This window comes from Chrysemys picta, chromosome 18 (genome assembly GCF_011386835.1).
Source record: "Chrysemys picta bellii isolate R12L10 chromosome 18, ASM1138683v2, whole genome shotgun sequence".
Lineage (NCBI taxonomy): Eukaryota > Metazoa > Chordata > Testudines > Emydidae > Chrysemys > Chrysemys picta.
The window spans coordinates 11388511-11460599 of NC_088808.1; the positions used below are offsets into that span (position 1 = coordinate 11388511).

General features: G+C 46.3%; 1 protein-coding gene and 1 long non-coding RNA gene across 3 annotated transcripts in view; both read right to left on the reverse strand.

Annotated features, from left to right (window-relative positions):
* Positions 1-14372: 14372 nt before the first annotated feature.
* LOC122174089 (uncharacterized) lies at positions 14373-48225 on the reverse strand. The gene is made up of 3 exons (XR_006175436.2): positions 48091-48225; positions 16225-16433; positions 14373-14895 (listed from the first exon to the last, which is right to left on the reverse strand). It is a non-coding gene; the product is annotated as an uncharacterized LOC122174089 (long non-coding RNA).
* Positions 48226-61252: 13027 nt separating this feature from the next.
* Positions 61253-72089, reverse strand: part of BRINP1 (BMP/retinoic acid inducible neural specific 1) — a 97828-nt gene continuing 86991 nt past the window's right edge. For both annotated transcript variants that reach the window (XM_065572640.1, XM_008170835.4), the window contains 2 exons: positions 69586-69808; positions 61253-62898 (listed from right to left, as the gene is read on the reverse strand). In XM_065572640.1, the coding sequence (XP_065428712.1) occupies positions 61758-62898; positions 69586-69808 (1364 nt within the window). In that variant the 3' untranslated portion in view covers positions 61253-61757. The remainder of the gene's footprint in view (positions 62899-69585; positions 69809-72089) is intronic.

The window sequence follows — 72089 nt, forward strand, 5'->3', positions numbered from 1 at the left end:
CCTGAAGATTTAAATTTACACCTCCTAGATGCAGCTGTAATTGGGATTCCCAGGAGAGGAAAGCCCTGACAAGTGACACAAATAAACCCTGCCAGGCCCCCTCCAAGACCTGCAGCATCAGAAACCCCTGGAGGAAACCCGTGACCAAATTACTCTTAAACAAATGCTTCTGCCATAACTAAGGATGTAGCTGCCAAACGGCTGCAGCACATTTATCGGGTTTATTTCCAACCGTTCCCTGCCAAGGAGCTGCAGCGCTGGAGAAGCTGGGGATCTAATCACATCCTGTTACTGGAATATTTAATTAATTAATTTATTTAGGCCTCATCTGCACACCCAAGTTGTACCGCTTTAGAGATACTGGTATAGTTAAAGGATTACAACTCGGCTACTGTGGATGCAGTTATACCAGTCGATGATGACGATGATTTTTTTTATTATTATATTTAATGTATTTGCCTTACTGTAGCACATACGAGCCCTAGTCATGGCCCTGGACCTCATGATACTAAGTGCTGAATGAATACAGAATAAAAAGACAGCCCCCCTCCAACGTGCTTGCAATAGCTGGGCGTGTACCCCGATAGATTATTTCCAGACAAGAATAACCAATATTGCTATTAGGCACATTTATACTAGTATAACTGAGTCCACATTAGGCGTTGTACTGGCTAAATTGACACCCATAACTGACGTACCAGTCCAGCAGCTGTGTGGAGACCACAGCTTATACAAACATTGAATGTTTCTTTCTCACTGAGCTGCGTTAGTGCACTTATAAGTTACTGAGCTCCATGCAGGAATCACTGGGTGAAATTGCCTGACTTGGGTTTTGTAGGCGGGCAGACTCGATGATCACAGTGGTTCCTTCTGGCTTTCAAATCCAGGAATGCGTACATAGACTATAGTTTCAATAGTACCTAGAACGCTGCTGTTTCAGATAGCATCATTACATAGACCTGAACAGAGCTGGTAGACTAAATTCAGCTCTGGTGTAAGCCCTGTAGTAGCCTTCTCCTGATAGTATTCCCTAGTATCCTGATAGCTTGGTGATATCTTGATATTTTAAAGAAGATTCTTAGAGGAAATCAGCTATAGAGTTGACGGATCAAAATTCAGCTCTGAACTGATGGATCAGTTTCAGTCCTTTAGGCCTCTGTCCTTTAGGCGTGGTGGTAGAGGTCTGTGCTTTAGGGCTAAAGGTCCTGGATCTAGTCCCCAGTGATGATCCATCTATGGGGTCATTATATTGATCCACTGTACTTCCACTGGGTTACCCACACATAGAACCATTCCTTTGAGCTGCCGAGCACCCTCAGATCCTATTAAACTGCAATTACTCAGCACCATTAGTCATCTCTGCAGGTGGCAAGAATTCCAGGCTCAGAACCGGCCCTGTGTATGTTTCCCCCTTGCTTACGAAGACAAGAAGTTGATTTGTTTGTGTGAGAAAATGTTCCTTCTAATCTCAATGAATTAGTCATCTCTCCCTCACTCATCTCTCTCTGTATTTTTGGTTAGAGAGACTGAAAAATCTTAATATATCAATGACATTTATAACACACGTTAATATTATAAAACGTCAGCCCTCTATGTGCAAAAATGAATACTGATGTGATGGGAGCGTTTTATTATGCCAATGACTTTTATTATAAAAATGATCATACTGTGTCATCTTTTTTTCCCCAAATAAAAAAAATAAAGCCACCCCACCATTTATCTCAAGGTTACTGAACTGCTACCTGGTTAATTTATTCCACAGGGCTATCTTTTACAAAGTTTTGTGATGGATTTTCGTGCTTTTATGGTAAATGTCTCTAGTCTCAGGTACTGATTACTGTTATTATTTACTTATTTGTTTATTTAGGGCTCCTTTCTGTGCAGTGCTCAGGGGAGTAGAGATGCATTATGTGTCCTGGAGTGGCATTAAGTTGAAATCATAGAGCTCTCAGTCTTTCAGTTCCCAGAGAGGTATAAAAAGTGCTAATGGATCTGATTTTTATCTTGAATAATTGTTTATTGGATTATGCAACAGAGGGTCCTGTGGCACCTTTGAGACTAACAGAAGTACTGGGAGCATAAGCTTTCGTGGGTAAGAACCTCACTTCTTCAGATGCAAGTAATGGAAATCTCCAGAGGCAGGTATATATCAGTGTGGAGATAACGAGGTTAGTTCAATCAGGGAGGGTGAGGTGCTCTGCTAGCAGTTGAGGTGTGAACACCAAGGGAGGAGAAAATGTTTCTGTAGTTGGATAGCCATTCACAGTCTTTGTTTAATTCTGATCTGATGGTGTCAAATTTGCAAATGAACTGGAGCTCAGCAGTTTCTCTTTGGAGTCTGGTCCTGAAGTTTTTTTGCTGTAAGATGGCTACCTTTACATCTGCTATTGTGTGGCCAGGGAGATTGAAGTGTTCTCCTACAGGTTTTTGTATATTGCCATTCCTGATATCTGACTTGTGTCCATTTATCCTCTTGCGTAGTGACTGTCCAGTTTGGCCAATGTACATAGCAGAGGGGCATTGCTGGCATATGATGGCATATATAACATTGGTGGACGTGCAGGTGAATGAGCCGGTGATGTTGTAGCTGATCTGGTTAGGTCCAGTGATGGTGTTGCTGGTGTAGATATGTGGGCAAAGTTGGCATCGAGGTTTGTTGCATGGGTTGGTTCCTGAGTTAGAGTTGTTATGGTGCGGTGCGTGATTGCTGGTGAGAATATGCTTAAGGTTGGCAGGTTGTCTGTGGGCGAGGACTGGCCTGCCTCCCAAGGTCTGTGAAAGTGAGGGATCATTGTCCAGGATGGATTGTAGATCAATGATGATGCGTTGGAGAGGTTTAAGCTGAGGACTGTAGGTGATGGCCAGTGGAGTTCTGTTGGTTTCTCTTCTGGGCCTGTCTTGTAGCAGGAGGCTTCTGGGTACACGTCTGGCTCTGTTGATTTGTTTCTTTATTTCCTTGTGTGGGTATCGTAGTTTTGAGAATGCTTGGTGAAGATCTTGTAGGTGTTGGTCTCTGTCTGAGGGGTTGGAGCAGATGCGATTGTACCTCAGTGCTTGGCTGTAGACGATGGATCGTGTGGTGTAACCGGGGTGGAAGCTGGAGGCATGACGGTAGGCGTAGCGGTCGGTGGGTTTTCGGTATAGTGTGGTGTTAATGTGGCCATCGCTTATTTGTACGGTGGTGTCCAGGAAGTGGACCTCCCGTGTAGATTGGTCCAGGCTGAGGTTGATGGTGGGGTGGAAGCTGTTGAAAGCATGGTGGGGTGCCACAGGACCCTCTGTTGCTTTTTACAGATTCAGACTAACACGGCTACCCCTCTGATACTTATTGGATTATATCCTTAATGGGGGAAAGATTTATAATTCCAAAGACAGTGAGATGTGGAGTCATGTTAAAATCATAGAGTTCTTGATCCTCCAGTTCCTGGAGAGGACCAGGCTGCATTCTGTATGGCACGTCTGAGTTATCGTCATTAAAGCTTCTCCACCAGTTGTGGATGCCTGTGCCTCTGTGTGCATCAAAACTCGACACCTTGCATGACTGTGCAGGACCTATCTGGGCCCAGAGCCTGGGTGAGAGGCACAAGGAAGGTTCTGCACAGCTGCTTCCCCTCACCGCTCTTGCAAATAGGTGGAGAATACAAGACCCCTGGCTCCAGCCCAGTCTTTTCCCATCAATTCTCTTATCCTTACTACACTATGTCGTTTTTACTACTGAGAGTAAATGGGACTGCTCATGGTAGTGAGCAATATTGCCGACTCCAAAATCATGAGGCAGGCCCCCAACCTCATGAGATTAGCTTAAAAATCATTGATTAAAAATAATACATTTGGGGTGATTTTTTTCCCTTCTGGTTTTTGAATTTTTAGGATACACTGGGCTCAGGTTTTCCAGTTTTTCTCCACAGCCAGTAGGGCTAAAAAACTAACTTTAAAAACACAAACAAAACAAAAAGAGAGAGAGAGAGAGACAGAGAGATAAGAGTCTCATGAAATAACATGACTCCCGGAGCTGAGGCTTGAAGAAAAACTACAAATATTGTGAGACTTTCAATAAAATCATGAGAGTTGGCAACACTGAGTAATTGCTATGCTTGGTAGTGACTGCATGACTGTTAACACAGAACACAATGAGGGATATAACCCACTAGGAAGTATGTAGAAGGGAGGATAAGGATTACAGTACTAAGATCATGCAGTTGCTATGGCTAGTAATATGCACATCTGGAAGTTTTCTTAGTTTTTCCTCTCTCGTAAGATACTGTTCCTGTGAGGGGAAGCCTAGGAGCACAGGCCTCAGAAGAAGTCTGTTTTAGCAAGAGGCTCAGAGGAGGAGAAGGATGGGTCATAGCAGATGCCTGTCATGAATCATCAGACTGTAGGCAACAAACAGAGGACAAATCTAAAATGTAGGCGCTTAAAAGTGGGCCTCTAAAATCCACACCACCACATCGAGGCCCACATCCTCAAAGGTACTTAGGTGCCTCCTCTCACTGATTTCAATGGGAGTGAGGCATCATCAAATGCCTTTGATGATCTAGGCCCTAGTCTGAGTCTGAGACATGTCGAGTACTCAGAGCTGTTGAGGACCCTGAGAACTGTAAGTGCTCAGAACCATGGAAAATCAGATCACACTGACTGGGAGAGAACTGGGGTGGGGGTAGGACTGTGTGCAGCCACAGAGACTGAGGTTGGGAGGGACTGTGTGCATTCACACAAGGATGGATTTGGCGGGGGGTGAAGTCAGAGAGACTGATGATTGTGGGGCTGTGTGGAATCACAGGAAGGGTGGATGTGGGGGCCTCAGTGAAGTCACAGGAGGATTGAGGGCAGTACGGAGGGAGGCTTATGGAGCTCTTTGATCTCACAGAGAAAGTTGGAGGCCGGGAGGCAGTGGGAAGTCAGAGAGCCAAGGTGCCAGAGAACTGAGGTGCAGCAAGGGACAGGCACATTCCATTAGTTGCCACTGGATGGAACAACACGGGCAGTAGGCAGCCGGGGGTGAGAGCCCTGACATGCTCCGCACGTCTGATGCTTTTGGGGAACGCCTGTCATTTTGTCCCTCCTCCTCCTCACAACCTGCAAACTGCCCCCGCGGCAAGACAAAAACGAACAAGTCCATAAAGGGCACTGCCACTTGGGGAGGGCGGCAACCGAGGGCTATGCCAGGCCCATCCCCTCCCTGTGCCATAGTGGGAAAGCTGCTGTAACGTTGCCGAGGTATTATTATGCTGGAGGATACTTCCCTAAGGACTTCCAGTTGAAGTAGTGCAGTCACCTAGCCAGCGACGCCTTCTCTTCCCCGAAGTGAACTACAGCAGCACTTTAGCTAGAGACAGCTCTTATAAAAGGAGAAGTCGCAGCAATTTTTTTTTAAATGTCCCACCGGGTTCTGGAGCGGCTTGGCAGCCACCTGCTTGGCTGTGGCTTCTAAAGGACGGAGGCGCATGGGAGTCGGCCTTAGTGGATCCGAGTGGTGCTCCGCCCCATTCAGTGCCAGAAGCGCGAAGGTGCAAGAAATCCTGCAGTTGCAACGTCGGACACGTTCCCTCAAATGTTCGACTGCATTTATGTGTTTACCTTCTCCAGGCCCTCCGCCACGCAACCTCAAACCTGAGGCTAGTTTCCCTCCAGCTCCTGCAGCCACGGGAACACTTGTAGCAGGCATGTCTAGTGGGGAGGAAATCTCATTGAGTTTCCCCTATGAAGGAATCGCCCATCAGAGGATTTAAAACGGATGCCTGTGTGTGGGGAGATGGCCGTGGGGGAGGGGTGTCCAATACATGTTATGGACAAGTCCTGCCGGATTTGATAGGCATCCCTGGACTTAAATAGGGTTCTATCAAAATTCCTGTAGAGACCAATAGGCGAGCCTGATTCTCCACCCATTTATAGTAGCTTTACCCCCACTGATTCCAATGGAGTTGCTCCTAATTTACACCCGTATATGTGCAAGGAGAATCAGTCCCATGGAGTTTAGCAGGGAATTCTATCCTTGCTATTGAAATCTATGCGCTGATTGAAAAGGCCTTCAGAAAAGTTATCTTTGTCTTTTACAAGTTAAGCAACGTTTCCATAAATATCTCCCCGTCTCTTGCCCCATCTCCATTCACATCCTTGAAGGGAAAATCCCTTCCTGTAGTGGAACGCCTGACTGGAGTGTTTCTTTGAGAGCTTTTCCATCTTCGGTGGTGCTCAAGTGCTGATTCTCTTTGGTGTCTGCCTGGGTAATGGCTCACTTTTACATGATGGCCATGGGAGGACCAGCCATGTCCTGACCTAATTTTTCATACAAGTCTTTAGTGTGTCCACTGGCCACTGAGAGAGCAAGGTCAGAGTGTGGAGGGACGTGGCTTGCTCACCTGTGTGCTGGGGTTTCAGAACACAGCAGGTTGGAGGGTTGGAGAGCAAAGCTGGCCGAAGGTCATCCAGGGGATGCCTTTAATTCAAGTCAGTACAGTGCAGAACCACCGGTGGTGGTGTGCACAATGCACCGCAAGCCTGATGGATCCCTGAAATGAAATAGTCTCTCGCAGCTATGCTGGAAGGTAGAGGACGGAAGGAGAGCTCACAAGAATTACAGCAGAGTAAGAAAGTTAGGCCAAGAGGTAGCTGCTGGTGAAAGCAGCGTGTGCTTAGGTTGAAGGGGTGACTATGACAGTGCGACTGGAGTGAAAGAAAGCAAGAGAGGTGGAGGGAAGCATACAAAATCCTGAGCGATGGGCTAGTCAGGGGATTACATAAGGCAAAAGGGAAAATGGGTGAGCTGTCGGACAAAGTCTGAGACTGTGCTGCTGACAAACGAGGCTCAAGAGAAGGAAGCCTAAAGGATGAGAAGCATGGGAAGGGAGCAGAGCATGGTGAGGGTCATTGGCAATGACAGAAGAGGTGGGACTGGGGATTTGGAAGATCAAAAAGGCTATCTGGAGACACCGAAGAGCCTCACAGAGCTTGTACTGAGGCAGAGAGGAAAGAGAGAAAGGCTGGGATTGAAACACTGGGGATTGGAATTGATTTATTGGGGAGAAACGGAAACATGGGACTGAGGCATGAGGCTAGACAGAGTGACCGGCACTAAGGTGCCGGCAGGAAGAATTTCCATTACGGATGGGTAAACGTCATGGAGACGGAGGGTTTGCAAATGGCGTGTATTCTTTTCAGTTCAAGTTTGTGACCCTTATTTCCTGTCATTCCCCTTTTATCTTTTAAGAGTGACACAGTTTTGAAAACAAGAGCAACTTATTTTGTTCTAAAATAATGGGCAACCTAGGTTCTCTGTGGGGGCTAGCAGAATCCCCCCCCCCCCCCCACGCTCAACTGGCTTTAGAGTGTTTATTCTTTTACTGGCATATTTCTCCCTCCCCTTCTCTGTTCCCGACTCACTGTTCTCCTTCTAAGAGTCAGGCAAAGCCAATAATGGCAGCGTTTGAGTTGAACTGCCAACCCCGTGACTTTGGAGTGGGTTCAGAATGCAGCCAAACGAGTTCCCTCGGCCCTGATTTAGAAACTGGCTGGAGGAAGACGGACATCTGGGTGGACGAAGAACAAGAAAATTGTGTATTTCGGGGGGCAGGAAGGAGTATTTCTGGTCCATGTAACTAGGCGAGCACAGCACCTGGCGTTCTAAGGATGCTGCACGCGGGGAAATGAGAATTAAGGCTACCCTGGCAATGGGCCAGACCCCCAAATGAAATCCACATCCCTCTTCCCTGAAGCGTGACCCCGATACTACGGTGGCTGTGGGTGACGATTAATGGTGACAGCTTTATGAGAAAATCGGTGTGCGGTGATGATGAGAGAGAGAGCTCCTGAGCAGCTCCGAATGGAACTTTTAAAGGCCATTAAACCAGCTGTGCAATATTTTATGTTTCATGCGAACAGCACCAGCTTGGCCCGTGTGTGTGTGTGTGTGTGTGTGTGTGTATGTGTATTGGGGGAGGGGTTCCTGGAACTTTAAATATCACTTAGCACTTGTAGTCCAGTCTCTAAAGCTCAACATTCTTTACAAAGGAAGATAAGTACCACTAGCCTCATTGTATGGATGGGAAAACCTGAGGCACAAAGTGGCCACCTTATCCATTGTACCACACTGCCTTTGGGACACTTCCAGGAAAGACAAAGCAATGAGAAACCACTACTGGGCAGAATATGCCCATTTCCCTCTCCCCTTCTTCCTTTCCTTTGACCTTTCCGGGTCCCCTTCTTCCATCTGACTGTCCAATAGGTCTGTATGCCTTCCCTCTGAATCCCTGACCTGCCCAGAACCTTCCCGTGCCCCGAGTGATCCTTGCTGCTGAATTCCAATTTTCAGCATTCTTGCCGAGTACCTGCCCCAGAGTGAGTAAGTTTTTAATTCAACGGCCGAGGGGATTCAGACAGGAGGCCAACCAAGCTGCTGTGCTTTATAACAGGGTCTAAGGAGGGGGAGTACAGGGTTAGCTGGAGGGATATGAGAAAGTGTCTGCCAAGGAATATGGACACAGAGGGACCTGTGGTCTTATTGGAGGGATGTGGGTAGGAAACTGAGGGTCTAGTGGAGGTTAAGAACCACAGAGCCTGATTCTCCTCTTACATTGGTACCACCCCATTGGATTCATCAGAATTACCTCTGGTTTACAATGTGAGGAATGAGGCTCTGTGGAGTTTATTGGGAAGACAGAGCCAAATTCATTGCTAGGATCTGGAAAATGAGGGGCAAGGTGGGAGTTCGTTATCTTGTCCTGAAAGGCAGTTGGGAGCTTCGAGGGGTGGTGAGAAAGTCTGGGTTGCTGCCCCCACCTTCTGAAGAGTCTCTCACATCTCTGTCAGCTTAAAGCCCGATGATTTTCATACTGCTGGTGTGATATCTGGAGCAATTCGTATGCCACCTGTCTGCATTCCCCCCAGGGACAGTGACTCTGAAATACAGCTCTGTCTGCTCTCCTAAGTAATATTTTGATCTTTTTTTTTAAAAAAAAAGTGGGGGTGAATCCAAAGCTCCTGAGACTGAAGAGCTGATGGCTCTGAAGTGGTTCTCAAACTTATCTGATCATGCCCCCCCTTCTTTGTGTCTATAGCAGTTGACACACCCCTCCCTCCCATCACACAAGTACATATGCCGATAAAAAGACCATGCAACTCTCGCTAACTATTACGGCACTGATTGAAACAGAGCCATTCTATAGTAATGTACATTTTAAGTGAGATACTGGTTACTGGCATGACACTGTTGTGACTAGTGTGATGGGTGCGCCTGTTTTTTGGAGCAAATCCGTGAATGAGCCAACGATCCACTGTAATAAGAGCAAAAGCAAAACTGTGATTGTGCTCGATGCTTACAATGAAATGTGCACACCGCGTCGGAGCAAATGGATTAGCATACAGATGGTGATGAGTTTGTAGAATGCTATGCAAGGTGAACAGAAATCCGTCAAAATGCCCAGCGCCATCTAGAGTCAAATGCACGGCACCGTCTGAGGACCCGGTATGTCTGGAGGAATCAGCGTTGCTAGTTATTCATTGCTGTGGGTAAAATGTGTGCAGTAAGTTTTTTTTTCCCCTAAAGCTTCTCACGCCCCGCGCCCCAGAATACATTCTATTTCCCCCAAGTTTGGGAACCTCTGGGCTAGAAGCTAGCATAGTGTGGGGACATGATACTTAAGTCCTCCTCCACCTCCTTCTCCCTGCTTTGAAAATAAGCCTCATTCCTGACAAGCAGCCCCTGTTATTCCAACCCTAGAACCTCCCTACTCAGCTCTGTGGCTGCTGATCCGGCTCAATCCTCTTCTGCCGCACCCCCCGCTGATCTAGTCCTTGGACCCCTCGCAGTTCTGCCATCACATCTTGCAGCTGTTCTCCAGCAGCCTCTTCTGTTCCAGAACTGGTGTATTTCACCCCTGTCCGGCAACGTCTCTGCTATCCCAGCCTTCTCCCCACCCAGCACACACAGTGCTCTGCTCATGTGACCTGCCACTCTGTTCTTCCAGTCTGGGACCCATGCACACCCATTCGGCATAACTCAGTCCTGACCCGCAACACTTTTTGCTTTCCCATCCTGGCCTAGCACACAATTCTGCTGATACATCTCAACCCTAACCTTCATTACTCCCTGCTCTTCCAGTCTGGGATCCATGCACAACTCTTGGACAGCATCTCATCCCTGACTTGCAGCATCCCTCTGTTATATCAGTCCCAGTCCTCTACGCTTTTGAGATGCCTAGCTACACTGGATTTTGCCTACTTCCAAATAATATTGTACGTCTTGGATCAGGACAAGTATAAAACCAGCAAATATATTTCTGGTGTAACTCAGCTCTGTTCAGCTTTCCTGAACAGGCCAGTGTTCTGAAAGATGTGTGCGTCATGCACTTTTTCGGACCAGCCTGCGTTAATGTCCGTGAAACGCCCATGGTGATCCACAAGTGCTTGGAGAACCATAGAGAAATACGTCTTCTGATTAATGCACTCGGTGGCTAGGTGGTCTGGTGCTAGAATTGGAATGTGCGTGCCATCTATCTTCCTTCCGCAGTTAGGGAAGCCCATTTGTGCAAAACCGTCCACAACATCACGCACATTGCTCAGAGTCACGGTCTTTCAGAGCAGGATGCGATTAATGGCCCTGCACACTTCCGTCAACATGAGTCCAACGGTCGAGTTTCCCACTTTGAACTGGATAGCGACTGATCGGTAGCAGTCTGGAGTAGCCAGCTTCCACAGTGCAATCGCCACACGCTTCTCCAACGACGGGACAGCTCTCATTCTCATGTCCTTGCTCTGCAGGGCTGGGGCAAGCTCATCACACAATCCCATGAATGTGGCTTTCCTCATCCAAAAGTTCTGCAGCCACTGCTCGTCATCCCAGCCGTGCATCACAATGTGACCCCACCACTCAGCGCTTGCTTCCCAAGCCCAAAAGCAGCGTTCCGCTGTGGTCAGCACCTCTGTGAATACCACAAGCAATCTCGTGTCGTAGCTACTACGTGTGGCGAGATCCATACCGAACTCCTCTTGCCTTTGGAGTTTAAGGAGTAACTCCACTGAAACTCGTGATGTGTTAATGAGAGTGAGCAGCTTATTGGTCAACAGTGCGGGATCCATTCCTGCAGACCGAAGAGGCAGACTGCGCAGTACACAAACCATTGAAAGATGGCGCCACATGCGAATGGAAGCACAGGGATTGGTAGGATGCAAAGCAATATATCACGGCGCATTGGGACAGGATCCAGGATACCCCACGATCCCCTCTGCCTTCCCACAACTCTTAGCGGCAGAAGAGGAAGAGATGCTCTGTGGGATAGCTGCCCAGAGCGCACCACTCCAATACCGCTGCAAGTGCTGCAAGTGTGAACATGCTATTGCAGCGGCAGCTGACAGTGCGAACACACAACAGCGGTTTCCCTTCAGTGCTCTTTGAGCGGCGCTGTAACGGCCGGGGCTGTAACTCTGCCAGTGTAGACATAATCTAAGATAATATACTTTGGGAAGGTGAAGGGAGGAGATGGGCACCCGAGTGAAGAGATGGAAAAAAGATGGCGAGAGAGAAGAGCATAACACACAGAGAAAAGGAGAAAGGGATATAAGGAGTTTGGGAGGACAAACAGAGATCTCTAGTATCCTTTCTATCCTGCATGACTTTTCTAAGGCACTATCATTGAGCTCTCTGGGCCACTGTAGACCTGCAAAATTCAGGGGGCACAGCAGGGTCCACGGTTCAGTACTGTCCTTGTCTTTTCTACGCTTTCCTCCTTGTTGTCATTCTGTACGGTGCAGTCAGGAGGCCGGTATCTCTTTCACGTTGGGTTTGCTCTGCCTTTTCCTTGGGATCCAGGGGACTTGTTTGCATTAACGTAATTGGCAAACACATTGTTCAAATATTAGCTGTGGCAGTCATACCATTGTGTGGGAGAAGTCAGGGCAAGCAGCTCCTTCGCTTGCAACAGTTAACACCCAAAAGCCGCTGCCAGGCAGCTTAGGTGCTGAATCCGATCCAGAAACACCAGCCAGCACTGAGGCAGGCTGAGCAGTTCCATTATTAATCGTCGTCGTTACTCCTTGGGAGAAAGCGAGACACTCCAATTCTGGGACAGGAGAAATGTCTGCATTACTCTATACTATAGGGTTAGGGTCTAATCTCAGTGGGTTCCCAAAGGGAAACAAAACCCTGAAGCCCCCCAAAAGAAAGAAGGCACCAGTGGGGAAAAAAATAATACCTGCCGTCTGATGCATTCGAAGGGCAATAGGCCAGATCCTCATCAGGTGTAACTGGCATAGTCCCAGTGAAGGCAAAGGCAGGAGCTATGCTGATCTGTGCCCTTTGAGGAGCTGGCCCCAAACATTTTGCTCCCTAGAGGTCTGTTTCCCCGCTAGGTATGATTCAGCGGCATTCAGAGAAGTAGAAGCGTCAAGGAAATTCCCCTCCCTTATCCCTTCAATTCAAGCACTAGGCGGAGAAGGCCAGTGTTGATCTTTCAGGCACTTTGTAGAATCAGAATTAATGGGAAAAGTTTACATCAATGGGTCAAATTCCCAGTTTCTCTGAAATCAGTGGAGTTTTATGGTAGGGATGAATTTGGCTCAATATTTTTATGAGGATTCCTTCATTGATATACTGGTTTTGCTTAAAAAAAAAAGAATAAAAATTTATCGTAAAACATGGTTTATGTTTAACCATAGAAACATCTGAATAATGCAGTTTATTGCTAGAACAATAAAAGGGAGGTGCAGATTTTTTTTTTCTTTCTTATTGGTGAATTTAGTGTTGCTGAACAGTGCCAGCTAGACAGCCCGACTGAAGTCCAGCTAACAGGTTCAGAACAGACTGGAGTGAGAGAGCAAATGAGTCTCCATTTGCCATTTGGTCATTCACCTCCTTGCTGAGTCTGCCAGAAGATTGTGGTGATGTGGATAACTGTGCACTAGAAAGAGAACTGCTATCCCCAAATTGCCTGATACAATTCACCTAATATCTGAAGAATAATAAAAATCACATCAACCGTTATAGGGTGTTAGGAAAAAAAAGTCTGTGGTATTCACTCATCTATAGACAAAAATCACAAATATTTCCACCAGTGTTGCCAACATATTTTAGTCTTTTTTTGCTTAAAGTACGAGCACCTGGAGTCATGTGATTGGATGAGACTCTCAGCTTTCATTTAAAAACATCAAAAAAATAAAATTCTAGCCCTCCTGAGTGCAAAGAAAACCTTGAAAACATAACCCCAGTGTATCCGAAAGGTTCAAAAGTCAGAAGATAAACACAAAGAACTGCAAATAATGTTTAAAAAAACCTTATGATTTTAAGACAATCTCATGATTTTTGAAGGGACTGATTCAGGATTTTGAACACTTGGGATTGGCCATACTCTGTACAGTGTCAAATCCTTTACTGATGTAACTCCGTTGGAGTTACACAGGCTGAGCAGTCGGCCCATGGTTTCCATTAGCGGTCAGCAATTTAAAATATAATCTCTGAAGACCGTGGGAGCCTGACGCCGGCAATCTCTGCTCAGACCAGCACTTTCTCTCCTAGCTCCCACCCAAACCGCAGCGCCTGTTGTTTGAAGTCTCAGCAATAGCACAGCCTGGGAAAGGAGCTACCCTCAGCTCTGAGAAATAACCTTGTCCAAATTACTCCTCCACTCAGCTGGGACTAGAATAGCAATGTCCACTCCTCCTTTGTATACAAAGAACTGTCTGTTCTGAGCTCAAAGCAAATACAACCACAGCTGCTGCTACTGTTGAGGCTCCAAGCCCCAGTTAGTCTGGTTATTATTATCTATATCCAAGTAGCACCTGAAGGCCCTGGTCGAGATCAGGTGTGCCAGGTACTGTATATACACATAGTGAGAGACAGTATCTGCCTGGAGAGTTTCCAATCCGAATAAACAACTCAAACAAAGGGTGGAAGAACAGAAGTACTATTATTAGGAGTATACCTCTAGGGAACAGAGGCCCAGAGAGATTAAGGAGTTTGCCCAAGGTCACACACACAGTCTGTAGCAGAGAGTAGAAATTGACCCAAGTCACCTGACTCTATCTATCGAAGGTACTTATATGGCCCTCCTAGGCAAGTGCCCTCACCCCTGGATAACCCTTCCTTTCAATCCCAGTCTTGAGCTTTAACCAAACAGTCAATTTTCCTTTTAATTTGCTTGACTGGGAATTAAGCTGAAATTGTGGTTTCAGAAGACTAGAGATTTTAGGATTTGGAAAACCCTGGGGCTCCAGTCACTTATTTGTGTTCATTTACAATCGATTACAATTAATGGGGGGGAAAACAAATAAAGAACCAAAAATCATTCAAATGAATCTATTCTTTTAAGCTGCATAAACTCCAGGAGATTGAGGGACTAATATTTTTGTTTTAGAAAAATAACTATTTTGTAATTGTTTATTTTGTCTTACGTTTATCTTAAAAATTCAGATTCACAGCAGTGCTTGTATTATTTTCCTGGAAACAGGGAGTCTGTGGTTTCAGGGAAATGCTTTTATTGAACAATTATAACAACTGGATGGATAGAGCTGATGAAAATGGAGCTGTCCAGTGGGAAATTCCAAGATGCCAATGTTTGTTTTCATCCTGCATCCGGATAAAACTCAAAATACCAAAACTTCTGGTGGAATGATAAATTCTGGAAACTTTCAAACTGGAAACGCTTGAATGTTTTATGTTGCGTTCATATTAATTTGTGTCCTCCTGGGCCACCGTGGTGCTTCCTGCGAATTGTAGTTTGGGTGCCATAGGGTTGCATTTTCTCACATGGCTGAGCTCCTCATCAGGCTTCACCTCACACGTCTATCAGGAACAATGGGCCAGAGTTCCCTCAAATGACTCTGAGCTGGCTCAGCCCTCAGGCTGGGTAATGAGCCCAGCTAGGTTGCAGCAGAATCACCTGATTGGCCGGTCCATCTGATTGACTGCAAGGAGACAACAGGTCTGCATTTAAGCAAAGCAGCAGCGGCAGGTTGCCAGCCGCTCAGCGTTTACACTTGCTGCTGCAGTCTCTCCTGAGCCTACCTTGTTCCAAGCGCTGCTCCTGTCTTGTTCCCAGACTTGCTCCAGGTCAGCACTTGCCTTGTTCCTGTCCCACTTCAGTCTGCTCCAGCCCTACCCCCTTGCCCAGTTCCTGACTCCAGCTCTGATTCTTGGCTCCAACTCCCAGCTCCTGTTCCTGGCTCTACCCACTAGGTCAGACTGCCCATGTCCCAACATCTCCGGATGGGCATTTTGTTTCCATATTGACATTTTTCTGTTTGCAAAAAACACGTTTCCCCTCAAAAATGTTTTGAGGGGAAACACTCAGAGAGCTCTAATAATGGATGAAACCAGATTCAGACCTTTAAGTCCTGTGTCTCTCTCTCTAGCCCAGTGGTTCTCAACCTATTTACCAGTGTGGCCGCACATGCAGCTCTCTATGTGTTATGTGGGCCACATCCACGCCATACATATACTACCTATATGGCCCTGAGGATATCATATGGGCCACAGCTGTGTGCTGATTGGGCCACGAGTGGCCCACGGGCTGTGGGTTGAGAACTACGGCTCTAGCCCAATAGGTCCACCAGATGGCACTATTCCACAGGGTCTTTGCTACCTTCTGACAGCACAGGGCCCACAGCACCAGAAGGTCAGCTGCGGGGTGGCGGTTGTGGCGCAAGGCAGCAGATCATCTGCCAGTGGGTTTGCAGGCACACCACAGAGCATGAAAAGTGGGTGGGCTTCACTTGGGAAGTGGCATGGTGACGGGGTGAGTCAAGTAGATGCTGATTCAGCACATCTGCTTCTGCATGTTCGGTGGAACCTCCGGTGAAAATTATATTTGCTCTCTGGTTCTTACTTACATGCATGGTGGTACCTAGCGCCATGTCCCAGCCCTGGCCCAGCTCCCCCAGCTGGACACTCACCAGACTGCTGTGTTTGGACCCACACAATGGGCCCATGTGCTTTTAGCTCCCCTCAGTCCCTGGATAGGTTCTATTCACCATCTCCGGCCTTTCTGGCACACTTCCTGTCTGATACCCCTCCTTGGAAGTGGGACCCCATAACCCAACTGCCCTAATCCCCCCCCAGGACCAATGCACCCCAATGGCTTAAACACACCCTTTCCCAGAGCTCTGCAGTTGTGAGCACTCAGGATTTACCCTTTGGGGGTATTTGGTAGTTGAAGAAAATAGACTGTGCAAAACAATCACTCTATACTTTAGGCTGTACAAGAGACATACAGATCTAAGCAAAATAATAAATACCTGTATGCCATTCCCTGCCTCTGTTTCCTCACCACTCTGGAGCGTTCTTTGAGATTTGGTCAGCGTACTTCCAGGGTTCCAGGTCCCTTCTCCGGGGCAGCTCTTCTCCGGTTCAGGTGTCTCTTCCAAATCATGGAGACTCCTTTCTGACCCCTGCAGCCAGAGTCCTTTAGCTTGGTGGGTCAGGCAGGCCGAAGTGTTCCCTCTCCCTAGGGTTGCCAATTTTGTAATGACACAAAACCGAACACCCCTTCCCCGCCCCTTCCCCGAGGCCCCACCCCCACTTGCTCTCTCCTCCCTCCCTCTATTGCTCGCTCTCCCCCACCCTCACCTACTTTCACCAGGCCGGGGTTGGTGTGTGTGTGGGGGGGGTTGAAGGCTTCGGCTGGGGGTGCAGGCTCCGGGTGGGGCAAGAAAAGAGGGGTTCAGGGTGCAGGAGAGGGCTCCAGACTGGGGTTGGAGTCTTGGAGGGTGAGGACTGTGGCTGGGGGTGCAGGCTCTGGGATGGGGCCAGGGATGAGGGGTTTGGGGTGCAGGAGGAGGCTCCGAGCTGGGACCAAGGGGTTCGGAGTGTGGGAGGGGGTGTGGGCTCCAGATGGGGGTGCAGGCTCTGGACGAGGGTGTGGACTCTGAGGTGAGGCTGGGGATGAGAGGTTTGGGGTGCAGTAGGGGGCTCCAGGCTAGGGCAGGGGGTTCGGCTGCGGGGGGTGAGGGCTCTGGCTGAGGGGGTGTGGACTTTGGGATGGGCCCAGGGATGAGGGGTTTGGGGTTCAGGAGTGGGGTGGGGGTGCAGTTTTGGGGGGGGCGTGGGGTTCAGGCTCCAGGAGGGAGTTTAGGTGCAGGAGGGAACTCGGGGCTGGGGCAGGGGGTTGGGGAGTGGGAGAGGGTTTGGGTGCGGGATCCCGGCAGCGCATATCGCGGCTCCCGGGAAATGGCCGCCAGGTCCCTGCAGCCTCTAGATGCTTGGGTGGCCAGGAAAGCTCCGCATGCTGACCCCGCGCCCGGGCACCACCCCCGCAGCTCCCATTGGTCACAGAGCCTGCCTGGGCTGGCCGCTCACACATCTAGGTGCTGCAGGGACCTGCCGGCTGCTTCTGGGAGCCGCGCAGAGCTAGAGTGGGCAGGGAGCCTGCCTTAGCCCCGGGCCCCTGCTGTGCCACTGACCAGACTTTAAATGGCTCAGTCAGTGGTGCCAACCAGAGCTGTCAGGGTTCCTTTTCGACCTGGTGTTCTGGTCAAAAACTGGACGCCAGCAACCCTATCTCTCCCTCAGGAAATATGCCCCTTTGAGCCTCTCCCCAAAACATCTCAGCCTCTGTGGGTTTAAAGGGCTGTGCCAACACCTCTGTCTCTTTATTCTGCTCTTGGGGAATTTCTTCTCCTTCCCCTAGCTCACTGCAGGCAAGCTGGAGAAAACTGGTTTCCCCCTGGCAGCCGCCTCCCCATTGTTCAGCCTGGGCCCATCCTATTCACTTATTGATAGTCCTTAACAAGTGTCTTATTCAAAGGTACACACTCAGGCACCAGTCCTTGTCATTTTAGCACAAGGAGAGTCTCTGGAAATAACTAAATTCTTTGAGACCGAGTAGGGAGCAGTATAGCAGGACTGGGTAGGCTGAGTCACAAAGAACAGTCATACAGATAATACAGATATACCCACGTTCTCCACCCACCCAATTCCTGCATGTTACAGGCTGACCTGGAGTAGTATGATTCATTTATATTCTGGGAGCACCTAGCAACCTCAGCCGGGAGAAGGCCCCTCTGCGCTAGGTGCTGCCCAAACCCATAGCAAACGACAGTACCTGCCTCAGATGTGCTCATGGGGTACTTACAAGCAACACTGGCAATCACTTGTATCTGAAGCCAGGGGAAATTTATTTCCCTTTCCACATGATGCCTAATTATATTTTGATCTGCTGCTGCTCTGTTCCTCCGTTCCCTCTGTTCTATGATTCATGCAGATGACGCTCTCAATGAGCACAACTATAATTTTGGCTGCTTCCCACTGTGTGTCTTCATGGCTTAGGCTATAGCCTGTAGACAGTGTCCAGGAGGGTTTCTATGAACGCTGATTTCTGTGAGTGTCACCTGAGACCCATGCCAGCCTCTGTGTCCATCTGGCCATAACATCACATGATCTTTACCCAGCCTCAGACATGAGGGACAATAGTCTATACCCCTCTTGGAACAGGTTCCATTTCCTTACCTCCATATACATGCTGATCTTAGAGACCAATCCATAGGCCCAGAGGTCCCAGGGTTCGAGGTGCAGCCATGGACTTTGGACCATTTGAGATACTGCCCTCATACTCCCCTACTCATCTCTGAAAAGCTTTTCTCCTTATCACTCCTCCTTTGGAAATGAGAGAGGGGGAGAATGACCTGGGTGTATTGGTCAATCACAGGATGACTCTGAGCCACCAATGGGAGGGGGCTGTGAAAAAGATAAATGCAATCCCAGGATGGATCAGGCAAAGTATTTCCAGTAGAGATAGAGAAATGTTAATGCCATTGTACAAAGCAGTGCAACTGTGTACAGTTCTGGTCACTCTGACTCCAGGAAGATAAATTCAAACTTGAACAGGTTCAGAGAAGGGCTACTGAGATGATCTGGGGAATGGAGAGCTTCGCTTACACAGGAAGACAAAAAGGACTTGCCTTGTTTGGCCTAGCAAACAGCAAGGCGGAGAGGGGATTGAATTGCCGTCTATAATTACATCGGGGGGAGAAGAGCTATGTAAACTAAAAGACAATGTTGGTCCAAGAACAAATGGGGATAAACTGGCCATGAATAAATTGAGGGTGGAGCTTAGAAGAAGGTTTCTAACCATCAGAGGAGGGAGGGTCTGGAGCAGCCTCCCAATAGGAATAGGCGGGCATGGAACCTAGCTAGTCTTAAGATGGAGCCTGATCAGTTTATGAATGGGATGATATGACGGGGCTGCCTGCAACAGCACGGGACTGGACTCAGTAACTCAGGAGGTCTCTCCCAGTCCTATCTCCCTATGTTTGCTGGCTGCCTGTCAAAACTGAAATGGCCAATTTATCAGCATGATATTGTGCGCATTGCGCTTGTATTTCTCTGCACTGTTTTCTATACTGGAATGGGTTTTTGAAGTGCTTTAGGAGTATGACCCATAGGTTTAGACCAAGGTCTAAAAAGATTGGTTTGGTCCATATATGGTATAAAGAGGGGAAGCCAGTAGATGACAAGATAAGGAAAGGAAAGAAGGATGGAAAGAGATGAAGGAAGAAAGAAGAAAAGGAAAGAAAAAAGAGGGATGGAAGCAGATATGGGAAGAAATGGATAAAAGTAAACAAAAAAGGGATGGATGTAGACAAAGGGGGAAGGGATGAAAGAAAAGAGGGATGGCTGGAGACAAGGAAGGTGAAAAACAGCGTAAAGGCGTAATACAGAGATCTCCTGAGTGGCAGGTTTTGCAGGTGCATCTCAGCAGGTTGCCTACGAGCGGCTCTCTCAGGGACACAGCATGTTACCTGGACTAATTTATAAAGGAAATGAAAAGGAAATGGACTATTTATAATGAACGCCATTAATTCACCACTTCAGACTTCACTGTTTGAATTGAGTATCAAACGACTCAATTGTCATTTGTCTATTCCATCTTCTCTTTTGCCTGTTGAAAATGACCAGCAAGCAGATACTCACCCGAATGGCTGCACAGCCACTAATTAGCATATATATTGTTTGTCCTGGTATAAATTTATAGCAAACAGCAATATTTTACACTCCAGTAAAGTTAATAAATGAAGCTTTGGGCTATAAAAATTTCATGTTCTTTTGCGCAAAGGTCAATTATAAATAGTTAAGCACATATTCATCCAAAAGCTTGGGGATCCGACACTGGGTGAATGAAATATATTCTGGTCAATTTACACTCTAGCTGGACAGCCTCTTATTTCATAGCTCTCAAGAAGACAACCCTCTCCACCCAACCACTATGGACTGCAGAGTAAGTCTGAACATGAGACAGTCGAGGGTAGCGGAGGCTTCATCGTATCATTGGGCAGGGGGCAGGATAGGGCAGATAAGTCTTTAAAGATGAGAAATAGAGGGACTGGCCATGCTGTGTCGGCAGGAGGGCTGCAGTTAGAGAAACAGAGACACACATACCACTGACCCCCTGCCCATCAAGAGACAAACGGACAGAAGGGCACTGAAGATTAGTGGAACAGAGAATCCTCTTCCAGTGCAGGACAGAAAGGACTTTGGATGTTAGAGTTTTATTTTAGTCTTTGTAATGTAGTAACACCTAGGAGCCTCCATCATGGACCAGGACCCCATTGTGCTAGGTGCTGTACAAACACAGGCTGTAAGCTTTCGGGGGCAAGGTCATCTTTTTTTTCTAAGTATGAGTTATATGGGAATGAAGCCTTGGAGCTGATAACTCCCTGACAGAAGCTGTGAGACATGTACATTACTATCGGGTTTGTCAGAATTCCATTTTCTTTTCTTTTCATTTTATGGATTATATGGACGTTTATTTTTAAGCATTTTCTTCACGTTTTACTGATTTCAATTTTCGCAGTTGCAAGAAATTATGGGGAGGGGCGAGACACTAAAAAGAAGTCAGACAATAATTATTGTTGTTATCGATGTTGAGATCAAACAGTGAAAGCTTGATAACCATTAAAACACAAACTGTCAACATGGCCTGTCACAATATAAAAGGTACAGATCCTTAAATCAAACCCCAGTAAGTTCTCAAGCAATCCTCTCCTTATTTCGCCTATCTATACATGTTGATTATCGTTACTGGAGACATTTTTTCATCAGTTTGGGTGTGTACAGCGAAATCAGTGTTTACTGACATTCACTGATAAAAATCGAAGCCTTCCTATTATTATTATTCATTTACATTACAGTAGTGACGAGGGACCCAATGAGGACGGGAGCCCACCTGTTATGGGTGCTGTACGAACACAGATAAAAGACAGGCCTTGGTCAGGAGTAGGAGCCCATTCTGTTGGGCCTCAGAGATACCACGAGACAGCAGCAGGGGAGAAAAAGAAATCAGGTGCTCCAGAAGAACCCTCCTGCCATGAGACAACTGGGACCTGAAGTATTTGGGAGTGATCTAGTCCATGATACTGTGACCAGCCGTTCAAGCCGAGGAAGGTGGAGACCACAGAAACTACTTGACTCAACACATGAAGCAAGAGGCCAGTTGCAGGGAACAGGGAACGTACTGGGAACAGAAGAGTCTGAAGACAATGCTGGGGAGACGAAAGGCAACAGGCTGGCCATGAGGAAAGCTAGAGACTGGATGTTGGGCGCAGCAGTTTTCAACCCACTGTCATCCAGCATTTGTCATCAATATGAACCTGGTAACCAGGCAACTGAAAGATTTGTAAAGAGCTCACAGCATCATCCAGAGTGAAGGGATGTGTTCGGAGGGGATGAGGATGGGTTTAAGAGCTCTGTGATTTACGGGATCAGCCGTTCGTCATTGGGCGCTGTCAGGCTCATGTCTCCAGAGAGAGACGGCCGTTAGAGGATAGATCGGGGAGGGGGGGCCAGGTGGGAAGGTATGGAAATGAAGGAGCAATCAGCACAGATGGGAGCTGTAGCAAGGAGCCTAAGCTTTAATTATTACCATCCCTTGATACCTCTGAGAAATCCCGGGAGTTAGCCCAAAAGCTGCAGCTTAATCCTGTCTGTCTGGGACCCAGGCATCCTGTGTATCACTAAGACTCACACTCACACATAGGGTCAGACATAGCCTCCCTCAGCTGCCTGGGGACCATGTCAGAGAGTGCCAGCTTCCACAGAGGGGGAGGAGAGTCATCTAACTCCATCTGACTTTCCCAGATGGGCAGTGGGAGGTGAGATCGTGAGTTATCCAAGGGGACTGTGGGAGTCTGGAGACCTCTCCCTGTTTCGAGCTAACAGTTTTTGCTGGTCTGTAGCAAACACAAGGGTAAAGACCCATCTCTGTTTCACCCTTACTTTGGATACAGTCTGGGTTTTGTGGTGTTCGGGCAATCCTTGAAACACAACCCATTGTGTATTCTGGGGCCAAGCTAAGATCAATGTTTGCCTGATACTCTGCCTGAGCCCTGTTACACCATCTAGCTAGGGGAAGAGATTGTCCCCACTGAAAACAGGGCTAGAGTAACTATTGTCAGGGGAAGAGGCTAGCATGGGGCGTTCTATGCAGGAGGGTTTGCTCATGTCCAAGGGGAGGTGGGTCTGAGGAAGGGAGGCTGTAGGAGCTGAAAGCCAGGAGATGAGGCAAAAGGGGCTTGTCATACAGGGATGTGCAGAAGGGCTTTGGCAATGAAAGAGTGAAGAGGGGCCTGGCATGGGTAAAGGCTGATGTGTCTCAAGTGTCCTGCTCCGAATGGGCTAGGTTTTGGGTGAAACCTGACATGGAAATTTCAGGGACTGTGTTTCCATTGGTTGTCCTAAAGCCCCACCGGGATCTGTCCAGGACATTATGCTTCTGTCTTGTCTCACTGGGCACGCTCTCTCTCTGTGTTTCAATCTTCTCTCCATCACTATCTCCAGCTCCTCAACACTGAAAGCTTCGGGGAACGACATGCTATGTAAAGGTTAATTTCAAGTCAATGCAAAATACTGGGATTCAGCCTCCTCCCCTCCCAACAATTTAAATAAAAACAGAGGGCCAAATTTGCATCGGTCCTTTCCTCGTCCATTGATGTCAATGGGAGTCTTTTCCTTTATTTCAATGGGCTTTGGGTCAGGCTGTATATGTGCACCCAGCATCTGTTGGCACGGGTAAAATGGCCAGCTGCGCATGCAAATAAGAGCGCGTGCACTTTCAACGAGAGGTGCTTACAAATATAGCTAGTGCATTTAGGTGCAGGCGACAGGGGACACAGCTGGAAAAGCGGCTCGTCTGGTTTATGAATCCTTTGGACACTACAGGCCCAAATCTCCACTGCCCTGCACCTTGTATAGTCGTGAACACCGATGCAAAGTGGGAGTGACACTGCTACAACCCGGATTTGGCAACCTTTGCAATCAGCTTGCGCTGGGGTAAACAACCGCACAGGGGTCAGGGCTACACAGAAATACGCCCTACGCCTTTGCGAGAATCAAAGTCTTGAAGAATAAATGAAACTTCACACACACACACACACACACACACACACGTTATTAACTATTTGCTTGGATTCACTAATCTCCATTCATTACATGAAGTACCGCACTCTAAACACATGTTGGTTGTGCAGAGCAGCGCACGTCCGAAGAAGGGAATGAAAATGAGTCACAGAGCATGAAGAGTTAATGCCATGCACAGCTGCAGGAGGAGACAGCTGGGATGTGGCATCATATACAGCATAAGCTATTGGGATATTTTCTTTCTCCACCCAGGGTAAAATGAGAAGGGGAGGGGAATATGGCTCACACCAAAGCGCGTTAATAATATTCTGCAGGGATCCAGGAGAGCCGTGCGGAGCAGCACTGCCTCCAACACGCAAACACGCAGAGTGAAATGGGAGGTTGAACGTGTCTTGGAGGGTGAAGAGTTAATAGCATGCCGTGCTCCAGAAGGAGAAATGGCGAGGAGGCATCCCATATATACCACAGCTGCCTATTAAGGATTTAATGCTAAAGTTGACTGAAGTTAAACTATTTCCATTATAATAGCTTTGGAATTCATTTCCCTGCATTTCAGTGCGATCCATTTTTTTCTGCTTGACATTAAGGGAGTTTTGCTGCAGCAGGCAATCCAGCAGAGTGCGATAACGGGATTGGAAAGGAGAAGGCGTCGCCCAAGGTCAGCAGAGGCCTTCGGTTGCTAGTGCCAGGGTGGTTTGGCAAAAGGCACTGTCAAGTGGGCACAGACGTCTGCTCTGACAAGGGCCAGTTCGCATAAAAAAACAGCCTCGTTTGGAGCTGGATTATTGCATTGGGGGAGGGGGACATCAGGGAGGAGTCTGGCATCCAGAGAGGCAGGAGACGCTTATGTCAGCACTCCGCAAGGAGGACAGGAGGCTCAGCGAGGAAGACAATCCAGCTGTGACTGTCATGTTGGGTTTGTGTCATTTACGGCTCCCGTCAGTTCCTTCCCATTGATGTTGTGAATTGGACTAGACTCCAGCTGGCTGAGTCCCTCCCTCCCCCCTCTGTCCTTTGTCTGCATATGTTGGTTCTGGTGTGTGACCGAATAGCGCGTCTTCCCGGTATTAAGTTCCTCCCAGTGAGCTAGAAGGGCAGCATAGACACTTATTTACTGATTCTTTCCTTGCAAGAATCTCGTGTGTGTGTGTGTGTGTGTGCTGGAACTGGTTCTGATATGCAAGTATGAACCAGTACAGGGTCATGAGGTCCAAGAGAGGCTAGATGAGATGCGTGCCATCTGGCCTTTTCCTAACGGAGTGTTTTTGAGTGTGCTGGCTCCAGTTCTGATTCTGACGGTGTGATCTATCAATTTTAGGTTTAGCTAATGAAACAATTTCATCCCATTTGCCACCAGGAAGGCACACCGCCCCCAGGAATGTGCAGAGATCATTTCCTGAGCCAAGACATTTTGCAGGTCCAGGAGTCTTGAAGAGCAGGCGTTTTCTAGATCCAGATGGTTTTAGATCCAGCTGTTCCCAGCTGCAGATGGTTTAGACTAGTATTGAGCTTCCTCATTTCTCAATCATTATGAGTTTTCAACCCAGCGGGTGTGTCTACACTGCAAAGACAAACCACAGCACTGACTCTCAGAACCCTGTGTCAACTGATTCAGGTTTGCAGGGCTGGGGCAGTGGGGATAAAAATAGCAGTGTGAGTATTCGGGCTCGGGCTGGAGCCCAGGCTCTGAAACCCAGCGAGGGGAGAGATTCTCAGATGCCAAGCTCCAGCCTGAGACTCAACATCTACACTGGTATTTTTAGCTCTGCAGACCAAGCCCTGAGTCAATTGATTCAAGCTCTCAGACTTGGTGCTGCAGGTTTTTCTTTGCAGTGTAGACGTACTCTCCATGCTTGGGGTAGATGCCAAAGCTGCTCAGGACGGATGATGGAGGTGGCAGGAAAAACACAGCTAGACCTATGTTACTCTACTTTCCCCTTCCTCAATGCTGCGCTCACTCAAACATCTGTCCCTATGCCTTTGGGGATCCTTTTGCTAACTCTTTCACTCCCCATCCAAATTAAAATTAATGGGTTAGAACATAAGAACAGCCATACTGGGTCAGACCAAAGGTCCATCTAGCCCAGTGTCCTGTCTTCCAACAGTGGCCAGTTCCAGGTGCCCCAGGGGGAATGAACAGAACAGGTAATCATCAAGTGATCCATTCCCTGTCGCTCATTCCCAGCTTTTGGCAAACAGAGGCTAGGGACACCATCCCTGCCCATCCTGGCTAATAGCCATTGATGGACCTATCCTCCATGAATTTATCTAGTTCTTTTTTTAACCCTGTTATAGTCTTGGCCTTCACAACATCCTCTGGCAAGGAGTTCCACAGGTTGACTGTGCATTGTGTGAAGAAATACTTCCTTTTGTTTGTTTTAAACCTGCTGCCAATTAATTTCATTTGGTGCCCCTAGTTCTTGTGTTATGAGAAGGAGTAAATAACACTGAGAATCATAGAATATCAGGGTTGGAAGGGACCTCAGGAGGTCATCTAGTCCAACCCCCTGCTCAAAGCAGGACCAATTCCCAACTACATCATCCCAGCCAGGGCTTTGTCAAGCCTGACCTTAAAAACCTCCAAGAAAGGAGATTCCACCACCTCCCTAGGTAAAGCATTCCAGTGCTTCACCACCCTCCTAGTGAAAAAGTTTTTCCTAATATCCAACCTAAACCTCTCCAACTGCAACTTGAGACCATTACTCCTTGTTCTGTCATCAGGTACCACTGAGAACAGTCTAGATCCATCCTCTTTGGAATCCCCTTTCAGGTAGTTCAAAGCAGCTATCAAATCCCCCCTCGTTCTTCTCTTCTGCAGACTAAACAATCCCAGTTCCCTCAGCCTCTCCTCATAAGTCATGTGCTCCAGCCCCCTAATCATTTTTGTTGCCCTCCGCTGGACTCTTTTTAATTTTTCCACATCCTTCTTGTAGTGTGGGGCCCAAAATTGGACACAGTGCTCCAGATGAAGCCTCACCAATGTCGAATAGAGGGGAATGATCACGTCCCTCGATCTGCTGGCAATGCTCCTACTTATACAGCCCAAAATGCCGTTAGCCTTCTTGGCACAAGGGCACACTGTTGACTCATATCCAGCTTCTCGTCCACTGTATCCCCTAGGTCCTTTTCTGCAGAACTGTTTCCTAGCCATTCGGTCCCTAGTCTGTAACAGTGCATGGGATTCTTCCGTCCTAAGTGCAGGACTCTGCACTTGTCCTTGTTGAACCTCATCAGGTTTCTTTTGACCCAATCCTCTAATTTGTCTAGGAACATCCTTATTTACTTTCTCCACACCAGTCATGATTTTATAGACCTCTATCATATCCCCCCTCAGTCGTCCCTTTTCCAAGCTGAAAAGTCCCAGTCTTATTAATCTCTCCTCATATGGAAGCCGTTCCATACCCCTAAATCATTTTTGTTTAGTATCACCTTGCTGTGCCCACTGCGTTTTTCTAGCTGGAACCAGACAAGGCAGGTAATCTTTATCAGTGACAAAGATGGGGAGATGAACCAGGTGGGTTCATTAATCTGGGCCCACTGATCAAAGGTGAGATAAACAGAGTGAGATCCTATTCCCTCTGAGGTCACTAGCCAAGCTCTCGTTGACTTTGATGGGAGCAGAACAGGCTTTCAGACAGAAAATGTGCCACCATCTCAACGTTCCAAAGGAAGTTCCTAATTTGGGGGTACAGCATCCTGCATCTCTGCAGCTTGGTTAGTACTGCTACCCACTTAGGGTGACCAGACAGCAAATGTGAAAAATCGGGACAGGGTGTGGGGGGTAATAGGAGCCTATATAAGAAAAAGATCCAAAAATCAGGACTGTCCCTATAAAATCGGGACATCTGGTCGCCCCATGCCCCTGGCACTGATCTGTTGTACTCCTTCACTGTTGATGCACAAATAACAAGAACCTAGTCCGGAGGAAAAAAACAAGCCTTCTTGTGATTGGTCAGCCACTGGAAGCCAAGTCAAATACTGTGGTCTAGTGGCAAGGGATGGCCCACTGTAGCAATGTCAGCAAATGCTATTGGTTGCTGCTGTCCAGAGAAGGGATGGTATTGGATAGGGCAGTGTGCCAATCAAAGGCTGTTACACATCTGTCATGGGTCAGCAGGCAAGATGAGGGGTCACCTGAGCCCCACAGGGAAGTGCCAATTGTCCTTTTGAGACGCTGATTATCACAGTTCCCCCTTCACATCCACCCTGACCTTGGCCAGGAGTAATGCTTTCCATCACCTCTGCTTGGCTTCATCCCATCCTGTTTGATGAAGACCTGGCCTCGGTTATACATGCCTTTGTCACCTCTTGGCTGGACTACAGCAATGTGACCCACCTGGAGCGTTCAGAAGACTTCAACTAGTAGAGAACGTTGCAGTCCATCTCCTTGGCATCACAGGCTACCACGAGCACATCACACCTGTCCTCCCCTCCCTACACTGGCTTCCCATAGAATATTGAATCAAGTTCAAGGTTTTGGTCCTTACCTGCAAAGCACTTCCTGGCCTGGGCCCAGGATACCTAAAAGACTGTCTGCTGCTTTGGGGTAGGACTGTGGTTGGCAGCTTGGATCCTCTGGGCCCAGTGGAACTCTCAACAATAAGGGTAAAGATCGCCTGTGGGGCAGACAGGGGGTGGTCCCAGACTGTGGAATGAACTCCCCCAGGAACAAAGAACCATCACAAACCTCACCACTTTCCCTTCCAACTGCAAGGCGCATTTGCTTGACCTGTCCTTCTCTCATATAAACACAAGAGCAACAGATATGTTTAAAATACTCTCCAAAAAACAACAGCAATCAGCAACCCACACAAGCAAACAAAAAAACAAAACCCAACAAACCACAACCCTACCAAACCCAGACACTCCATTGCATACACTTCTCCTACTGGGGAGAGGATGGACGGACAAACAACCCAGGACCGATGTGTAGTCACATTGCTTAATTCACTACTGGAAGGCGCTTAGTTACTATGGGGATGAGTACTGTATAAAAACCCTATATAGCATGGGATTGGATTCTGCTGCAGCTGCTGAAGTCAATGGCAAAACTCCCATTGATTCGGTGGAACAGGAGCAGGCCTGCGCTGGCTTATTTCCAACAGCTACATGCAGAGCAACAGCAGACTGTCTCAGAGCCTCAGGCATCTTTCAGTGCACTCAGGCCTCTTTGACCAGAGATGAAAGCAGCTAGAGACAGTTTCTATACTTAAACAGGCTTCCTTCCCCAGCAAGCAGCACTGGGACAACGTAGGAGGAATTTGGGATGAGGACCTGATCCAAGCCCCATAAAAGTCAACTGAGGGATGCCCATTGACTCCAATGGACTTTGGATCAAATCCGAAATAGCTACAGGTTTGTGTTTTCCCCCAGCTGCTCTTTGTGACTCAAAGCAACTAACCCCCCCTTTTGTGAGCCATTTAAATGAGCTGTTCTTGGGTTTTTTTTTTTTTATTAACTTAAAAACAACTCTTTGCACTTCTTCAACACATTCCTGCTGAGGATCTTGAAGGGCTTCATCCAGGTTAATGAATTCCGCCTCCCCCATGTGACGCAGAAGGGAGGTGCAGAGAAATTGCATGACTTGACCAAGGTCACCCAGCAAACCGATGGCAGACTTAGAGCTAGGCCCCAGGTCTCCCATAGCCTATTGTCCTGCCCCAGATTCCTACATGGTGAAGAACAAACAGCCTGTAAAGGGATCTGTTTTATTCTTTATTCTGATTCTTAAGATCTTGTGTTTTGAAACCGCCTTTCCTTGGGAATGAGACTATGGGTTTCCACCTCCCCCTCCTCCAAAAGGCACTTCTTACCACGGGAAAAGGAGCCTAATTTTGAGCTAAAAAATTGTGAAATGTTTGACAAAATAAGCCTGGGGTGGAAAGGAAAATTCCAGTTTGGGCTTTTCCCCCTTAATATTATGTAAGCTGTATCATGGCAGCTTTTCCTATTTTAATGATGAACATATTGGGCACGATTTAAACCTGGTATAAGCAGTTGGTACTTCTTTGTCTTCAGTGGAGCTGCACTCGCTTCCCCCAGCTCTGACGTTGGGCCATTATTTCCATATGCTGCAGCACGTATTCACTGTGAAGTGCCTGGGTGCATGAAGGCCCTAGGACACCAGGGGCAGGCTAGAGGACGGCGTCTGGGCCCGTGATGTAATTTATTGCCATCTATAGAGAGGGAGCGTCTCTCTGACCTCAATTTCATTCCTTGTTTTTATTGACCTATTTCATGCCACTGAAGTCAGTTTTCAAGGCCCGTTAGGGGCAAGGGCAGTCCCTGGTCCTTGTGAAATAGCCACACTGAAGCCTCTGTATGACTTGACCAAGGTCACCCAGCAAACCTTGGCAGCCTCTGAAGAGCACAATCGTACTTCAGCACCTAATGTTCAATAGTCACTCTCATCAGCCAGGCTGCTTGTCACAGGGTCCCTTTAAGAGGGAGCAGTTCCAATTGGGCTTCAAAAAGGGGTTCCTGGGCCCTACAGGGAGAGAGCCTGTGAAAGAGAGACCTAGTGAGCCAGGGCTGCCTAGGAGCGAGGAGTGAAGTAGCAAGGACAGAGGCAGATGAGAGCTGCCTGGGAAAGACATGTTCTGCAGAGTGGAAAGCTCTGCAGGCCCTGCCTTGGAAGAAGAAGGATATTGGTTTGGAGGCCCACTGAGGGGCTAGCTGTCTGTGCTGAGTTAGTGCTGAGCAGTGCAGGGAGGCTGAAAAGGACCACGAGCTGGAAGCCAGCAGAAGGGGCCCACCTGCAGACCTTCCTGATCTGACACGTCCGTGCCAAGAGGCGGAAAAGGTCTGAGTTGATGGACCATGTTTTAGGTAGAAGAGCTGTGGGACTGATCTCTCTCAGGGGGCTGGCCTGGAGGATGGAGCCCTGGAACAAGGGCAGAAAGGAACTGGGAACGGAGTGCTGGTGGACTCATGGGTGAGGGGCATGGAAAATCGGTGTGCATTTCAAAGTCTTACTGTGGGAATCTTTTTACTGTGCTGGCTCTATGGATTATTGTAGGTGTAGCTGAATAATTTATGCCCAGCGGTGGGGTTTTGAGTGGGCACCGTGTTCTTTTTTATGGCTGGACTGATGGGAAACTGAGGCAGGTGCATCTGTCATGCTGCAGCCTTCACACTCTTAAACTGCTGCTCTCCTGCTACTCAGAATCCAAACTGCAGGTTCCCCAAGCGGACACTAAGAGAACCGGTCTGACTAGAACAAAGAATGAATCTGAGGGGTGCCAGGTACCCAATGGTGTGTTGGAGGGTGGAGGAGGGACAGAGACTGAGATAGGGGAGAAAAGGGAGAGGAGAATGAGACCAAAAGAAGGTGAGAGAATGATTAAGTATGGCAGAGCAACATGGTTTGGCCCAAAGGCAGAATAGGAGAGAAAAGAGGGAGTAGGGTACAAATCGGGAAGAAGAGAGACAAAGCCAGCGAGGTCGGGGAGGAGGGAATGAAAGAGGGACAGAGGGAAAGGAAATATCAAGAGGAAAGACGTGGGAAGAAAAACACAATGAAAAATGAATCCATGAATAACAGAGAGAGAGCAAAGGCTGGAAACATGGCAAAGAGTTTATGCCTCCAGGAGCTCATGTGTCCAATCCAGATATACCTCCGGCAGCCTGGCCATGCCTTCAGGTTGGGACCGTCTTCCCTGGAATCTGAGCATTATCTATTCACCCACAACAGCCTTCTGAGCTCTGAGTTTTGATGGTGGCCTGAATGATGACACCAATTATCAGAATGGCCTCTCCTGCCTTGTCCTCCAGTGGCAATATGTCCTCCTCACAGGGGTGAGCACTTCCTCATGAGCAGACTGAGAAACTGCTTTAAGTAGGAGTGGGAAGCTCTGTCTCTTAATGCTAGACCTCCTTCCTCCGGCGCAGTTGGTCCACTTCCAACTCTGAGTCCCACCAGCAACAGGCATCTGGCTTATCTCATTAAGGGCTCGGTCCTACAAATTGCCAAGCAACCTGACCCCACTCCTGCATGGCTCTTAAGGATGTACTCAGCTTTAACCACATGCTTAAGTGTATTGCCGAATTGGGGCCAGAGTGTTACAGGATCAACTCCTAAAGTAGCAGTGGGCGGGGAGTTTCATGTATTTACCCAGAGCAAAGGTGTTTGTGTTACAGACACTGACGAGGAATGTAGACGTAAAACAAACAAACTCACTTCTGGGGGTCGGGGGGAGGAGTAAAAATTATTTTTCAAATTGTTAATATTAGGTCAAATCCTGCAGTTCTTACTAAGTCATTACTCAGCCCTCATTTAGGCAAAACTGTCTTTGAGTCAATGGCGATTTTGTCTCAGGAAGGACTTCTGTGTTTGACCTATCAGATTCTGCAAAACTTTGGGGGTCGTTCTCTACTCTCTTTTATAGAATCATAGAATATCAGGGTTGGAAGGGACCTCAGGAGGTCATCTAGTCCAACCCCCTGCTCAAAGCAGGACCAATCCCCAACTAAATCATCCCAGTCAGGGCTTTGTCAAGCCTGACCTTAAAAACATCTAAAGAAGGAGATTCGCCACCACCTCTCTAGGTAACTCATTCGGGTGCTTCAACACCCTCCTAGTGAAAAAGTTTTTCCTAATATCCATCCTAAACCTCCTCCACTGCAACTTGAGACCATTACTTCTTGTTCTGTCATCTGCCACCACTGAGAACACTCTAGATCCATCTTCTTGGAACCCCCTTTCAGGTAGTTGAAAGCAGCTATCAAATCCCCCCTCATTCTTCTCTTCTGCAGAGTAAATAATCCCAGTTCCCTCAGCCTCTCCTCATAAGTCACGTGCTCCAGCCCCCTAATAATTTTTGTTGCCCTCCACTGGACTCTTCCCAATTTTTCCTCATCCTTCTTGTAGTGGGGGGCCCAAAACTGGACACAGTACTCCAGATGAAGCCTCACCAATGCCAAATAGAGGGGAATGATCACGTCCCTCGATCTGCTGGCAATGCTCCTACTTATACAGCCCAAAATGCCATTAGCCTTCTTAGTAACAAGGGCACACTGCTGACTCATATCCAGCTTCTTGTCCACTGTAATCCCCAGGTCCTTTTCTGCAGAACTGCTGCCTAGCCACTCGGTCCCTAGTCTGTAGCAGTGCATGGGATTCTTCCATCCTAAGTGCAGGACTCTGCACTTGTCCTTGTTGAACCTCATCAGATTTCTTTTGGCCCAATCTTCTAATTTGTCTAGGTCCCTCTGTATCCTATCCCTACCCTCCAGTGTAGCTACCACTCCTCCCAGTTTAGTGTCATCTGCAAACTTGCTGAGGGTGCAATCCACGCCATCCTCCAGATCATTAATGAAGATATTGAACAAAACCGGCCCCAGGACCGACCCTTGGGGGAATCTGCTTGATACTGGCTGTTGGCAGATGTGATTGCGGAGCCATTGGCCATCATCTTTGAAAACTCATGGCGATCGGGGGAGGTCCTGGATGACTGGAAAAAGGCTAATGTAGTGCCCATCTTTAAAAAAGGGAAGAAGGAGGATCCGGGGAACTACAGGCCAATCAGCCTCACCTCAGTCCCTGGAAAAATCATGGAGCAGGTCCTCAAGGAATCAATTATGAAGCACTTAGAGGAGAGGAAAGTGATCAGGAACAGTCAGCATGGATTCACCAAGGGGAAGTCGTGCCTGACTAACCTAATTGCCTTCTATGATGAGATAACTGGCTCTGTGGATGAGGGGAAAGCAGTGGATGTGTTATTCCTTGACTTTAGCAAAGCTTTTGATACGGTCTCCCACAGTATTCTTGCCGCCAAGTTAAAGACAAATGGGCTGGATGAATGGACTGTAAGGTGGATAGAAAGCTGGCTAGATTGTCGGGCTCAACGGGTAGTGATCAATGGCTCCATGTCTAGTTGGCAGCCGGTTTCAAGCGGAGTGCCCCAAGGGTTGGTCCTGGGGCCAGTTTTGTTTAATATCTTTATTAATGATCTGGAGGATGGTGTGGACTGCTCTCTCAGCAAGTTTGCAGATGACACTAAACTGGGAGGCGTGGTAGATACGCTGGAGGGTAGGGATCAGATACAGAGGGACCTAGACAAATTAGAGGATTGGGCCAAAAAAAAACCTGATGAGGTTCAACAAGGACAAGTGCAGAGTCCTGCACTTAGGATGGAAGAATCCTATGCACTGCTACAGTCTAGAGACCGAGTGGCTAGGTAGCAGTTCTGCAGAAAAGGACCTAGGGGTCACAGTGGACGAGAAGCTGGATATGAGTCAACAGTGTGCTCTTGTTGCCAAGAAGGCTAATGGCATTTTGGGCTGTATGAGTAGGGGCATTGCCAGCAGATCAAGGAACGTGATCGTTCCCCTTTATTCAACATTGGTGAGGCCTCATATGGAGTACTGTGGCCAGTTTTGGGCCCCACACTACAAGAAGGATGTGGAAAAATTGGAAAGAGTCCAGCGGAGGGCAACAAAAATGATTAGGGGGCTGGAGCACATGACTGATGAGGAGAGGCTGAGGGAACTGGGATTGTTTAGTCTCCAGAAGAGAAGAATGAGGGGGGATTTGATAGCTGCTTTCAACTACCTGAGGGGGGTTCCAAAGAGGATGGAGCTCGGCTGTTCTCAGTGGTGGCAGATGACAGAACAAGGAGCAATGGTCTCAAGTTGCAGTGGGGGATGTCTAAGTCAGATATTAGGAAACACTATTTCACTAGGAGGGTGGTGAAGCACTGGAATGCTTTACCTAGGGAGGTGGTGGAATCTCCTTCCTTGGAGGTTTTTAAGGCCCGGCTTGACAAAGCCCTGGCTGGGATGATTTAGTTGGGAATTGGTCCTGCTATGAGCAGGGGATTGGACTAGATGACCTCCTGAGTTCCCTTCCAATCCTGATATTCTATGATTCTATGATTCTATGGCCTAGGGACAACTGAGTTTAGGTGCCAGACTCTCACCCAGTGTTCCATTGACTTTAATAGAGATTCACTGATTTATAGCCTCTGAGGAATTGGCCCTGGATCTAAAGAGTCCATAATACCTGAATAACCCATAACTCAGTTCATTGTGCAGTCACAGGAGCGTAGTTGTGGTAAACTATACCTGGGCTGATGGTTTCATGAAGATGAAACTTACTCTTTTTGAGTGAATTTTGCTCTGAGTCACATTTGGTTCATCTGAGCTGTTAGACACACTGCTCTGCATATTAGATGTTTTCTTGTTTCCATTAACTGTCCGGAGGTGAATTTCACTCTGATGAGATTTTTCCCCGCCATGAGACTGGATGAGCCTTAAAGAGGTGACTGGTGTGAACAGGTAGATACCTGAGTGCTTGTAGTGACATCAGTGCAAATCCTATTCATTGTCTTTATGGACATAACGGAGGATGTGTGTGGAATGGGAGGACTCCACCCTTTCCCTCTTGGATCTGGTTTCCTAGGATCTCACCAACTTGGCACAAGGAGATATAAAAGAAGACCCATCTTTGGGTGAAATTCTGTTCTCACTACTTTAAATCAGAATGGATTCCATTTAACCCAGTGTGGTCAAAATAAAACCTGGTGGCCTTTGCTCCTTATACTGTACAATAACATTTTTGCACAAATGACCTCTATGCTCTACAATGGCTTCTCCTAGTGCAGCAGTGTTAACAATGGCCTATAGAATAATGGTGTTCAAATATTTATTTCTTCCCCGAAAGGTAAAGGTCTTTTTTGTCTGAGTGATAAAATGTCATCTTGACTCTGCAAGTGTCAGTTTGGAGGTCTGCTAAAAAGTCAGGGATGGCTGTGAGATTGTTAGGCCGGGTCAACGGGCCACAGCGTTCAGCAGAAGGAACAAAGGAAAGATGAGAGAATACTTCAAAACATCTTCAAGAAATACTGACACAATTCATATTGAATCTGTCTGCACTCCTTTTGTGTCCTCTTTCTACCCATATTTCTACGAGTGAGTTTGCTGGCAGTAACGATGACTGAAACAGCATTTTTTAAGTGACTACTAGAAAATATTGGCAGGAAATGAGTTTTGTTTGTAAACAGGGATATTTGCACTGAAAACCTGCTTCAGAAGAGTAATGCTCATCCAATCAGGGGGAAAAGACACATACAACATGATCTACATGCTATATTGCTACTAACGAACTCAACTTGAATTTAGGATACTGACTATTCACAAGCCGCCCACAGGGGAGCTGCTTCTTTATTACTTGCATTGCAGTAGAAACTAGGAGTCCCAGTTATAGCCCAGGACAGTGTTGCTAAGTGCTGTCCCAACACAGAAAAAGAAGTAGTTCCTGCCCCAAAGAGCATACAATTCAAATAAGCTATGGACCAAAAATCATTCCTGGAAAATAGCTGACAAACAGTTTCAAATAACAAATACTTTCAGTTATTGATGGACGATTTGCAAAGAGAAAGAGGCAGAATGAGTCCAAGGAACCATTTGCTCTGAAATGGCAATTCAGTTTCAGCACATAGGTACCATTCTGCTGTCCAGTGGATGAGCTCAAGCATATTGGGCTGTATTAGTAGGAGCATTGCCAACAGATTGAGGGAAGTGATTATTCCCCTCTATTCGGCACTACAGAAGGGATATGGACAAATTGGAGCAAGTCCAGCAGAGGGTAAAGGAAATTATTAGGGGTTTGGGGCACATGATTTACGATGAGAGGCTGAGGGAACTTGGGTTATTTAGTCTGCAGAAGAGAAGAGTGAGGGGGATTTGATAGTAGCCTTCAACTATCTGAAAGGGGGTTCCAAAGAGGATGGAGCTCGGCTGTTCTCAGTGGTGGCAGATGACAGAACAAGAAGCAATGGTCTCAAGTTGCAGTGGGGGAGGTCTAGGTCAGATATTAGGAAACACTATTTCACAGGGAGGGTGGTGAAGCACTGGAATGGGTTACCTAGGGAGGTGGTGGAATCTCCATCCTTACTGGTTTTTAAGGCCCGGCTTGACAAAGCCCTGGCTGGGATGATTTAGTTGTGGATTGGTCCTGCTTTGAGCAGGGGGTTGGACTAGATGACCTCCTGAGGTCTCTTCCAACCCTACTCTTCTATGATTCTATGAATATTGGTTCCATGTGGAAATTTTGGACTTACTAGACAAGTTTTTCATTCATAAAGGAAACTATTGTAACCGTCTGGTCTGCCTGTGTTACAGATCCCATCTGTGTCTGAGCCATTAAGGTTACGCGTCTGTTATGCAGATATAGAGCCTGGCTCTTTAGGTCAAGATGTTGAGATTCTCATGCTCATAGCACTGGAGGTCCCTGGTTCAATCTGTGGTGATGGCAGACATCACACTATCATTTCTCTAGTGCTCTTCGGAGACCTCCAGTTACCCAACAGCTAGGGTGCATGGTAATGTCATGGAACAGACCACATGCAAGCGGAGGTAGCACTGTGCTCAAAGAAAACATCCCCCCGTGCTGCTTACAGTATCAAAAAGCAGGACCCCACTTTTGCATTCCATAAAGCTAAACTTGTCCTTTTAGCAGCACAGCAATCCTGCAAAAACAGGCCGGGGCATTGATACGTGGAGCAAGCCAAGGTTCCCAAAGGCAGAACTTGCAGTAGCACAGTTCCATCTGCTGCTGTGATGAGGGGTTAGCAAATAGAACATGTCAAGGTCAGCACCTGGGTTTTGAAGCTGAGACCTACTGAGTCTGTGGGAAGAACAATGTCCCCAGACATGTGCCCAGGTCTTATCAGCTCCTACAATAGGACGTTTTCTGTGTATCCTGAAAGCCAGGTGGGAAAGACTGAAGTGCCGTCAAACTCTGAGTTGCCTAACCCTCAGCAGCTGCCCAAGGACACTAGTTTGCTTAATTGCCGTTTCAGTACATCCAAACATACTCTCTATCTCACTATCAGCCCTAGTGAAACAATGTATTATCCATCTGTCCTTGAAGCCAGTGAGCTCCCTGCAAACTGATTAAAGCAGTCTCGTGCTGGATGAACTGTACACAGCCTTTTTCCGAAAGCCATCATCCCCCCGCCCCTGTCCTTACGAGTCACGGCAGAGCATCTCCGTTGCCATTTATTATGTTAGCACTCATTTGTTTTCCTCCAGACAATCTTTGAGACACTGTATCCAGTGACCTCTGGCAAAGAAATGGGAACAGCACACACTTTTTTTCCTGGCATTATGCAGAGGCAGTGACAAATTGGTTTACTTTTTATGCCAGACAGTGGGGATGGGGATGGGGATGGGGTTGGGGAAGGGGGATTATTAGCTCGGAGAACCTCCTGCCATTGCATCCTGTAGTCTAGGATTTGGGGTTCTTTTTTAAGCTCTCTTCTCTGATGCTATTTGAAAATATTATTTCTGTCTCTCTAGACCAGAGAGGGAGGGTGGCAAGTTTCCCCAAAAGGGATAGCCAATTCCAGTGGAAAAGAAATTCTCTTCATCCGGCAGTGCTGAAAATTCTCTTCTACAGACACAACTATCCCCATCCATGTACAGCCGCATATCCAATATTGCAAACACGCTTATCCAACATGAAAAAAAAACCCAGCTGCAGTAACATGTAGAGCAAACACATTCACAGCCATGCTCTCACAAGCACAAAAACATATCGCCAGGAACAGATGAAAAGAGATTACCAAAGAAAGAGGCATGCACAGCCATACATGTTTACTAAAAGTACTTCGAGATCTTTGGCTATAAAGTGCCATATATAGGCCCAAACTTGCTCCCATTAAAGTAAATGGAAAGAATCCTATAGACTTAAAAGATTGATATTTAAAAGTGCATACTAAAATAGTGATTGCTGTTTGAGTTTTACATGCCATCCTACCCCTACCAGCACTGTATACACATACATTCTTTATGGAAGAGTCTTATGGAATTGAACAGGAATTAAACCACCAAGGTTAATATCCCGTGGAATTTAATTGAGAATCATATCCCTGATTGACTTAAAAATTCGAAGGAAAGGTTATAATTCTCGAGGACTTTCCCAGAAGGGTCTGCCTAGCTATTGCTATAGGAGTATTTTCCTTCCTGCCCTATCTCTCTTCTGTTCTGGTTGTACTAGTTGTGATTGTTCTGAGCAGGATTGTGCAGCACATTGTTCATCTCATTTTATAGCATTATCAGCATAGCATTTTCACTGTTCCCACGACGCTGCCGTGTCCTGACCTCAAAGGGTCGATCTCAATGCAGCTTACTCAGAAAACGACAGTGGCACTTTTTCTTTCTTTTTTTGTGGCCGATGTTATCTCGTGTTATCTTAATTACATGCTTTAAGGAGGCATGCTGAACAAATCACTGATGGAGTCTGATGTTTGTTAATATCACGCTGAGTTATGGAAATCTGGTACTTGAAGACCTGGGTGTATTTTCATAACATTTTGAAAGTGTACAAATAACTGATAGCTACTCACTTTAAAAAAAAAAAAAAAAGTACTTCCTCCCTTCCCAGCCACTGCCCCCCCCAAAAAATCTTTGCCTTATTAACTCATAAGATCTGATGTTGTTTAAATGAATCCTCCTCATTCAGAGCTGGGATTAAGGGTCAGGATTAGGAGTAGTATGAATGGTTATGCAAAACCATTTGTGGTCCTATTTAACAAACCTCTCTGCTTGTATTTAAATTTTTTCCCAAACCAGTGATTTGTTTTGAAGTCCTAACACTTAGCTAAATCAGGTGCAGATGGCTGTTTTTATCAAACGGATGCTGTTTTATCATTTTAAAAGCTTTTGTTTTTAGTCAAGTGAAGGAAGTGGGCAGCCCTCCCTTTTATTTGAAAGACAAAAAGCATATGCTTTTTAATTTGAAATGTATGACTAATAGTATTATCCACAGGGGAATAGGCTGTGCTATTGTGGATAATACATTTATGCTCAAATATCCCTTATTCCCTCCTGAGTGAAAGAATTTAGCAGCATATTGTATTACCTTAGCAGGGAGAATCTAGTTTATCCTGAGTGAATTTTCTGACAGCTTCAACTATATCTTTGTATTTGTTTTATTAATTTTAGGGGATAGCTGATGAATTTGCAATGTTCATGTACCAGTAAGTGAAAAGTCGATAGTGTTGATGTGGGACTCAGAGATAGTACAGACAGGAGACGTGTAAATTTCCACACACAACCCCCTTGACGTACCCCAGTCTTTCCTTCTTGCATCTCCGAATCTCTGCCCACCTCTGATCATGCTGCATCATGCCAAACTGGTGATTTGGCGATGTGGACAGATGTCCAGTTGAGACCACCAAACTCAGTTCACTCGTGATTACATCCAGGTTAGAACTCCTTTCACCCCAGGCGCAGAAGACAAATGGTTTAAAAGCCCATTGTGCCATTTTTCAGAGTAGAAGCCGTGTTAGTCTGTATCCGCAAAAAGAACAGGAGTACTTGTGGCACCTTAGAGACTAACAAATTTATTAGAGCATAAGCTTTCGTGGACTACAGCCCACTTCTTCGGATGCATATCATTGTGCCATTGACTTTGCTCCAGGGAAGTTGAAATTCCTCATTCAGTCTTGCTTACAGGTCCATCTGACAACCACCTGGGAAAACTCTGAACAAAGATCAAGGCTTTAAGCCCCTGGGATGCAATTGCATTGTTTGGCTTTTATTGTAAGGCTTATCATGCCAGGTCATATGGTTAAAATCAGGAGTCCTGCCTCCAAGATACCAGGGGGGAGTCAAGAAAAGCTTGTGTGCATTTGTCTTCAGGTCAGTTTTGTAAATGAATGTGCTGGTGCAGTACAGAGAGAGGTCCATCCTCCTCCCTGCTGTGTGGCATTCTAGAAATGAAAAGCCTGCAAGCAGCCCTAGACTTCAGTCACCAGAGCGCTGATTTGGCCCCCATGTTCTTGCTAAGCACTGGGATGGGTGCTCTCACATGCAGACCCTGATGCGTCAAGTATGGGCAGGTGACTCAACCTGGTAGCACCTAGGAGGCCCAGTCATGGTCCAGGACCCCATTACACTGGGCTCTGTATGGACACAGAACAAAAAGACAGTCCTTACCCCGAAGAACTTATAATCTAAGGCCAATGGATGGATACAGACAGACTGGTAGAACCATTCCCTCTTGGTCAATAGTTCCATTGGTTTTGTGGAATGTGATTGTCATGAGGAAACAATGAGAGGATAGTGATCAGTATGATAGGCATTGATCTTAGCACACCAGCAGCCTAGCCTCATCACGATTTTTTTTTTATAGGCCTCTCAGCAAAGGAAAATTTTGAAAGAGGATAGTAGGTTAGTTTTGCAGGTGTTTCTGGGAGGCTTCTCCCAGGCACAAGTGTCAGGATGGGAGAAAGCCCAAAGGATTGTGGCCCACGCTTACTTCCTGTGGGTGTGAGGGGACTGTCAGTGACAGGAAACACTGCCCCTGGGTGATGGGGATAGGTGACTGCTGCTCAGTGGGAAGGAAGCATTGTAGGGCATGTGGTTACCCAGAGTCAGATGGGGGAGACAAAGGGTCTCCAGAAGAGAAAGAAGAGAGGACTTGGAGGAGGGTCTGGACAGAGGTGGCTCATGCTGTGTCTGCCCACCACCATTCAGGTGTGGAGGGGGTATGGGGATTGTCTTTTCTCCCTTCCTATAAGGAGGTGCAAGAACCATTGCTGCCACACCCTGCTATGGCACTGTTGGGCCTACCTGCCTTGGTGCTTGGCCTGCCCTCCTCGTGGGGGAGGTTGAATGTCTCGGATCATGCCCCATTATGTATATCAGGGTAGTGTGCTCAATTCATAAGAGGCAACAGAGGGCTGCTGGGGCCCCCACCAAAATTGCCACCACCTGGATCCCATTATCTCCAGTGGTGCCTCCCAACCTAATGGAACTAAATCCCCTTGGACCCTGAAACCACGGTCGTCCAGGACTCAGATCTGAAATTCAATGGGACCTGTGCTTAATAGGACCCTACTTGGAAGAGTCCTGGTGTCTCTCAAGAAATTCCCTGCCGCCCAGCAGGCCACTCTGAGCCTAGGGTTGCCAGTTGGTTTGGGGCATTTATTTGTACGTCTGTGATTAGAACAAGGTGGGATCTCTCTGGAACAGCGTCTAGCAGTGTTGGAGGGAGGGAGGAAGCTTGGCAGTGATGCATTGATGTCCCACAATGCAGCAGCCCATTGGTAACACTAGTGTCATCTTCAGGGGGTGTTATTCACCCAATGCACTTTGCTGCCAGTGTCACTAGGTCCTATTGTAACTTGACCATAACAACAATCCTATCTCTCACTATCTTGTACAAGGCTCAAAGCTAAGCCTGGACTGGTCCCTTCTATTTCAGCCAGTTAGCTCCTTGGTTTCCAGTAGGTGGCCTTCTTTTCCAGCGCAAGGCCCATCGTAGTGTTCCTCAGTGCACAAGGGAATTGGTTCATGGTCCAAAAGCTGACCGTGCAGCAGTTTGAATGCCACCCTCACTCCCTATTGACTTATGGGGTCCAGGTGCTGAACAGCCCTTCTGCAGCGTCTGCACAAAGGTTGCTGGCCAGGGTTCTGGGGAAGCAGTATGGACAATGTGTGCAAGGCTACATTTGTCACATGCTGTAAGGTACTTGCTACAAGTAGTTGGATCAGCTCTACTCCTGAGTGAGCCACTGTGCCAGAAGAATGGATGGAGACAGACAGACAGATTGGCAGGAGAGTACAAGAAAACCATGAGAGGGTATTGGTCAGAATGATAGGCATTTATCTTAACACACCAGGGGCCCAGGGAATAGTGTGGAAGGGTTAATTACTGTATAGATGCCCCAAGATTCATGGGATTTTCATGCACATTTCAGGCTATCCATGTGGTTACCTGGCCACCTCCTGCCTCCTACAGAGACCTGCGCACCCTTGTCCCTAGAAGGGATGGTGAGGTGGGATTTTCAAGATTTCGAAGCCATGGTTTTGAGGATTTTTTTGCACTGGGAAGGGGCATGTCATAGGCCAGGGGACTGATCCCATTCAAGTCAACAGGGAGGCTCTTGTTGTTTTCAATGGGTTTTGGATAAGGCCCAAAGAGAGCAACAAAGAGGAAACTGGGATGCAGAGAGAAATCGACAGGTGAAAGGTAGTAACAGAGAATGAACAGTGCAGAAGTAACTGAGGCAGGAAGAGCGTGGGAAAAGTGGGAAAGAGATGGATGCATTAGAGAGTGTACAATGAAGAGGCTCAGACCGGGTGCCCAGTGGAGAGATCTAGTCAGAAGAAACAGAAACAATAAACATCCCTTAAATGTTGCAACATCACTTACATTTAAAAATGCCTACACACGCTTCAACTTCATCATGGCTGCACTTTTGGGGATAAGATTAATAATTAAGCTTGGGAATAGAATACAGAAAACTGTTAGTAGGGCAGAATGCACTGAGAAGTCCTTTCAGAAAGCAGCGCTTGCAGCTCAGAGCTGTTGCTGTGTCTGTGTCCCTGACTGCGAAAGCGGGGAGAGCAAAATTATTACACGAAATGACCTGTATCTGTGCTCATCCTGCCGGACCTTACTGCAGCATTTTATTCTGTTGCTTGCCACGTACTGGCCTACCTCCAATAGAGGGTGAACAGCATCCTTCCTTTCAAACCAGACCCGGGGGTCTGCATGGGTAGTTGCTCCTCCAAAGTCCTCATGTGTGGAGTCCCACAAGATTCCTTCCTCTCCCTAACGTTATTGACACCTAGTTGAAGCCACTGAGAGAGCTGATGAGATGGCAGGAACCCAAGTACGAGCATTATGCAGGTGTCACCTACCCCTCATCATCACATGGGAGCCATGTCATTTTCCAGCTTTCACAATGCGCAGTTGAAATCAACACCTGGATGAAGAGCAGGTGAAGAAGCAGGTGATACTGTTAAGAAGAGGGAACTGCTTCAGAGAAGTCACCTCCTATACAAAATCCCCCACTACCAAGGGAATATGTCCTCACATAGTTTAATTGGCCCATAACTTTGGGGGTCCCTTTGGACTCCTCAGGGTGACTGGATGTTACAAAAATAATCCCTCTTCCATCTGTGACAGGCCAGAAGGCTGAACCCTTCTTTTCAGTCACTGACCTAGCCATGGTGACCCAGGCACTAGTGATCTCTAGTCTTGGATGTTGTATAAAATTTAGGAAAGAAACTACACCATGAAAAATCTCTAATCAGTGTAAAATTTATCAGTCAGTTCAGCAACACAGGTAGCAGCAGACACATCACCCCAATGCTCCACTCTGCACACTGGTTCCCCAAAGTCCAGTTCAAGGCTAGTTTCCTGTGGTCAAAGCCCAGGCTGCATGAGTGAGTGTGTGTCTCTCTCTACGACCACAGCGTCTCATGACACTCACATTCCACAAAACCAGTGAAACTATTGACCAAGAGGGAATGGTTCTGCATTAGCCAGAACGTACTCAATAGCTATACATCAACTACGTAACTCCCTCCGGCAAGAAATAAGAATGATCTACCTGGGACCATCTACCTGCTCTCAGAACTACATGAAAAGCTCAATGCTTTGTCATAGTTCTCCACACACAAAAAACTAAAAAGCCCTGTAAACTGGCCAAACTATTTCTCCAAGAGGCTGGCAAGGAAGAATGAGTAAGAGAGTGTCTGTTTTTAAGTCCTTAGGAGGTGCCCAGGAGCGGGAAAGGAGACATAGATCAGATATGGGATGGATAAATAGATGGATATTACTTATTTTTAACTTTTGCTATTGAGGTATTCTTGGAGCGCTTTTCTGAAACCTCCTTGCACTCTGGGGGGTGATAAGCACTGCTCTGAGTACAGACTGCAGCAGCTGTAACAGGAGTTGTGAGCAGTTCCAGGCCTGTGTCCCCTTGCTGCTTTCAAGTCAGCTCTCACTGGAGTGATTCCTCCCTCTCCCCAACTTCCACCGGTACCTCTTTCACTGAGGGGACTTCAACTGGCTAAGCTCTAGCATGGAGCTGTGAAAGAGATTTCACATTTGGCTTCTCTCACCTCAGCACTGAGAGAAGGAGAGAGAGTTGAGTCTCCATGGGCAGGCATGTGTGAAAAGAGGCCAGAGGTTAAGTTCCAAGGGGCTGGCAAATCTGCAGGCTAATGGCTGCTTCTCTTGCTGAGGGGATTTCCTGGCCAGCTGAAGTATTTCTGAGGTGGGGAGGGAAGGGGTGCGCTGAGCGGGTGACAGGAATACTGCAGGAGGGAAGCGACTTTCGCTGAAGCACCTTGGGTTGTGGCTGAGTCTGTGTGTTCATACAGGGCGTAGTTGCTTTCACTGCCTCCCTGTTAATACAAGCCAGTCGATTCCCAAGGGCTTCGCACAGGGCAGAACCAATTCTGGGAGGGGTCTCGCACCTTCCTGAAAGACGCCAAAGTCAATAGGAATTGAAGCTCTGCACCTTTCAGGAGGTACTCAGCACTTTTTAGGATCAGACCAGAGATGACCCGTAACTGCCGATAGTGGGGGAGGGGGGCAGATTGAGGGTAGCGGCTTCAGCAGATGTTACTGAGCACTCTCAGTCCATGTGAGCATGCTCAGTACAAGCTCGGGGGGGGGGCACATGACCCTGCGTGCCCTCCCCCCTGCCCATCCCATCTGGATGAGACACTGGGGAAGCAGCCACCACCAGTCCCTATGGCTCATTCCCTCTCCCCAACTACAGTAGAAAACAATAATTAGCACAATTAGAACAGTAATTCATAATTTTAATAGCAAAAAATGAAATCAACCCCTAACCTCCTCTAGGTCAAGTGCCTGCTACAGGTGGGGCCCGCAGATGGGACGGGGCTGCATGGTCACAGGTGTAGAACATGAGTGATCTTGGGCTTCTAGGAGATCTGCAGATTTTAAAACTAAACCTAATTCATCCCTGGTTTACCTCTGTCACAGTCATGTGTAACAAATCCCCATGCTGGAGGCAGAGGACAGTTATTATTAGAGCTCAAATGTGGGGGGAAATAGTAGCATTTCCTGCCCCCCAATATACCAAGCTGCTCTGATTATTATGCTCCCTATTTCTAATAGGGCACTTTTACCAGTAGACTTCTAAGCTCGTCACTGTCTTTCTAATGTATTTATCCTCACAACATCCCTGTGAGGTAGGGAAGTATTATCCCTAGTATTATTGGTTTTTTACAGATGGGGAAACAGAGGCAGGTAGAGGTTAAGTGACTTGCCCAAGGTCACCCAAGAAGGCTGCAACAGAGGAGAGAATTGAACCTGAGTCTCCCAAGCTCAAGGCCCTGACCACTGGGCCACTACTTCAAGCCCACCTTAGTGAGGGGCCAGAACTAGAACCTTAATCTTTCAGCTCCCAAAATACTAGCCCCGATCGACTGAGCTAAAGCAGAACTCCCTCAGCTGGTGATGAATCTAAAAGATGGATTACACAGGTTTACCACCTCCGCATAACTATGCGCCATTCCATTCATGAGAAAATACTGTATCTCACTACCAACTTCGCGGATGAAATCTCCATATGTACTCGTAGTATATGGAGACACAAAACAGATTAGAACTGGAAAAAAAAAAAAGAGAGATTTTATTCCAGTACCAGTTCACATAAAAAAATAATCAGCCTCCGTCTTGGGAAAACGTCGTTGCACTGCCAACCCTCCCAGAGCCTTGTGGCTTCCAACGTACATAGCTATTCTCACACTGGCCACCTGGTGGCAATTAGCATAACAAAAATGCCGACAACATGACAGTATGTCTCATAGTTGGCACAATGTATAGTATGCTTTTCTAGTCTTAGTATATCTATAATGGGCCCGATCCTCAGCTGGTGTCATTTGGCATAACTCTGCCAACCTCTGCCAAAGTATACCAGTTGAGGATCTGACACAAATATTTTTAAAGCAATTTTTAAAGGGCTAAATTCAACTACATGAGCGGGCTGGAACTAATTCTACTTCAAGATGAGATTCCACTCACTGAGCTCCCCCAGAGGATGTCAAGTGACAAGACACTCAATCAGTGAAATATGAAAGAGCATTATAACACCCACAGAGCAACAGCTCCTTGGCTGAAAGCATCTAAAAGTCAGTGCAATGTTATCTAGCAGCTTTGGAAAACGGTTAACCCTTTCATGTCTCATTCATGTTCCTGCTACAGTCTGCTGCCTCTAGTGCCCTATCCTTGTCATGCTGCCAGTTCTGTGTGTTGCCTCCCACTTCCTTTGGTGCTTGTTTCAGGACCAAGGAGCCTTTGCTCTTGGACCCATGCATAGGTGGGGGAGGTGGGAATTGATTTTTCTTTCTTCAGAGGATCAAAGAGAAATAAAGAAGATGCCAAATGATAAATATTGGACTTTCAAACATGCGAAAGAGAAGGAGGAGCAGCAGCAGGGGGAACAAATCTCTTGGGATATCCTTCCGTCTGAATATACAATGTCTATTGCAAAGACAGGGGTTGGGGATCCAGTGTATAGAGATGTGGGTTTTACAAACAGAATCAACATGAAGACCTCTGGGAAATCACAGAATGTGTATTTGCTTTACGGTTTGGATAATATAAAATGTAATTTTTTTTTTCCTTAAAGAAATTGATCCTTCTTCATTTTTTTTAGCTCTGGTTTCATCCTTCAGGTCCCCGGTTTGAATTACTCCTGTTTATGTGAAAGAGGCTGGTAACACTCATCTCGTCTCTGTCTCTCAATAATTATAAGCCTCCCAGGAAAGTTGGTTTTACCGTGGAAATTTGATAAAGATTTTAAAAGATTTTATTAGAAAGGATTTGGCTCCCGCACAATTATCGACTGTAAAAGGTGCTTTGCCCACCTCCTCTAGGGAAAGTGCTATTGATCATCATACAAAAGGAAGACGTACGCACACAGAGAAAAAAATGTTAAGGCTTCATTGCCTTTTAAACTTTGATGATCAAATTGCATCTAAAGTGTCCCTTGATCGCCTTAACTCCGCTGGTCTGCACTAATTAGGATGGAGCAAATTGTACCACTGGCGAGAGAAACATGGCTCGTAATTCCACCTGTGCAGGGCAGAGACTGGAACAAGGGAAAGATCCGATAGCTGATTTATAGAGTGAACTTTGATTAAGAGGAACAACCTGATCCTTTTGTTTGCTGATTGCACCAGATACCTTATAAAGCTCTGTTGTAGTCAACAAATCAGGCACGGGCCTTTAAAAATAGCGGCCCTTTTAAAGTTGAGTTATAGTTTCTAAAACCCTACTTTAAAATATTCCATGGGATCATCATCATTTTGCTGGTCCTAGAGAGCTTACTCTTGGCTATCTGAGTCCGTCTCCTTAAGTGTGCTTTGGTCCCAACCGAGATTGGGGCCCTATTGTGCTGGGCACTGATCATATACTCCAGTACACAGCCCCCCTCTAAACTCATGTGGGTACACATGTGGGGACCCGCATGAAAGACCCCCTAAGCTTATTTTTACCAGCTTAGGTTAAAAACTTTCCCAAGGCACAAATTCCACCTTGTCCTTGAAAAGTATTCTGCAACCACCAAGTGAGTTAAACAAAGATTCAGGAAAAGGACCACTTGGAGTTCCTGTTTCCCCAAAATATCCCCCCCCAAGCCCTTCACCCCTTTCCTGGGGAGGCTTGAGAATACTCTACCAACCAGATATGTAACAAGGTGAGCACAGACCAGACCCTTGGGACACTAAAACCCAATCAGATTCTAAAAAACCCAGACTTTATTATAAAGAAAGAAAAAGTAAAAGAATCACCTCTGTAAAATCAGGATGGTAAGTACTTTACAGAATAACAAAAGATTCAAAAACACAGAGGATTTCCCCTTTAGGCAAAACTTTAAAGTTACAAAAGCAGGGATAAACCTCCCTCTTAGCACAGGGAAAATTCACAAGCTAAAACAAAAGATAATCTAACTAATTTCTTTGCTATTACTTACTATTTCTGCAATACTAGATGCTTAGTCCAGATATGCTTAAGGAGATGTATTTTTCCTGCCCTGGTTCCTTGCTGACTCAAAGAGAACAAAACAAAGACATAAACAAAAAACTTCCCCCACAGATTTGAAAGTATCTTCTCCCCTTATTGGTCCTTTTGGTCAGGTGCCAACTAGGTTTTCTGAGCTTCTTAACCCTTTACAGGTAAAAGAGGAATTAACTCTTTACAAGGTAAAGAGGGATTTTATGCTACTCTTAGCTGTATGTTTATGACAGGGCCCTGTTGTGCTGGGCACTGATCATACACACCAGTACACAGTCCATCCTAAACCACATGAAACTTACACCATTGAACACTACCTAGATCTTATTCCATAGACAGGGTACACATAAGGTGAAGACCTGGCCCCTCTGAAGTCAATGGGGTCAGGATTTCACCCACAGTGTTTATCTCAAGCCACTGGGCAGCATTCACTATTTTACAAGGGAAACCAAGGGCAAGTTCCCAGCTGCAGCCAAAGATTGAACAGAGTGGGAGTGCAAAGGACTGTGTGCACTGGGCTGGCCCCCGGAGTAATTGGGAGTATAGAGCTTGCCAGTAACACTTAAGGATCAGTGTATCAATTGGGGGTCAGTGCAGTGCAAGGAAGACCCAATCATAATTTCTTCCTCCCCAGCCCCATGCACTATTCAAGCCATTGGGAAGTAGGTACGTTACTGGAGGATCACCATACGTTGGGATAAGTCCCACCCACGGCCAGCTTTATGAGTAGAGCTGGTCAACAATTTTCGGCTGGAACATTTTTCCATTGGAAAACGCTGATTTGATTAAACATTTCCTGGGAACTTAGCAATTTTGTTGAAATTTGCAATGGGAAATGATTGAAACATTTTATCATTTGCACTTTAATATAATAGTATATAACCTAATAAACATAAACATCTAAATGTTTTGACCTTATCAACATATAACATCTTGATAAGACGGTTTCGATGGTTCCGAAACAAAATATTTTGGAATTTTTGTTTTGTGGTATATTTTGAAATTTTAACTTTGCATTCCTCTTTCAGTCAAAAGGCAATATCAAAATGTTGGAATTTCCTGTCGAACAGAAATTTTGTTTTCCTACCAGCTCTATTTGTGGATGTTGGGTGCCCATTGCACCAACAATGCAGAGCAGGTCAGAATACGGCCCAATGCTTTTAAAGCATCAAAAAAGGCCAGGATGAATTCCCTCATAGGCAGCCAAGTCAGTGCACAAGAGTGGATAGAGCGTTAGGTGCTTTTTATAGTGACAGGATTCTCGGCATACGGTATTTTGGATGATGTTTCAGTTTTATTCTGTACTTATCTGATGTCAGAAAAGTACATATTAAGTCTTCACAAAAAGGGGGGGATTTTTTAATCAGCTTATTATAGGCTTCCATGTATAATAAAGCATTTATCTGGCAGTAAACCCTGAATCCTAAAGGAGTTCATTGTAAAGTGACAGATTCAGGTCAGGGACATTAATGAACAACCGATTGATGTGTGATGCATAATGATTGGGGAAGATGGCGTTTCTGTTTTACAGAAGAACACCGGAACGTAGGAGTTGCCAGGCCCGATATCCTGCCACTGGCAGTGGCCAACACCTGATGTTTTAGAGAAATAGGAAAGAAATTCTATAATCAAGGTACTCCATTGAGCCAACAGTGCACTGTGTAGAGAAATGCCTTCCTTAGCCCCCCTCCTCCACACGATCAGCTTGCACCCTGAGGCATGAGACCTGATTTCACCCTATGACCTTAGCTCCTGTAGCTGTAAATGCAGAAAGGCAGGGTGGTCCATTGGATAGGGGACTTAAAAAAGGAGACCTCTTCTTTTTCCCCCACCCACAGCTCTACCACTGATCTCCTAGGTGACGTTAAGCAAGTTTCCCATAACATTACATGTCTAGATCGTATATTCCTTGGAGCAGGGATTGTCTCTCACTATGTGTATGTTCAGTGTCTATCACAATGAGTCCCAAAAGTGGCTCCCTCCAAACTCAGTGATCTTTAATGTCATTGACTGACCCCCTTATTTCCCCCTGCAAGATATTGATATGACTCTGCCCTGGAAAACCACTCAGATAGTGCAGAAGGCAGCTGCCCCTTTATTAATGCTTTTCTAAGCAGCAACGCGAGGCAGAGACTTTGTTTTCTTATGTGTCCATACAGCACCTAGCACAGGGGTTCTCAAACTGGGGGTCGGGACCCCTCAGGGGGCCGCGAGGTTATTACATGGGGAGTCGCGAGCTATTAGCCTCCACCCCAAACCCCGCTTTGCCTCCAGCATTTATAATGGCGTTAAATATATAAAAAAGTGTTTTTAATGTATAAGGGGGGGTCACACTCAGAGGCTTGCTATGTGAAAGAGGTCACCAGGACAAAAGTCTGAGAACCCCTGACCTACCACAACGGGTTCCTGGCCTATGACTGAGCTCCCGTGGCACTACTGCAATACAAATAACCATAATGAAATGATTATTAATACCGTGCACATGCTCTGTAAACTTCACTGGCTACCAGTTTGTTTCTGGGTGCGATGCACAGTGTCTGTCTTGATCTATAAAGCCCTATATGCTTTGGGTCCTCACTGCCTTGGAGTCTCATCTCATTATGCACCGTCCCAGCAGTTGAGATTAGCAGGGAAATTCACGCTAATGGGCCTAATTTTAAACTCTGGGCTCTCGAGGCATAGGCTTCTAAGCGCAGGAATTCGTATAGGGCTCAGACCTACAAGGGGCTGAGCACTCTGGCCCTGATCTGGAAAAGCACTTAACTTTAAGCACAGGGAAAGCAGTAAGTTCTGTGTATGCTTAAGCATGTGCTTAATGCTTTGCTGGATTGGGGCCAGAGTGTTCAGCATCTTGCAGGCCTGAGCCCTGAACTGATCCACCTAAGCCCAATTATCTTGACTTTCAGAGCAAACTGCAGGGCTTTCTTATCTACATAGGCAATTTCCTGAGTGAGTTGCCAGCTTACTCTGAGCTTTTTGCATCAGTCTTCACCTCAGAAATGAAGGTGAATGTAAAACCACCGCAGAGTGGACAATGAAAATGATTAGGTTTCCATATGAAGAGAGATGAAAATCACTGGGACTGGTTAGTATATAGAGAAGTGAAGAAGGGTATACGAAACAGGTATACAAATCAAAGAATGGCATAGAGAAGGCAAATCAGGTGCCCCATCTACTCTTTCTTGTTATTACAGGAAAAAGGGAATAGTCCGTTAAAATGAAAGACAACACATGTAATATTGATTGAAGGAAAATTTCTTTTTTAAACAGTACATAATTAAACTGTGGAACTCACTGCCACAAGACAGCATTGAGGATAAGAAGTTAGCAAGATTCAAAATAGGCTTTGATGAGGTGTGCCAGGTGTTTGTTGTCCCTTTCCTATGGCCCAGATGCCCTGGCACACCCCACTCTCAGAAGGTGACCTGCTGTAAGGGAAGAGCAGCAAGTTTGGACCTCCAGGGTTTGCCTTGACAGTGTCGGAGAAAAACAGAGTTCTCATTCACAGTTTGGGTGCAGCTTCTGCAAATCTCGCGTTATTAGGGTTACAGCTAGCCTGACTCTTGCTCACATAAGGGGACTGTTTGGATCTGAAATCCCCTTCAAATCCCTGTCAGTTCTTTCTCTACTTCCACAAGAGGCTTCCCACGATCAGATGCTGGCACAACCAAAGAGAGTTGGTCCTCTAGTGCCTAGAAGGGCTGTGTTCAGGTAGAAGCCAATCCGGGCCCAGTAGACTAGATAAAAAATGGCTGGCTGCTTCTATTAGAGGCCAGTTCTGCTTGAAGCAAGGACAGGGGAGTGTGTCCCTTTCAGTCCTAACTTGGCCTGGTCAGGGCCCAACCTTGACAACATTGGCCTTGGGTCTCTATGAAAGGTTATTTTTTTATGTTTTGGACTTCAGTATCTGACCTAGACCTAGTATTTATTCCCAGCTACATTAGACGGGACATTATATTTAAGAAGAGATCTAAAACCCTTATGCTTCAGGGGATAAGCCAGGCACTAAATGACAGGGGTTAGGAAGAAATACACTACGGGCAAGTAATTCCAAAATTGTCCTGTACACAGGACAATTCCTGTACCTTCCTCTGAGGCACCTATCACGGTAGACTGTCAGAAACATGCTTGATGAACAAATTAACTAATTAATTAGGTCAACAGGATGGAACAGTTCTTTCTCAGACAAAAGGCTTGATCCAGCTCTCAAATGCACTAGTGTAAATTAGGATTGAACTCCGTTGAAATTAGTAGATTTTTCACTAGTGCAAGATCCAAATTAGAGCCATAATGAACAGAAAATAGTCCTGGATCAAAATCCTGGTTTCAAACTCCATCTTAGCTTTTGTGGGAGGGTCAGAATCTAAATCGAAACCCAGATTCAGGTCTTTGGCCCCTGCTTGGTTAAAGAATCAAAACAAAACCCTGGAGCCTAATGCCTCAAAGGAAAGGTTTCAAATCCAGGTCTGAATTTCGCGGTTCAGGGCACATCATAACCCTCTGTGAATGACAAAATAATATGTAATTGTGCCATGTCATTACTAAAAACATAGAGCCAAGTCCCAGCTTTCCTTACACCTCCATGAACTATAGTAACTGGAGTTGTGCTCCAGTAACCAGGTGGTAACTGAGATCAAGGTTTGATCCCCTGTTTCCAAAAACAAAACTGGAATAAGTCTGTCTTTATTTGTTGCAAATTTCTGTTGTGTTTTCTCCCTTCACCAGAACCAGCAAAGACTTCCCCCACCATCCCCAGCTCTTCGGTCCCTTGGGAGGGAGTCAGGATTGTAAATGAAAGTTTGGTTTTCACAGGACTGCAACAGCAGCAATTCATGTCATGGCAAAGCTCTTTACTGCTTTCCATATGTTGCTAAGCAACTTGCAGGGAAATGGGACAGATCCTGACACCCGGGTTTATCAGAGAAGGTAGACGAAAGCTTGTCCTTTTTCTTGCTGTCCTTTCAGAGTTTGGTCTTGAGGACTGAAGCACTGGATGGGGTCTGAAGACATGAAGGTTCCATTCCTGGCTTTGTGTAAACTCCCTGTATATGATGGGCAAGTCACTTAATTGGCCTTGTGTCCGTATTCCCCACCTGCAAAATGGGGGTGATAATAATCCTTTGTTGGTCATGTCTATCTAGACTGTAAGCTCTTATTAATTATGCGACTGTATAGCCCTGAACTCCATTGTGGCCTCTAGGTGCTACTGTAATATAATAATAGTAAGAATCATTTCTGTCTCTCTGGCCACACTGCATCTCTGCCTCTTGAATTTGCCAGCCCCAGGGTCCTTTGGCAGCACTTCCTCTCACGTCAGTGCCCCTCAGTTTGTTGACCTTCAGTTCCACTCAGTACAAACTGCTCTTCCATTAGCAGAACTTAGCCACTGAGACATGTTTGTGCTCTTGGGCCCTCACTGGGCTTTTTTTCCACTTCCAAAAACCAACCCTGTAAACGGTGTTGGCGGAGTGTCTTCAGAACACAGGTAGTGGAGGTACCAAAGAGGAGTGTGCATATCACACGTTTGCTCGGAAACTCTGATCATGAAACCACTTCATGAGAGCTGGTTGAAAATCTTTGGATGAAACTAAAAGAAACTTTGAAATGTCCGAATTTCCCATGGAACAGAAATTCTATTTTCCAACCAACTGTACCTCTGATTTGTTCTCACATGCTGTTAACAGACCCACAGCTTCTTTTCTCTACTTAGTGACTGTTACAGTGAATGACCAATTATTAATGAATAATTAGTTTATTTTTAAAAAGCAACAGAGGGTCCTGTGGCACCTTTGAGACTAACAGAAACAAAGGTGCCACAGGACCCTCTGTTGCTTTTTACAGATTCAGACTAACACGGCTACCCCTCTGATACTTGACTAGTTTATTTTTGTTATTCCATAACACACCTAGCAGCCATCTTTCCCATATGGAACATTCAGGTACCAGGTGGGACCAGACAGATTTCTACTCTCGGTTACGTTTCTGGCCCTGAGTCTCATTTGCACTAAGACCCTTTTATGCTCTAGTGTAAAGTGTAGGCTGGCCAAAATATTTGCATACAAAGATTTTCTGCCAAAAAATGGTCTTTTAATAAAAACAGAACATTGTTTTGCCCAAAAAATTGTTGATGTTGAAATTTTCCCATCATTTATGAAATTTTCTGTGTTTCTTTTTAAGCGAGATTTTTATTATAATAGGTTTCCATTTTATTTATTTATTGTTACTGGAAACTCAATTTTCTTGCTGAAAACCTTCATTCTGGCAAATGAAATTTTTTGAACAGTACTACAATAAAAATTTCAGTAAAAAAAAATCTTAGGCCTCGTCTACACTGGGGGGGATTGACCTAAGATACGCAACTTCAGCTACATGAATAGCGTAGCTGAAGTCGACGTATCTTAGTTCGACTTACCTCTCGTCCTCACAGCGTGGGATTGACGGCCGCCGCTCCCCCGTTGACTCCACTTCCGCCTCTCGCCACGGTGGAGTTCTGGAGTCGACAGCAGAGCAATCGGGGATCGATTTATCATGTCTACACTAGATGTGATAAATCGATCCCCAATAGATCGATCACTATCCCGCGGGTAGTGAAGACGGACCCTTAGAACATTTCACAAAAAAGGAGAAAAGGGGCCAATTTGGACACTGCAAAGTGGAAACAATTTTGAAATTTCAAACATTTCTGTGAACTCCCTATCTCATTTTTGACCAGATCTGGTTAAATTATATTTACACTGACTTTAAGCCCCCTCCTTTACACGGGGCACAAAGATTGTATTTCCCCCCAGTCTAAAGCCCATCCAGCTATCATGTCTTCAGATGAGTTGGCTTGCATCTTGTCAAGGTTTCTCAGTTGCATTAAGCTAACTCAACTGAGATAACATGATTGAAAAATACCTCCTGTTTTTCCTTAGTGTTACTGAGAACCTGACCCTTGGCATATGAGAGATGGGTAGACTCATCCCTGACCTGAATTTACAATCTCACTGTTACTTTTTCTCTTTCTTCCCACTCCTTCCATTGCCCTGGGCAAGCCTGATACCAGTCCCCTACATATGAAAGCCTCTTACAGCAAGAAGTTCTGCTTCTGACCAGTCCATCCCTGACGATTATACACAAGTGGCCAGACCTCCCTCATCAGTGGTGTTCTCGCTCTTTGAGCCACCTTCACCTTGGATTTCCCATCTCTCAAACTGCTGCTTGTGTTTATGAGAGAGAAAGGGAGGAGGGAGTGAGGCAGGGATGAAAGAAGTAAGACAGACAGAAAGAGAGGGAGAGATGGGTAAAGAGGAAGACTACAGGGAGAAAAGGAGGAAATGGGATGAGCCTAGTGCCAAGGGACCATGTGGACTGACCTCTGACCTATGCACTGAGACAATTTAACATGGAAAGAACTTTATAACCCAGAACAACGGATGAATTCCCAGATGGGCGGGTGATGAGAAGAAACTCCTGGTCCCTGAACAACTCCTTGGACGGGTGGAATTAGATACCATGCCTCAAACACCCAGTGTTTCCATGACTTCTTTATCAATGGAAGGTGCTGGGGTTTTGGTCCCTGACATCAAATGGCCTGGGTCAAATCCCGGTCTGGTTGAAGTCAATGGGAGTAGGATCTGGACCCCAGTTATTGCATGGCTCCTCTGTCCATGGGGGACTATTGGCTGGAAGGTTTTTTGAGGAAGTCACTACTCCTGGAGTGTTCATGTGTGTATCCCCATGCATCTCCATTTCTTCCCAAGTACCAGTCCAGCACAGGCTGAAAAAGACTGAGGGTTCAGCACCCTGCTGTAATCCATTGGCGGTCTAAATCCATCCCACAGCAGACAGGAGCCCACATCATAAAACCCACTGGGCATTAACTGGAATCCTTGTTGACACTCAGCTGAGAGGCCAACGATGGAATTGAGCATGAAGACTGACCATCCGTCTCACCCTGACAGGTCAGGATTCAGGCAGGTTGGAGTGTGGGGAAGTTTGTATTGTTGCTGCCCAGACAGAACCTTATCTTCTGTGCATAAACAAGAGGTCTTGGGCATTCAATATAACACTATACTAGCACAAAGCTCACTCAGAAAATAAATCAGGAGAAAGTGGCCCTGCTGGTTACATTTTCTGTTCCTGACCTAGCTCCTCTCTTTCTGAATGCTGCTCCAGATATTCCAGGGGCACATGCTGGTTTGGTTTTCTAAGAGAGCTGGTTGATGTTTTTCACACCGAAACGGGAGGGGAACGGTGCTTACATTTAAAAAAATGGCCCTTTCTGAAACACAAACCTTTTCATGAAAACGTCTCAGCGTTATCAAAACGCTCTGGGATGGGGGTTGTGAAATTTCCCATTATATTTTTTTTTCACTCATTTTTTCCATGTAAATCATTTCCCCCTTTTTTAAAATCTGGGTTTTGGTACAAAAAGGCAGTTTTTGATAAAGAAAAAGAAATGAAAAAGATTATTGGCAAAAATGATGGCAGAAAATGTTAGGAAAAACAATAAATGGGTCCATTTTGAGCCTTGCACAATGGAAACAACTCTGAAATTTAATGAAATTATTTTCCAGTTTAATTCCTAATCCTCCACCCTCCAGCTGGACACATTCCAGATCAACCCTTGTGCTTCTCAGCTTTCAGGCACCAGGCAGCAGTGTCTAATGCCTGTGCCATTTTTCCTTTTCACCAACCACCAAGGGGTGGATTCATCAAGAAAAATGCATTAGTGTGAGACAGGAGTAAACAACTCGCGTCACCGCTGCCGCGTCTCTTTCCTAGTAGCGGGAGCGGAGAATTGGAGCTGATGGTCCCCTGTGCACCAGACACCATCTGCAGAATGCTCTCATAAGTGCTTTTCGGCAAGTGGGTGAAAGGAACGGCTTGTTTGTGATGGCAGTGAAACACAGCACTTAAGACCAGCGCAGCTGTCACAAAGACATGCACACACAAATTGGCCTGAAGGTGGATGATGGCTCAGTAGGTAGGAATGAAGTGTGGTAATTGAACAATAAACTCTTATTCCTCTCTCATATTTCCTGGACCCTTTGAGGGAGAGAAGGTTCCATCATTGGCTTCCAGGGGGACAACCAGCCACTGGGCCTGGGAGCGAGAGCACCAAGGGACATTGGCATCAGAGCACTGGTATCAGCTCAGCCGCACAAGAACCAGCATTATGAACCCAGCTACTAAGAGCCCCACTCTCATGCTTTGTGCCTGATCCTGACCCCACTGAAGTCAATGGCAAAACGCCTGTTGACTTAAACAGCAGCAGGCACCTTGCACATATTTTACAGGAATAAAATTGGACCCTGGCATGGAAGGTTTCCACCTTGTGTTCCCTGCTCTCATTTTCCCTCATCCATCCATTCTTACCCCACCTCTGCAAAAAGCTGTTTTGCTCCAAGTCTTATGCCTTGCTCCGGTTGCCATTGAACTTGCTGAAGGGAGACTGGCTGGCGGGGTGACTAGGGTCATGTCCTTTGCCGCTCATGAGGGCAGAGATGTGAAGGTCCAGACTCTTCCCAGTGATTTCATTTGATAGCTAATTAATGGCCTCCCCTCGTTTCCATGGCAACCCCGTGCTTTGCTCCGAGCCCTGATCCAAACGGGCACTCTGTACGCTCCCAGTGCCTTAGCATCAGCATATTAATAAGACATGCTGACGTTATCCGCTTGCTGCCACATCAGGCTGGCAAGGCTGAAATTGAATTTACAAAGTTTCCCAGCAAGCTCACGGCTGCTCCTCCCTTCTGTCCATGAGCAATGGGTCTCAGCAGTGCTCTCCCCACCCCCACCCTTGCCCCTTGCTGGAAGGAGTGTAACGAAGACCCATCAAGCTTGGTCCCTTCCGTGCTTTGCCTCTGAGAAGAGGAGGTTTTGCTTTTGTTTTTACTTTGGATCCCTAATGTAAATACAAGGGAAAATCAAGCACTAGGGACTATATTGTAAGGGGCAATCCTGCACTGCATTCAATGGAGAGGTTAGACTAGATGTAGCCTTAAAGCTTGTCCCCCAATTCCCTACAGTGAAGGGAGAGGTAGCTGAGGATATGGCTATAACAATGTCACACTTGTGCGGTCAGACACGTTGGGTGCGTCTAGTTTTCTGGGTGGAGGGACCTTCTGGAGTACCCCTATTTCTTCCCCATTAGTGACCCTTTCCCTCCTAGACCTTGGGTCATGGTGAGCCTACTTCTGGCCAAGGACTGCTGGTTGGACATGGTTCTCTCCAAAGCCAATCAAAGCTGCTTTGAGTACTGAGGTGGGCCCCTTTAGAGGGATACAGGGCACTTCCTCCCTCTGCCACCTGGAGATGTGACATGCCTCTACACCTGTCACAGCTTGCAGAGCAAAGGACCTAAACATGAGCTAGTACAACCGGCTTTCTCTGTATGTTGGATGAGATTGTCATATGTGCTTCTTCACGGAGCATATGGAGCTGAGTAGAGGAAACAGAGAGCACAAAACACTGTACAAAACCAGGCACATTTCCCATTAGTAAACCAGACCCTGAAATCTTCCTCGCTCCATAAACTGGACCTGGTTGTTTCTTTCCCAGCTGCCCTAGCGGAGCAAAACATGGTGCAAGTGCCACCTCTATCAAGTCTCCTCTAATGAACCCAACCTGTGTTTATTTCTTTTTCTTGTGAGTCTGAGACTCGGTTTAAGCCCAATATGCTGGCTGAGCTGCCAGAGAGTTGTAATTTTTTTTATCCTGAAGGACAAAATCATTGATCCACAACATTTTGTCTTCATTTCACAATGCACTGACACCCTGCCATGTTGCGACATCATTCCGTGTTGATGCCAGACAAAGATTCTCCACGGTATTGATGTGGCATTGCATAATGATGCCATGTAATAACATCATGACTCATTAAAAAAGTTTTGGACACCAAGGGGGTGTCTATATTAGACTTTTTCCAAATAAAACTTCCCTCTTTTTCTACCCAGGGTCCAGCTTCACCAGTGGTAGCAGTTCCTGACGTGCTAGTGGTCATCATCAGTGACTGACATTTTAACCCCTGTGTTCTCTAAATGGGCTAGAGCAGGTCTAGACAACAGTGATTGAAAACTCTGGTGGCTGCCAGTGCCATGTCTAAGCTAAAGTTCCCACTTTGGTACCACCAGTTTTAGCCTAACGTAAATAAAACTATAGGGATTGAGCACCCCATGAAGTCAATAGGAGATGTATGCAGACCCTAACTATTCTGCAAACAGAGGACAGGCTTTGGAAAATGAATCTGCTGATGACCCTATGGATTTCTGGTTGAGTGGCAACTCCTCCTGCTATTGGTGACTAGACCTGGGTGAATAATTCGTAAGGAATAATTATCTGATGAATTTCATTTCTTTTTCTGCTAGCAAATTTCACTCTTCCAGATTATTCACCAAATCATATCAGTGAATCCTTCTTGGTCTGTAGGTTGTTCAAGAACAATATTTGGTATTTTAAATGTATTACTATTATTCCTTAACTTTCAGCTCTTTTGATTGGTCGGGTAGATTACATGGTATGTCCCTGGTCCTTGACTGGATGGATGTAATTCTTAGAAACACAGTTTCCACTGCAAATACTCATAATTACAAATGTGAAATTGGCTTCTCATGAATACTCTCCAGTATTTGCTTAAAAGTGACTGCTTTCTAATGTGAGCATGTTCCCTGGCAGGAATATGCATGGAAACAAACACAAGAGGTGTCACAAATGTAACTGACTCTCCATCATACCCACAGCATGGGCTGACGGCCGGATTTTACTCTTTCTTCTTTTGGTAGCAGCTCAGAGTAGTTTGGGTATAGCCTCCCCCCTAGCTAGTTTGCTTGTGGCTTTCTCTAAATGAGTGTATGTTTCTTTCAAGGTTAGCTAATCCTCTTCCCTCCACTTTGGTGCACAGTAGAGATGAGCCTGAACCAAAACCTTGCAAACTGAACTCTGAGTCTGAATCCAGATTTAATTGTCTAACTTGATGCCTGGTATCAATGCACTCCATGGACAAAATTTTCAAAAACACCTACGTTACAAAATGTAACCCCATATCTTTGCCGTGGGCCTATCCAAAACCATAGATCCAAACACATCTGAATATCAGGGTTCGGGTTCAAATCTGAACTTTTTTGAGCTGAAATATTAAACCACACACCAGATCAGGACCCATGGCTTAGGTTCAGGTCTGGCTCAAGGTCTCAGTTCCAGCTTGTACGAAGATACTGCTTTATTGCCTGAATTGACCAGATCAAGTAGCTGTAGTTCTCCTGTTAGGCACTACACCTCCTTATTTTTTAGTGATTCCTCACCAAAACCTGTTGAAATCAATCAAGAGTCCCCCTCACCCTGTCTTCAGTAGGTTGTGGATTGCGCCCTAAATCTTCAATTATATGCTCTATGGGTTTTTGAAAAATAATAGAAATATATATTCCCAGTGCACAACTTTACTCAGCTTGGTTACATTTTGATAATTCAACCTATTTTACTTCTACTTTGCTGTAGTGATTTTGGGAGATTGGGAGTTCTGTTCTTTTTGTGTGTGTCTGTGTGCAAATGTTGTGGTCATTTTGATGAACTTTTGCAACAATCTGTTTCTTTCTTATGGGGCAAAGAGTTTAGTGTCTGCAGATGAAACCTGGATTTTGTTTGTAGAGATCGTTTGTGTGTGTACACATTTGTGTGTATAATATATGTGAAAAAACCTCGTATATTTTCCAAAGTGACATGATTTGGAGTGCCTCTGTTCTTTGGTCCTTGACTTGAGACACCTTACATTTGTGTAGCTGCAGTTGTGAAGCTGGGGTAAATTGTCATAGCTCCATTGACTCCAATGGAGCTATGACCAATGGTGTCAATGGAGCGCTGACCATTTGGAGCAGCTGGGGATCTGCCCCAGTAGAGGTCCTGGTCCTTCAAAGGGGCTGATTTTCAGAAAGTGCTGAGCATCGGCCCACTGGTAAGATGTTTCCAGTTGGGCGCCGAAAGATGGAGATACCCCAAGTTCCTAGTCTCTTTGGAAAATGTAGTCCTTCACTCCTCCTTGTGTGTGCAAGCCATAGATATTACTCTCAAAGGACTGCCATCACCTCCCTTCCAGAGACAAAGTTCATCACAGGAGGGGTGAATAATTAAACATCAGGCTGATATAAATCTCAACAGAAGAAATATCTTTTATCTTTTGTCCATTTACTCCCACTAGGAATAATGGCAGTTCTTTTACATTGATATATAATTCTTTGTTGGTTTGTTGGTTGGTTTGTTTGTCTTGGCACCTGCATAGCAGAAATCTTTACAATTCATTACCGAAACGTCCCTCCCCCCAGCTCTGATCCTCCCTCTGATTTATTTTTGCAGCACCTGAGTCCTAACAAGCAACACCCTCAAGGTCGAGAGAGAGTAAGATGTGACCCATTTATGATGGATTATAGAAATAACAAACATGCCTGACAGTTTTATACAGCTGCTAGAACGGGTTTAGTTTCCAACAAATGAAGAATTTCCTCTTTTTTTCCCCCTTTTTTTTGTATATTAATTACATTTTACAAATTTTCTTTTCTTTTCTTTCCCCTTTCCTTGTTTCCTTTTTCTTTTCATTTTTTTTTTTATACAGCGAAAGGATCAGTTACTGATGTGTCCACAGAAGAGTCTGGGTTAGCAGAGTTTGGCTGTCATCTGGTCTGACTGTTTGAGGATCTCGGTGTTGTACAGGTCTAGTGCATGGTTCACGCGGATGATCTCGCTGTTGGTCAATTTCAGGCGGTGCTTGAGCATACAGGAGAACAGATCCAGCTGAGGCTTACCCGGTGCCACCGGGGGGGCCAGTCTGTTGATTCGGTCCCGAATGTCCAGCAGCAAGAGCATGACGGAGGACGAGGAATAGAACTGCCCGCCTTGGGTGTATGACTGGTTGACCTGCTGCACAGCACTGCGCAGCAGGTCGGCGTTAAAACGCAGGCTGTAGCCGTACACCTGCACGTCAGAGATCTTGATGTAGAACTGACGCTTGCTGGGGTCAGAAAGGTCCACGGGCCCTTGGCCAGTCTCATTGCGCAGCAGGGAGGGCAGCCGAGTCCGGCTGCGTAGGTAGATGTGGACAGTCTCAAAAAAGGTTTTCCATCGGTTGCCCAGCAGCAAGGTCCAGTTGTAGCACTGGCTGTTCTGGAGGCGGATTTTCTCCCAGCGCGGGTAGCCGAACTCCCCAAAGGGCATGTTCCAGCCCTCGGAGTGGCTCCCGCTGAAGGGGTTGACGTAGACAAAGAACATGGGGTCCAAGCTGCTGTTGCGCATCTGGCATATGCGCATGGAGATGCCGATCACCATGTGGATAAAGTCCATCCGGTTCTTGTTGCTCTTCAGGGTGAGGGACATGCGCTTGCGCCACCTGGGGTCGAAGAAGGTGTCCAGGCGGATCTCGTTGCTGATGAAGGTGGTGTGCACGTAGAGGCGCGAGTCCATTTTCTGCAGCAGATACTTCAGCTCCAGATCCTGGAAATCCAAGTCTGTCTCAAAGCTGATGAACTGCTCGCTGCGCTCCGAGTCCACGTTCTGCGGCTCGCAGCGGCCCCGGTACAGCTTGTAGCCCTTGTTGCACGAGCCGCAGAGGGAGATGTTGGCCAGACTACACATGGCGCAGCTGTTGTTGCCCCCGATGATGCACGGGATGGGGCGCTGGCACAGGCTGGTGCTGCTGTGGCACACGCAGCTCCGTTGGCTCTCCAGAAAGGTCCCCCAGAACCCATTCTCATTGCAGTAAAGCAGGGACTGAACCCGGGTAAGCCACTGCTGTATTGTCCTGCAAACAGGAAAACAAGAACTTTAGCCTCAAGTATACAAGATGGGCTCTTACAATTGAAACTGGGCCCCTATTAAGGGTAGGGTGGGTATGTGAGGCAGGGTTTCAGAAGCGGCATGTTCTGGTGTCTGGCATTTGATACCTCCTGGTCCAGTCTTTCCCTATCCTGCATCACTCCCTTTGCGCTGCATGGCCCATGCAAAAGAAAGGCCAGCTGGCCTCATTTTCTTGCTGGGGCTTCATCAGTGCTGATGAGTCGCTAGTGGGAGTGGAACTGACAAACCCAGCAAGGGTTTGCAGGAAAAGGCCCCTTTGACTATCCCCAGCTGGCAGCTGGTTCCTTGGGGAGCATTACCAACTGCTGCAGGTTATAAGAGCTTCTCTAGGCTGAGACTGGGCAGTGACTCAGGGCGTCCTCGTGGCCAGCCCTCTCTTCTCTAAAGAAAAATGAGCTCATGATGTAATGAGCCAAACCCGGGAACCTTGATCAGCTGATGGTGCACAGGTCAGTGAAGACAGACAAGAAGCCAGAGGCTTGGGTGTGTGGTGATAGTTCTGTTGTAATAACCTCATTCTTAAAGCACCCCACTATCCCAGTGGCTGCCCCTATTACTCTGTATTGTAGTAACCCCATATATGGCTTCTCCAACTCCCCTGTAATGTTGCCTTTCTGACTGGCCACCACTTAGCACCTCCATGCAGTATTTCCTTTCTAACCAGCCCCTCCCCCCCCCCCCCCAGAACTCCCTGCACAGCTGCCCCTCCCCCCTCACTAATGAATACTTCATTGTCTCCTCTGGGCAAAAAAGTTCTTGGGTAGCGCTGTAGTGAGAGGACTGGCTAATGACAAATTAGGATTCAGTCCCTGCAGAACAGGAGGAGTGATTATGGACAGAGGCTCTCAGAGCTGGATTAGTGAAATTCATGGCACCTGCATAGCCTGACCGCGGAAGAACCATTAAGCTGTGAGCTGTATCAAAGAAGGCATTAAATGATACAGCAGCAAAGAACAGCAAGAGGGCTCAAGGAAGAGAAGAGAAGGGAGGGGTGAGAGAGAGGGGTGAAGGAGACAGAGACATGGAAGGGAAGAAATAAATAAGGAAGAGGGAAGAGATGTGGAAAAGAATTGGAAGCAGAGATGGAAGGAGGGAGAGATTAAGGGGGAGTGTGAAATAAAACAGAGGAGAGAAAAAAGCAAATGGAAAGAGAGAAACTGACAAAAGGAGAAAAAGAAGCGGGGGGAGGGTGGTAAGAAAGAAGAACTGTGCAAAGGGAGGGAAAATAGAAAGCAGAAAGAAAGGGAGTGAAAGGCTCAAACTGAGAGGGACAGGAGAGGGAAATGAATTAACAGGAAAATGCTGAAGGCTGAGAAGTGTGAAGGGACCATTAGCACATCCCTCATTTGGCATGAAGCTGCCAGGGTCTCTCTCCCCCATAACAGCTCACCAGATCTGTCCTGCGAGTGGGAAAAGGCAGAGAGAGGCTAGGGAACTTGGAAACAAGACACTGACATCTATAAATATCCGGACAGGAAAGTAAGACACTAAGGGAAGGAGTCAGCATCCATGTCCCCCTTGTCCTGAAGTGCTCTAACCACTAGGCCCCCTGACTACAATATGGACGGATCACCTTCCCCTCGAGGGACACACAATTCCTTGCTTCTGCTGTACGTGGCGATCTAAATATAAAACTGCAGCATTGGAGCAGGTGCATGGGAAATAAAACAACCCGCCCATCTGCCAAATTGTTTTTTTGTCTGCATGGGTGAAAGGCTCATTGATGAAGCATGAGGCTCCGGTGATGGAGCTCCCTGCTCAATGGCAACAATGGGAAATCACAGGTTGCCAGGCTCACAGCAGCTATTGTGTCTTAAAGCTACATTCCAAGCTCCCACCTACACTGCAATTTCCACCACGACAGTTACAACAGAGGAGCCCCCTGGCAGCAAGATGAACTCAGGGACGAGGCACAGGGCTGGGGCTGGAAAGACAGGGGTTCAAGTCTTGGCTCTGTCATATCATCTCTTTGCATCTCAGTTCCCTGTCTGAACAATGGGGATATTCCTTCCTTAGGCTTGCTGGGAGAACACATTTATTACTCTTCGCAAGGGACCGGGGCCATATAGATGGAAAGCGGATGTGGTTTGGTCCTGGCGCTGAATTGTGTCCCTGCTCTGTGCTAGAGCTGGGGCAAGGCTCCAGGGAGTGACCCCTTTGGGAACCGGCAAAGGAAAGCGAATCCTACCCAGGTTTTACACTGACCCCAGTGCACAGCTGCCTGGTGTAGGGAGCATTCCAGGATAGGGGTATGGCTAGAGTGTTCTTCTGCCCAGCGATTCTGTAAGCCACCTTGCACTGGCCTCAGCGCCAGAAGAGGGATAAAGCTGACCTGTCACGAGTAACACTCATAGGCATATATCTTGCTATGGAGACTCATTGGTGTGGTAGGAGCTGGGGACACATCCTGCAATGAAATTGCACTGCCAGTGCCGGTCGCTCAGCCCCCCACAGCAGGAAGAAATTTGCCCACTGGAGAAGAAGCTGAAACCAGCCTCTTGGCAGGTTGGTAAAGAGTAGTTGGCTGAGTGAATTTGATCTGGCAATGAAGAGAAGAGCATTAACATGGAGAGAGAGGCAAGGGGCTTCTGCTGAAGCTAAGTATCGATGACTCCCCAGCTCCAGCCATAGCCACCATGCAGCACGAGCTACGAACACATGAGCAAGAAAGAGGAATTGAGAGGCCAAAGGGCTGCATTGACATAGGAACAAGGCCAGGGCGACGGGCGAGAATATCGTTTATGTCGTGGGGGTATGTGTATAGGTGGGGTTCGTTGCAAGTTCATTGGGTAGTTATGGGTGTTTGTAGAGTGAGTGTGCGCGCAGGTGTGTATGTGCCAACATACATTTCATACTGTATCTCTGGGTTTTCTATATACATAAACACACACACTGCACATAAACTTAAATAACCACCATGCACACTCTCATATACAAAGAATAGAGAGAAATACACTACACATGATTTAACAGAGACATATGCCTATACCTTCACACCAGGGGCCAGTTTTAGCTCTGGTGTAAGCACAACTCTCTTGATTTCCTTATGCCAGGGCTGAATTTGGCCTTCCATGTGCATCGTGCACTCAAAGATTTCCTGTGGCCTGATTCTCCGCTCCTTTCCACTGGGGATACATGGAGGTAACTCCACTGACGTATTGAGCGTTTCAGTGATGTAAAGCTGGTGGAGCAGAGTGTGGGATCAGGCCCTTTGTGTCTAATTCTGAGCTCTCTTAAACCGGTATAAATCAGCAGTAACTTCACTGAAGTCAAGTATCGGGGGGTAGCCATGTTAGTCTGTATCTACAAAAACAACAAGGAGTCCGGTGGCACCTTAAAGACTAACAGATTTATTTGGGCATAAGCTTTCATGGGTAAAAACCTCACTTCTTCAGATGCATCCACTGAAGTCAGTGGAATTAGATTACTGTCCAACCACTCTAGTGAGTGCAAGAGACTAAGAGGGGAAGGAGGTTGGTTGTGTGTGACCCGGCACATTTCAGAAGATGATCTACACGGATATCCGTCTGGGCTACAAATGGCTCAGTGCAATGAAAAGACGAATTTACAGCTGCCACACACGCCAGATAAACAGAAATAAGCCAGAATAGTACGAGTTGACCTGATAGGAATTAGAGAAACATGACAGGCCTGTTCCCCACACCATGGCAATTACAGAATCAGATCATTATGTCCTAGTCCAGCCTCGATGCTGGTTGGATTGTACAAATGCAGACTGCCCGTCTTCCCACCCACTCGTTCGCTGAGCATCCCGTCCAAGAGGAGGCCGTGAAGAACAGGAAAAGTGGCTCAGCCAAGATCTGGAAACTAGCAATTTTCCTCTTCCCCAAATCAGCATTGTGAAGCGGTGATGGGAAGGGAGCAGAGGATGGTACCGTGTTTTCTGTGTCTCAGCGCTATGGAGATGCAAGCAGGACAGGGGAAAAAATACCATCTGCTGATGGCTGCACTAAATAGATAAATAAATAAAATAAGAAGCAAAACCCAGAGCATGCCTAGGGACAAGCTATAGGCATGAAAGAAAGAGGTGCAATGAAAGACAGACACCATCTGAAAGCAAATGTCAGAGTAAACCAGTATGTTTTGGATGGGTGTCTCTTGCTCCCTCCCCCCCAAAAAAGGTTATAAGGGGAGTTAAATTTCCATGTTTTTTTGTTGTCAGATTCAAACAATCCCTCTGTAATGCTGTGAACACTAAACACGTTGTGCTGGCACATTAGAACCAGAAAATGAGATGGACGATAAACTGACCAACCTAGTATTTTCTCTTCAAGCCCTGTGAAATGCAAAATGCAAACCACAAACAACATGCATTTCTGTCAGTTCTGTCTATTTGTGTCACCAGGCTGCAGTTGAAACCAGTGGATGACCCATCACCAGAGATAAAGGGAGCTGCAGGCAGAGTGGTCTCTTTGAGGGACCTTTGACTTTGGAATGATTCGCTCCCGTCCCTCTGGTTTAAAAGAGTTCAGATTTGTTGACCTTCTGGAGTCACTCCAAAGTTCATTTCTGTGGGCAAGGCTGAAGGGCAGGTTTGGGGGAAATGTGAAGGGAAATGAGATTTTCATCTGGATGGTAGCTATGTACGCTAGTTAAAATGTGAAATTAAACATTTAATTTCACATTTGTGTCAGCAGTTCATTGAAAAATAAAGGGGATGGGGGATTTTAATATTTTTGTGAATCAGCCCCCTATTTCTCATCAAGCGATAGTTGCCATGATGGCTTGATGCCGTAGTGAAGTGAAAGTGTGTGCTACTATTTTCATTCTTAAAGACTGTGAAATGTATTCTTAGCTAATGTCAATAAGACTAGAGGCCGGGAGAGATGGTCCTCTGTGCGTATTCTTTATTAACTCTAAAGTTTTAAAATAAACGTACGTGTGCCCATTCAGTTTTCAAATTTAAATAAATTACGACATGCTTTAATATAGGCTACGAGAATTAAGGAGTCATTTCTTTTTTAAAACCTATGAACTTGATATGGACAATGTACTTTTAAGAAAAAGCAAATCAATGCAAATCTTTACAGTTTCTTTCTTTCTTTCTTTCTTTCTTTCTTTCTTTCTTTCTCCACTATTGACAAAGGTCATAGTAGTATCATTCCAATTACAAAAATCTCTACCCTCTCTTTTTCATGGAAACACTTCCTCTTCTTTTTCCTGGAGGGCAGTGAATGGCAATTCTATTTCTCTCTCCTTTAGGTTGCTATTGAATATATAATGTACTTTTCTATTATGCTTTTGTGCACAAGAGAGAGAAAGAGAGAGAGAGAGACGTGCTGTTAATATAACCCCTCCATCCTTTCAAAGCCAGTGGCATGAATGATAAGCATCTGTCTCTATGTAATATATGCAATTAGAAAATTAGAATGTTTCCTAGCCCCAATAAAAAGAACACTGAAATACATACCTCTCTCTCCATATCTGTCTACCGAGCCAGTCCCCCAACTTACTACAAATGCGGAATGACACATAAGAGTGGAAATGATAATATGCCTGGTGGTGTTGACTTAAACAAATCAAACACATCAGTCAGTTAAAAACTCAGCTGCCAGCATCCATTTCATCCTCCCTCACCCAGCTTTTATAGTGCTTGTTGGAGGCTCCCTTTCTGCCTGGCTGGCTTTTTAAAATAGAAGCGAAATGCTAACGACATATTTATATAAAGCTTTGTATCAGCGCGGTTGGCTGCATATTTGCTAGGTGCTGTTTTCTGCTTTTGGTGGTGGTGATGATGCACGATTGAAAGATAATATATGAATGTCTATGTTACTTCTGCATAAGCCAGGTTCGTTTGTAACGACTTAGCCAACTGTCTAGAGGGGTCAGTTTGAAAATGTTCTCCAGAAGAAAATAAAAATCCGTTAACCTTGAACTATCCCTGGTCTCCTCAATGGGATATTGTCCACCTGCACAACAATCCTCTGTGATTAAAGAGGCCTTAAGGACCTGGAAGCATGACATTGACTGTATATGGCTACGTGAAAGCTCAGAATGCTCATTGCCCTATGGATAAAATGGTTACAAGAGCCTCTAGTTAGCCAATTAATTATCTCTCGAAATAGAACAGACAGCTGATCAAGCTGGTGAAAAAAAGCAGCTCATCTACAAATGCTAACTTGGCCCATCCGCTCCCAGAGCGGCTTGGAAGAGGAGATACCAGCCGCTCATTATTTCCAGGGTTTCAAGCAACACTCCTCAGTTCCAGACAAGAGCTACGATAGGGTGAGAAATGTTCATTAAAACCATGGAGACAGAACTCCAAAAATGGTGGGAGACAGCTCTGAATCCTGCCACCCGGAAAGGCTGTGAGGAGTCAGCGATTACTATATAATATCTACAGCTGCTATAGCTGTGACAGGACACCCATTTCCTCAATAACTCTGAGCATGCCTCTTTCCTTCTTTCACGCTCTCATGGGTAGCTATGTCACCGGGGCCTGAATCACTCCAGGTCCACAGTTTTCTCTGCATTGCTCTGAGCTTTGTAAAAGAAGAAAGAGGCACCAAGTATTCAAAACATAAAATAAAACAACCCCCCTGCCTTGTGCTTCTCACTGAGGCCATCGGCACGGACCTGCCATGGATGCAGAAGGTGGGGGTATAAGTACCTTTCTCTAGGCAGCTGGTGGTTAGGGTTGTGCCGGCACCGGACACTGAGGCCAAAGAGTTTGCGGGCAGTACGTTGGATCTTCTGCCGTTGGGCTTCCATGGAGCTCTGCAGGAGTTTGTATCGGTTCTGAAGATCCCAGTCATTGCCCCAGTGCTGGTGGATGCTCCCGATGGTCAGGAAGTGGTTGTTAGGTAGCCTTTTCATGAAGGATTTAAACTCATCTAGGAACACACAACCAAAGTGGCAAGCTTTGAGTGACTCGTGCATTAGTGCGGGCACAAGGCCTAATACTAGCTATTGAAGCAATAACAGTCAAGGTGCAGTAGGGCCTTAATGACCAGCTGAAAGAAGCTGATGAGCATTAATCCCCAGGTTTGTCATTATTCCCCAGGAAACACCCTAATTCTGTGGTTGTCATTGCTGTTATAAGGGGGGATTTATAGCCAACGCATGTTATGGGTGAGATATTTTCCATGTATACTTGCAGCAGAAGAACACAGATGGAGAATTAATACTCCAGGGCATGGGATCTTAACCTGGACGGGTCACCAAAGGCATCGTGGGGTTGTACCCACCCTGCTATTGCTAAATGGGAAGGGTGTCCCAGCAAGGCCCCAGTTATATGGGATCGGGGATTCCACTAGGGAAAATGTAGAGATTAGAGCGGTTTAAAAATGTATTCAAGTGAAACATGTTTCCATTTAAAAATGGCCTTTCTTTCAAATTCAGAAATTGCCATGAACAAATTTGGTTTGTTTGAAATTTTCCATTTTTTGCCCCACCACACCAGAAAATTAAAAACATCGTCACTTTTTTCTGGCTTTCAGTTTATTGTTTTCATGTCCTCCCCGTTCCCTTTCTCTCTTTTGGTGGCAAAAAAAAAATAAAAAAAAAATAAAAAAAAATAAAAAGTGGGGGGGGGGGGAGCGGAGAGGGAGAAAAAAAGCAAAAAGCGAAAAATCCAAGAAGCAAATTTTTTCTAGAGAGATTTTCCTGAAATTTTTCATATAACTGAAAAATTATTCCCTTTTGGACCGGTGGTATGAAAATTCCTTATAAATGATCAATGTTTTTTTTTTTACTACACATTTCCTATTGTTCAACCTCTAACTCAAAACTAGCAGCCTAATAGAGAAAGTCTATGTATTAGCCAAGTAGGTAGTTAGGGAGGTAGACAGATATTCATCACCATACAATCTGAGCACCTAATAAAAAAATAATCACTACCACCACACTATAAAGACCATAGGACATCTGGTTTCCTACATTCCTTCCCCAAAGGCAGCTGGGAGATTTTCTTTTTTTAGTCATCTGCAATCCACTCCATTTATAATGTGGCATTCAGTCCCTTTCTCCTCCTCCCCTCAAAACGACTCCCTCCCATTCCCCTGTCCTCTGAAACTATCATCATGTATAATTGCTTCTGTGGACTGCACTGATTATACCTAGTACCTTTTAGCAATAAAAGCTCTGCATTTGCTTCCCGCCCCTTACAAATCAATTTCCTCCAAAGCCTGTTTGTGTGAAAGGCCGAGCTCTTTTCTCTCTGATGATGGACGTGCCGTGATTTTGTAGAGACTAGGGGTTGAAATTTGAGTTCATTGTGTGTATTTTGATACCGGCAGCACAAAACAAAGCCAGCAAACTAAAAGCTGCAGGGTGTTGGTTCCCAAAGCTAAGGTTGACTTTAAGAAAACCAGTTTCTTAGTTAATATTTATATATATTAAAATGGCACCTAGAAACTCCAGCTGGGGCCGGTACCCCATTGTGCCAGGCACTGAACACACATAATAGAAAGACCCTGCTCCAAACAGTTTGGATTCTAAGTAGTAGAGCTGGCTGGAATTTTATTCCTCCCTCCCCCCGCAGAAATTTTTCCACAATGTACCACAGTCTTCTCTTTTGAGTCACCCAGTGTATCATGGGAGTTCTGCAGCTCTGGTTCATCTTGGGAGATGTTGTCTGGCTGGGGAGCCCAGCCTACAGAGGAGAATGGAGGCATAAGGTATCTGTACTACAACTCCCATGAGGCACCATGGTAACATTTCCAAATATTTTTTTTTTTAGATTTCAGCCAAAATGTTTGCGGTTTTCAGGTGTTCAGTCTTTCAATGAAAAGTTGGAATTTTCCCGGGAAAGTAGACACTGTTACACCACCACCCCACATTTACTCAAAACCCAATTTTTCTTCCAAGATAGATTTGAAGGGAAATTGTCCAGCTCTACTAATTAGACAAGACAGAAATAGGCTGTGTTATTGTGCCCATTTTTCAGATGGGAAACTAAGGCACACAGCAATTATGGGGCATACTCTCAGCTGGTGTAAATCAGTATGGTTTCATTGGCTTTAAAGAAACCACACCAGTTTTCACCAGCGGAGGATCTGCCCTCATATGACTTTGTGAGATCACACTAAGAGTCTGTGGCAGAAGCAGGAACTGATGTTAGATTTTTTGAGTTGCACTCCACCGCCATTAGCTGATGTGCATCTTAAATTCACA